The 72,089-nt window shown below is 39.8% G+C and overlaps 4 protein-coding genes and 3 long non-coding RNA genes across 9 annotated transcripts; 6 read left to right on the forward strand and 1 right to left on the reverse strand.

The window, feature by feature from the left end:
* Window positions 1-7,608: 7,608 nt before the first annotated feature.
* Window positions 7,609-8,361, reverse strand: LOC133737552 (uncharacterized). The gene has a single exon (XM_062165079.1). The coding sequence runs from the start codon at window positions 8,359-8,361 to the stop codon at window positions 7,609-7,611; it is 753 nt and encodes a 250-aa protein (XP_062021063.1).
* An 8,262-nt stretch (window positions 8,362-16,623) lies between these two features.
* On the forward strand, window positions 16,624-18,840 carry LOC133737553 (uncharacterized). Its single transcript, XM_062165081.1, has one exon. It carries the CDS (start codon window positions 16,624-16,626, stop codon window positions 18,838-18,840), a length of 2,217 nt encoding a protein of 738 aa, XP_062021065.1.
* Window positions 18,841-20,159: 1,319 nt separating this feature from the next.
* On the forward strand, window positions 20,160-21,501 carry LOC133736975 (SKP1-interacting partner 15). Its single transcript, XM_062164599.1, has one exon. The coding sequence runs from the start codon at window positions 20,252-20,254 to the stop codon at window positions 21,332-21,334; it is 1,083 nt and encodes a 360-aa protein (XP_062020583.1). The 5' UTR covers window positions 20,160-20,251; the 3' UTR covers window positions 21,335-21,501.
* An 18,647-nt stretch (window positions 21,502-40,148) lies between these two features.
* Window positions 40,149-40,870, forward strand: LOC133739898 (uncharacterized). Of its 2 annotated transcripts, none has more exons than XM_062167715.1 (3): window positions 40,149-40,379; window positions 40,463-40,601; window positions 40,709-40,870. In XM_062167715.1, the coding sequence occupies exons 1-3, from the start codon at window positions 40,212-40,214 to the stop codon at window positions 40,867-40,869; spliced, it is 468 nt and encodes a 155-aa protein (XP_062023699.1). In that variant the 5' UTR covers window positions 40,149-40,211; the 3' UTR covers window position 40,870. The 2 variants fall into 2 exon arrangements, with proteins under 2 accessions (XP_062023699.1, XP_062023700.1); XM_062167716.1 differs by having other exon boundaries at window positions 40,718-40,870.
* A 10-nt stretch (window positions 40,871-40,880) lies between these two features.
* Window positions 40,881-41,985, forward strand: LOC133739900 (uncharacterized). Its single transcript, XR_009860877.1, has 3 exons — window positions 40,881-41,095; window positions 41,572-41,688; window positions 41,822-41,985. It is a non-coding gene; the product is annotated as an uncharacterized LOC133739900 (long non-coding RNA).
* Window positions 41,986-43,290: 1,305 nt separating this feature from the next.
* Window positions 43,291-44,441, forward strand: LOC133739899 (uncharacterized). Its single transcript, XR_009860876.1, has 3 exons — window positions 43,291-43,406; window positions 43,754-43,852; window positions 44,209-44,441. It is a non-coding gene; the product is annotated as an uncharacterized LOC133739899 (long non-coding RNA).
* Window positions 44,442-54,481: 10,040 nt separating this feature from the next.
* Window positions 54,482-56,476, forward strand: LOC133740756 (uncharacterized). Of its 2 annotated transcripts, none has more exons than XR_009861392.1 (4): window positions 54,482-54,605; window positions 54,821-54,977; window positions 56,069-56,149; window positions 56,285-56,476. It is a non-coding gene; the product is annotated as an uncharacterized LOC133740756 (long non-coding RNA). The 2 variants fall into 2 exon arrangements; XR_009861391.1 differs by having other exon boundaries at window positions 54,505-54,605; window positions 54,676-54,977.
* The last annotated feature ends 15,613 nt before the right edge of the window (window positions 56,477-72,089 follow it).

The following is a 72,089-nucleotide window of genomic DNA, read 5'->3' on the forward strand; positions in this document are numbered from 1 at the left end:
ATTCATGTCTAACTTCAAACCGAACTCATGATTACCCCCCTCTCTTTTCAGACGCAGGTAATGGAACACTTCATGGGCAACCATAATGTTGTCTTGGATTAGCCTTTCGGGGACAAATGCATTCTAGTTAGGGGATATAATCTGGGACAGCAGTGGCCTATGCCGATTTGCAAGGAGTTTGGACATGATCTTATAAGAGTTGTTACAAAGGCTAATTGGCCAAAATTGTGTGGTTTTTTTAGGGTTGGCCGAAATTGTTTGGTTGATGCTTTGGACCCGGATATGCCTAGCTAGGAAATCACTAGAGGCCTCCCTCACAATCTCATTGACAATGTTCCAATATTTCTGGTAGAATAACCTCGAGAGCCCATCCGGACCAGGTGCTTTCAAAGCACCTAATTGAAATGCAGCAGTTCTTATCTCCTCTAATATGAAAGGGGGGCAAGAATACCTTCATTCATATCATCAGTGATTACCCTGTCAACTCCTCCAAAAACTTCCCCCCAAGGTCTAGTTCCAGTCCCTGTGAATATTTTTTGGAATTGAGTTTCGAACTCAGCCCTAATCCGGGCTTCTCCCATGATCCAAGTATTGGAATCATCTTGTATCTTCAATATTCGGTTCCTCTGTCGCCTGTGTATGGTGGACAGGTGGAAAAACCGGGAATTTAATCACCGGTCGTTAGCTAATTAATGTGGGACCTTTGAAGCCAATATTTCTCCTCTTTCAACCACAAGGCCCCCAACTTGTTAGTTAACTCTTGTTGTTTAGCCACAGAGAAAAAAGGTGTAGTCCCTTGTAAATCATCGAGCTCCATAAGACATGCTCGAATTTCTTCTCTGTTACATTTTGGAAAGCGACATCTGCTCCATTTCAAAAGGTTATCCCTACAGACAATTAGATTGGCTCTCCACTGTGCTATACTAGGGATGTGACCTCGGGACCGCCAATTATCCTTGATAATCTGACAGGAGCCTGCTTCATCCACCCAAAAGGCTTCAAACTTGAAAGAAGCCTTGCACTTTTCCCTAATAGGTTCTGAATTGAATAAAATTGGGCAGTGATCTAATCCTACCCGAGTTAGGTGTGTTAGGCAAGTGTTGGGCCAGCTAGAGAGCCAGCTTTCATTAATAAGACTGCGATCGAAACGTTCTTGAAGTATCACCACCTCATTCTCCCGTCTTTCCCATGTGAAGCTTTGACCCTTAAAACCAAGGTCCAATAAAGAGTTGGATGCTATAAAGTTTCTTAGAAATTGACACCTGCCACCATACCAAAGGGTGCCCCCCTTCCTTTCATGATGATTGACTAGCTCATTCAGGTCCCCAATTATTAGCCAAGGAACATCATCACAATGATTACAATTGTACCACCGTTCCCAGAAAACAGCCTTGTCAGCCCCATAGGGAGGGCCATACATCCAAGTTACCCTGATAGGTCTACCAGTACCTGGAAGTAATATACTTATGTCTATGAAATTTTTTGAGTAGTTCGTAATATCCACCTTAAGAGTAGACTTCCACCAAATACTAAGACCTCCTGCAGTGTTTATAGGGGCAAAACTGTAACCTTTGCTAAACCCCAATTGTCTACGGACTCGATCAACATAAAAATTATTCTTGTGTGTTTCGGAAAGGAAAATTAAATCAGGATCGTGGGAGTGGGAGTGGGTTATCTCTCGCAGAGTTTGAAATGTCAAGGACTTACCCAAACCTTGACAGTTCCAGGAGATACACTTCATTGACCCCTTGCAGCTGCATTAGGCCAGCTGCCACAGCCCTGGAGGGGGGTTGGGTCCACCATACCTTTTGTTGAAACTTCCTGCTTTCCAGTTTCTTGAATAACATGAGAGGATGAGGGCATGGGTGACCTAGATCCTGCCTCAGTATAATTTGTAGTGATGGGATTAGTCTGCTCACTCTCCGTACTAACACAACCTCTCCCCCGTCCTCTACGCCCACATCCTCTACCTCTTCCACCAATTGTGGATAAACGCAGCCTTGGGATGTGAGTAACTTTGGTTCATTTTGGAGCTGGTTTGGGCACACCTTCCTCCTTGAGCTTCTTCTCTTTCCGTTTCCTTTTGGCCACTGTGGGCTGTAAACTTCCCTCCTCAATTTGGGGAGAACTTTCGATTTCGACTAGTGTAGCACAATTGGTCTTGGGACAGGTAGTTATGGAGCCCTCATAGTTGTCCACACTAGTAGGTACTGGGAAGTGTGGGTTAGCAATATAGTACTCATTCTTGTTTTTGAAAGCCCACGGTGGTAAACATTCAGGGTCGGCCCAAGACCCATTGTTTAGACTCAGTCCCCCCAGTGCTCTAGTTACGCTACCATTTCTGAAATGGGCCCCATGTGCATCTAGATCCCACCTATGAGGCCCAGACAAGGGAATTCTTGGGCGTTGGAGCCGCTTAGGAGATATGGACCTGTCCTGCAATGACCAAGACGGGCCAGACTGGCGGGCAACAGTAGGCAAGTCAGCATCAGTGGTTGAGTTGTGTGCCATTGAGGTGCCATCACGGTCATATAATCCCAACTCCCTAGGATTCAAAAATTGGCCTGACTTTCCCCCCCTTTTGCTCCGACCGAAGATTCCGGTCGTCGGAGCATAGGGAAACTCAAGGGGGTACCCAGATTGGGTGAAGACTGGCTTTTGAGGAGGCTCAGCAATCAGCGAATTATCATAACGAACTCCCAGGGAGACGAGGATTGGATTAGCCTGATGCCTACAAGAAGAGATCATATGGCCTAGGCAGCCACACTTGAAGCAGAAATTTCTAAGATTCTCGTATTGAAGGCGAATTCTAGATGAAGGGGATTTGTCCCTTGGGAGCTGGATAAAAGTTGCTAGTGGTTTGTTGGTGTCGAAGATCACTCTCAATCTGATATACCCTATGTTGCCCTGTATTGCAGGATCCTCCACCTCAATAACCGAACCCAGCAAATTGCCCAGTTTTCTACCATTGTTGACATTGATATGTTGTAATGGAATACCATGGGCTTGTATCCAGTAGGTGGCTCTCTTGGTGTAAATGTCATCAATTAACTGGTAGCGGGGCCAATGTCGGATGGTAAAATAATAGCCCTTGACATTCCAGGGGCTATCCTCCAAAAGTTTGGTGGCCAGCTTCTCTGAGCCAACAGTGAGGCAGAAAGTGTTCTTCTTGACCCTCACAATACGAATCTGGCCAAGGGACTTCCAGATGCCCATTAGGGTAGCCTTAACACCCCCAACCCCAGCTTCCTCATCAGTAATTAGGATGCCCAGGAGATTGATACCCTCTTCAATATCCACAAAATCAGCATTGTCTTGAAAGCAAACTGACATGGCCTCAATAATCCCTTCATCCTCGAAAGGGATATCATTATGTGGTGAGGAGGAGGGAGCCATCACCAGTGTTGGTTGCAAATAACAGAAGAGTCGAAACTCTTAAAATTACCACAGAAGGGGAAATATCCTAGCTCAGAGGAGGAGGAAATGTGCAAATTTCACTTTCTCCTGTACTAGTTGAAAATTGCAGAAGAGACAAAGCTCTCTAAAAACAACCACAAAACGGGTAAAGTCCTAACTCAGAGGAGTAGGTAGTGCGCAATAAATTTTGTTTCAAAAATAAAGGCTGCAGAGGTTAGTCAATAAGCAGATGATTTGCAAATTAATCATAAAGAGTAGCTGGTTGGTGATATCCTTTCCCAGGAACAAGGTTCTATCTCTTTTGTAGGCTCCATATTCCAGTAGAATACAGATCCAAGGCGCAGAGATAGAATGCTCCCCATCCATATTTGGAGGGGCTCATCCCTTCGATTCAATCCCCACCTAACTACCCAGAAAGATTACCTCCCCTAAGAGCCCCATGTATGATGCCTTGACCTTGCTGCAGGTTAATCAAAGCTCGAATAACGAAGATAGAAGCTAAAGAAAACATGAAGAAGAAGAAGTTTTGAAAACAAGGTACACATCATGGTTAGAAGAAGTGTGCTATGTGGGCTAGCTCAAACTAAGTGAGCATGGAAACTTACACACAAGATATGGAATCAACAAGTAGACCATCACAACTAACTTGAAAAGACTACTTGATCCTCAACAAAGTAGCAGTGTCATAAAACTCGATTATAAACGTGTTCATGTAATATTTTCTTGTTCATTATTATTATAACTAGTATCTGAAACCTTGTTGATGTCATATTGAACACAAAATGTTGAAATTAAAAACATCGAGGCCAATCAAAGGAAGCCGTCTCTCTAATGATCCTCCATTAACAGGGAAGTGACCAAACTTGCTAGAGCATTGATTATAATGAAATGGTCATTTCAATTTTTAAATGAGTAAATTTCTTCTATGGTACCTGAGGTATGCCCAATTGAACATTTAGATACCTACTAGTCTTCAAAAGAGGACAATTTGATACCTGAACTGAGGCTCTATTTTGGTACTTCTGTAATGTCCAATTAAATGTAAGGATAAAATTAACATTTAGAATATACGTATAAAAACAAAATAAAAAAACATGAGTTTTGTGGAACGCCCTCCTGAGTCAAAGAGATAGCTTTCTTTCAGAACCTCTCCCAAAGAGAGACGATTCGGTATCTGAACCGGCTGAAGGAGAGTGAATAGCTCATTTGAATGCGGAAACTCTTCTCTTCTACGTCAGCCTTCGAGCAGAACCCATTTCGAGTCGATAATTCCATAACTCCATCATCCCTCGCCCGTTGACTTGGTTCATAAAATCCTTCAATCTCGTACCTAGCTTTTTCAAAGAATTCCATTTCCTCAAAACTCATTATATTGCCATTCTCGTACCCACCATTGGGGTTTATTCTGTATAATGTACCCCCAGTGAGACAATCTCATAGTACTCCACTTTGCCATCTAGGATCAATCCTTATGGCCGTTTTTCATCATTTTATGGGTATGAATTATTTTTATTTTTTTTGAGTAAAAGAGAGAACTAATTTATTGATCATTTGAAATATGGTTACAATCAAAGCTTAGAACATCTCTAAGCAGTTCAGGAACAACATCATTCCAATCTAGCTTATGCATAGACTCGATCATAAGCTTCACTTGCAAGTCTATGTGCCACTGCATTTGCAGTTCTAGGAGTGTGAGAAATAGAGACTCCAGGCCTACCCTCCAGCCACATTCTAATATCATCAATGATGCTACCATGCTCCAAGTTTTGATAATCATCCATCTAAATTTCTGAAACAGCCACAAGATAGTCTGTTTCCACACAACATTCCATAATCTGCCTTTCTTGCAGCAACTGTAAGCCAGCTTTTAGAGCTAATAATTCCACATGTTTGGCAGATGCGACAAAACTAACATGGTGAGCAAAGGCAGCAATGCAGCTTCCCTAATCATTCCGGAGCACACCCTCTACTCCTCCTTCATACATGTTAGGTAGAAAAGCCCCATCCACATTTAGTTTTAGTTGTCCCAGCTGTGGAAGAGACCAACGTACTCTTTTATGGACTTTAGCTTTCTTTGTTGGTGGACAGTGAGCGTGCTGAAATTCATAATACCATGCCATTGTACCACACATGATATCCTGTGCAGTCTGAGCCTTGTTTGACCACAAGGTATTATCTCTCTTTTTTCAGATACCCCAAATCAACATAAGCAATTTCTGAAACTCCTCAGTCTTAAGATTGATTGCCTGCTCAAGCATCCATTCCTTAAAATTAAAAATGGGAGAGACAAAAGCATTAAGATGGAAGGGAGCACCTGAGATAATAGTTTTGCAATGGGGCATGCACAGAACACATGGCCAACATCTTTATACGGATGGGAGTAGGAGACACATTTTAACTCACCCTGATAACCCTTAGTGACAAGTTTGGCTCTAGTTGGTAACAGGTTTTGACAAGCCCTCCAAGCATAATTTAACACTTTTCCCGGCACCTTAGAATTCCATAGTCTGTTCCACAAGAGTTTGTACGAGTCTCCATTTGAAGTGGAAGCAAGAACATTATCCATGACCAAATTTTGTGCCAACCAATAAGCAGTTTTGACTTAATAGAAGCCTCTTTTCTCTGGCTTCCAAATAAGTCTGTCCTCCAGTACTCTAGTGCTTATTGGGATACTCAATATCTTTTGAGCTATATCTTGTGGAAATAAAGCTGGGTGCAATCCACGATCTGGTGGTACTATTGATGAGTTCAACAACTTTCACAAACTCACATTGATTTGGCTTTTGGATTAAATAATTAGGACAATCAGGAATCCACTTATCACTCCAAATGTTGACTTGTGATCCATCCCCAATCTTCCACTGTACCCCTGTAGCTAAAATCGGTCTACTTTATTATACTGCGCCATGAGAAAGATGGTTGATCCCCAACATCAGCATCCCAAAAAGAACAGTATGGATGGTACCTTGTTTTAAAAATCCGAGCAACAAGCGAATTAGGATTTTTAAGCAACCTCCATCCTTGCTTTGCAAGCATTGAGAGATTGTAAGCATACAAGTTTTTGAAACCTAAACCTCCCTCCTGCTTAGTTAAGCAAAGTCTCTCCCAACTTATTCAGTGGATCTTCTTCTTATGAAGATCCAAAAATGAAGCTATCATCTGCAAAGAATAGGTGATGCAATACAGGGGCTTCATGACTCATTTTTAAGCCTTGAATGATTTGTCTGTCCACAAAAGTAGATATAAGAGATTATAACCCCTCTGCACATAAGATAAAAAGATAAGGTGATAACGGATCACCTTGTCTTATGCCTCTAGTAGGATAAATAACATCAGTAGGTTGACCATTCAACAAGATAGAATACTGTACTGAAGTAACTCCCTGCATGATAATATCAACCCATTTGGCTGTAAAACCCAACTGCAGAAGCATGGCCTTTAAGAAGCCCCACTCTAATCTGTCATAAGCTTTAGAAATGTCCAACTTTAAGGAGAAGAAACCTTCCTCCTGTCTCCGTAAAAATGAGCTACTTCAGTGGCAACAAGAGTATTGTCAAAGATTAATCGGCCTGGCACATAAGCACTTTGTAGAGGAGATATAATAGAAGGCAGTACTTTCTTTAATCTATTTGCAACCACTTTAGAAGCAATTCTATAAATGACATTACAGAGAGCAATAGGTCTAAAGTGAGCAGCTTCCTTGGGTTCCTTGATTTTTGGAATTAAGCAGAGATGCGTAAGGTTTGAACCTTCAAAACTCTCTCCAGTTTCCAGAAATTGCCTAACAGCCACACAAACATCTATGCCAATAATGTGCCAAAATTTCTGAAAGAATGGAGACATACCATCTGGCCCCGGGCTTTTAGAGGGGTGCATGTGAAATAAAGCTTCCTTGATGTCCTCATCCGAGTATGGTTGCAACAAATCATGATTCATGTCAGTTGACACTCTTGGTTCCATAACACTAAGAACAGTCTGAAACGCTTCATCAGCAATGTCCCCAGATGAATATATTCCTGTGAAATAATGCAGTATGATGTCGTGGATTGCTGCATGCTCCGTGCACCAGATTCCATTATGATTGTTCACACCCTTGATTCTATTTCTTTGCTTTTGATTTGAGGCCCTTCTATGAAAGAAAGCCGAGTTCTTGTCACTCTCTTTCAGCCACAGCGCCTTTGAGTGTTGTCTCTAATAGGTTTCCTGCTGCGCAAGCAAAGAGCTCAACTTTGCATGCAAGTTTTGTTGCTTTGCATGCAAGTTTTGTTGCTCCTCATATTGATCTGATGAGAAAGGCTGCCTCATCAAGTCATTCAATTTCTCCTGAATGATTCTCATTTCACCCTTCTGGGCATCAAAAACATGTTGATACCAATGCATAAGATCTTGACTGGTATGTCCAATCTTCATCCCCACTTGTAACTTACCATTTCCCGATAAAGGCTGTAACCATCCTTTTTGGATAATACTCATACAATCAGAGTGTCCATGCCACATTTCTTTGAATCTAAATCTCTTTGTTGACTTCCAGAAAACTCTTTTCTCTGGACTTACCTCGATTAGGAGAGGAGAGTGATCTGATTCAACTGGAGGCAGTGTAACAACCCTAGAACAAGGGTACCAGTTTCGCCATTGTGGGGATTGAAACCCCCTATCCAGCCTCTCCTTTGTGAATTTGCTCGCCCATGTGTATATACTTCCCACAAACCCCATATCATGGAGATCACATTCAGTCATTGTTTGTCTGAATAAATTCTTAAGTGCCATTGCTCGGGGAACCCTTCCAGATTTTTCATTGTTGCTCATAATTTCATTGAAATCTCTTGCCATCAGCCAAGGAAGAGAGCATGGGTCAGCAACTAGGGTTTTTATGTGCATGTGCAAAACCATAAATTCATGTGAACCTCCAAATTTCTTGTGAGCCAAGTTGTCCAATTTCTGCATCAATATGATTAGGACTATACGTCTTCAACCTTACCTGTGTTTCTGCCTTCCATAATAGTGTCACACCACGAGACTCATCTTCATAAGGATAGCTGATACATTCGATAAAGCCCAGATCAACCCTAATGGACTCAAGTAGGCTTGGTTGAGCAGGAGTCTCTGAAAGGAAAATTAAGCTAGGGTTTTTCGCCTGCACCATATTCACCAAAGCTCTTTGAGTTTCATGGTTCACGATCCCACGACTATTCCACACAAGGATGTTAATCTGCATCATGATGCTGAATAGAAAGGCCACACGTCGGTGGCTAGGGTTTCACTGCTTCGCGTATAAATGATTAATGCTTTTGGGTTATGTTGAAGATAAAATAATCAAATTTTATGTTTAAGAAATCTAGTCATTGTATAGTAGTCTCGTGGACTAAATTTTTTAAACATAAAATTCAATTATGTCATTTTCAACATAAACCAAAAGCATTATTCATGTTCATTTGCTCCCAAAGGACCCAGAAAATGATAAAGACCCGGGGCTGATGGCTGATACCCACAAAATTCATGTTTTTATTTTATTTTTGTGAATTTTATCCTTACATTTAACTGAAAAATAACAGACATAGCAAAAGGTCAAACGAAGCCAAAGTTCAGGTATCAAATTGTCCTCTATTGAAGACTATGTATCAAATTGTCTAATTGGCCATGCATTAGATACCATAGAAGAGATTTACCCTTTTTAAATTTGTATCCGACTTGTCATTTGCTTTCTTCACAAAAGCTTTGGCCAAATCAAGTACAGTGATACCTTTACGCATTTTTTTTTTGTCAAACAATAAATTTTATTAAAGAGAAAATATTACAAACAACATCAACATAGGCCCAAAAAACCAAAAACAAACAAACAGAAACAAACACAAGCCGAAACACAAGGTCAGTCACATCACTACGAACAACCATCGACGGGAAGACCATAGCCGCTGCACCGCTGCAAAGAAACAAGCAACAAACGCCATCCATATCAAAAGGTCGAGGAAGAAACCCAAGACAATTTCGATGTACCCATCCACCGAATTCCAGAGAGCAGTACTCTCATCACTTCCACCATATCAAAAAAAATCTACCAAGAAGACAACTGCCTCCATAGAGGCCGGTTGAAAGGAACAGGTGAGATCCGGCAAAGGATTGAAGAGACAAGTATCGAAAGGGTACACAATCTCTTGTTGCATCACCAAGTGCACAAGTGGGCAAATCCCACTTTGAAGTTTGAACAAGGCTCTGGAGATCAAAGGAACAGACCATTGCAGAAAGATTAAACAACCAGATGAAGAGCGAAAAATCTAGAAAAAGGAAAGTCATGAACAAGGGATGAAAGACAGGAAGGGGGAAAAAAGACAAAGGAAAAACATACAACCGAAGGCGAAAAACAGGAAAGGGGAAAAAGAGGCAGTGAGCCCCGGATCGAAGACTAACTCCGGGCAAAATCGCCCACGGAGGGCGAGGAATGACGCCATTGACTCTCAAGGTGTTGAGAAAAAGCAAACCCACTGATAGAGGAATTGAAAAGGCTAGTGTTGTAATATTTTTAAAGAAAAAAAGAATCCACTTACGCAATTGTTAGTTCAGCTTAAATTAAGTGGACTTAGATCAATGAGCTGCATTAACTATGTATAAAAATACTGAAGATCACGATGATAAATTTTGGTTTTTTTTTTTTTTTGGGTACCTATTCATATATGTAATGACCGAGTTCCAATTAGAAAAAGAAATAATTTCATTTAACCACTTGGTAGTTTACATAGAAAACAACTTTAGTTCATTGCACTTCTAATTTCATCATTAATGTGTTTAAGTTGATACTGTTTGATGGCATCTCAATCATCATGGCTAATATTCGACAAAGAGTGGTTATTGGCTGGCTTTGAAAATTAAGAGGGAACGGATGAGATATCGGATTATTGGAGACATCTATGGAAGCTTAAACTACCTCCAAAGATGTAACATTTTTTGTTGTCGTGTTCTATGGGTTTCTTACTGTACATACCTCCAACAATATGGAGTATTTACTACATCACCAAGCATAAGTAACACCCTCTTTGGGACACCCACAAGCCATGGTCAGGCCCAACCGCTACTTGCATCTTGTAGCCCTATGTTCAAGCTACGCTACGGTATCCGGAAGTCGCAAATCCGTCGCCGGAAATCCACTTTTCCGGCCTTGCCAAGTTGCCTTCACAAACATGCTTTTTAGACTAGAATAGTGGGTTCTTGTCCCACATCTAAGAAAATGTAAAGGAGATGGCTTCCTTCACTTATAAAAGGAATGCCTCCTCCCACTTAAAAAAAGACTCCATTACATCTCTTGTAATCTTGTTAGGCCGCAAGGCTCGACACACTAGTACACATTCAAGGCGCCTTTACATTTTCTTAGAGGTCTAGTCTAAACACCCAAATCCAACCTCCTTCTTCTTCAGTCAGCGGCACCGCCAAGCTCGAGCTTCCGCCAGCATGACCATTCCTCAATCATCACCAGCACTGACAGCTCCGCCAAGGACAAACCTCCGCTAGGCACCGGCCATCTCCAAGGCACCACCCCGCCGGCCAACTCTTTCCCCGCTGACCACCGTCAACGGCAAAGCCCAGTACACTGCTCCGCCAACCAGCATCTCCGCTCCGCTAACCGGCAATAACCTCCGCTGTCATGAGCACCAGTCCGCTGGGCTTGTGCAAGCTTCTCCTCTAAGCTTCATCAGCGGGAAACAAGGCGCCGCTAATCTCCGTCAGCGGCAGTTCTTCCGCTCAGCTCCACCAGTGGCACATACCACCGGTCATCACCACTAGCTATTCAGCAATCACAAAAAGGTGCATGCATCACCTTTATCTCTGCAACAAAACCGAGCATCAACTTTATCTCTGCTCCTCTCCGACGGAAAAATCTTCCTCCACACTGTGCACCGCTGCAGGTTCACCGGTGGAACTTCACCGTCGACCTCCGTACCGCCGATCATCACCAAAGCTCCGCGGAGCTTCACCGCTGACCATCAGCGTCACCCACGAGCTCCGCTCCGCTGATTTCGGAGTCTCCGCTAGGCTTGGGCTCCACAAATGTCAGACGGTCTTGCACCGCCAACCTTCTTCGTCCGTGGGTAGCGAACGTGGCGGCGACCCAGCGGTACATGTGCTCCGTCAATAGCACTCACCTCCGCTGAACATGCACCGGAGCTTTAATCTCCCTGGCGGAGCTTCAATTTTCCAATGCACCCAATTTACTCTGGACACCCAGAGCTACCTCTGCACAACGCCGATCTTGTTCTCACCGATCTTGTCAAAGCACTATGCTAAAATCCCTTGACCCGGGCACCCTCCTGCAATTATGAATTAAGGTGTTGGGTTTCTGCGGGGACAAAGCGGCCAACAAAAGCTGAGTTTCTCTTCTTTCTTTATCTATTTATTGGGTTTTTTATGGACACCACACACCCATGGCTTCGCACAAGTCAACAATTTTACTCTGTCCATATAGAAACTCGTGATCTACTGTCATAGCATGTTGTACTTATTCATATATGTACACGCAACACAGCCATATAATTGCTTTTTATATGCTCATTACTTAAAGTGACACGTGTGCTCATCCACATGCATATGACACATGAAAATATATGTCCATACATACATGTACAAACAAAGCCTCTTAACTGCCACGTTAAGCTCATTTTAGGCTTTATACATGCTAGCTCTATTATGCATGATTACATCTCGCTTTTGGTACTTGTTCACTGGTTGCATACGCCATCCCTACTGGCCTTTTTAACACATATGCCTTATGACATTTACAGCAGCTATCTAAACCAGGCATGTTAATTTATTAACGCACACAACCACATGATTATTAAACAAAATAGATATATATGCAAGATATTTGTCGTCCATTATTACTTGCTTATACACTTTGCTTAAAATTTTATCAAAGTACATATGCAAAAACACATGCAAATTATTGGTGTCGATTTTATAAATCCGCATACTAATCATCTATTTTTGCAAGGAAATTCAACTATTTCTATCAAGCATTCAAGCGCAACTATGAGTTGACGGACATTATCGGAATACTTTATCCGCCAAGCAATGGACTGTCATGCTCGGCATAAGATAAGTCACTATATCTTATCTTTTGCGCTCTTGCAATTAGAGCTATTACCATGCCAATGCCGTGCTTTTCCTACTTTAAGCATGCCTACAAAATGTTATTAGCATCCACATTACAAGTACATGCTAGACACATATGCCGTGCTACTACTTAATTGCAACTCAATTAAATAAATATGTGACACTCATCTAGAAGCTTGTGACACTTTCGACTTACTAAAACATGCTCGGATAAACGACTTGCTCGGGTTACGACTCGCTTGGGTATCGAGTACGGCCACGACTTGCGCTTGGGCCACGCCTCGCATGCTCGCACAGCGCCTACACACTCAACTACACCCAACTTGCTCGAACAACCCAACTTGCTCGATCATGTCCAACATGTTTTACTTAAGCCTCAAGTTCACAAACGCTTCGTTCTATGTCACGGGGACTACTCCCACAAAATTACTTTGGACACCCATTACACTTGCCACTATCTATTGTGCGTGTTGTATGGTCATAAGATCCACATATACAACTACCAATATTTTACATGTTCATACACATTAATGGAATATGGAATTCTTCTACCATTTGTTGATCCGCTACAAATCGAATTCTTTTCACATTCCATTAAATACGAACGGTAACCAATACAACAAGCATTCTACATATGCACGTTTTCTGTCTCATTGTGCAGGATTAAACGAGTCCCTTCTTGCTTACGGAGTTCGGGGACTTGTAGGGGCTCCGTACCGCCCGGTTACTTATGCTTGGTGACATCATGTGTATAACTCCTCAACCAAGAAGCTCCTCTTACTTGGGGACTTCGGGGACTTGTACATACCTCCAACAATATGGAGTATTTACTACATCACCAAGCATAAGTAACACCCTCTTTGGGACACCCACAAGCCATGGTCAGGCCCAACCGCTACTTGCATCTTGTAGCCCTATGTTCAAGCTACGCTACGGTATCCGGAAGTCGCAAATCCGTCGCCGGAAAGCCACCTTTCCGGCCTTGCCAAGTTGCCTTCACAAACATGCTTTTTAGACTAGAATAGTGGGTTCTTGTCCCACATCTAAGAAAATGTAAAGGAGATGGCTTCCTTCACCTATAAAAGGAATGCCTCCTCCCACTTAAAAAAAGACTCCATTACATCTCTTGTAATCTTGTTAGGCCGCAAGGCTCGACACACTAGTACACATTCAAGTGGACGTAGTCTCCCGCTAAGGCGGGAGGTGTACTTCACTTGTCTCTCTCTCTCTCTCTCTCTCTCTCTCTCTCTCTCTAAAGCTAACTAGCGACCCCTCAGTCACTAACGTTAACACTTACCATGCAAAGCATCTTTATTTAGAAGGAGGATAGTTCAGGATGTGGTATGTCAGCGATGTCAACAAGGTGAGGAAACGCCCTAGCACACAACTTGGAGTTGTCTGTATTGTGTTGCGGTGTTTTTTTTTTTTTTTTGAGAAAATGGCGGTGCGGCAGCCCTCAAGCCTTGATAGCCTTGATTAAAGAAACTGTCGAATACAATGGGGGACATTGAGCCTAAACCCCTGATTACAATAAGTAGAACATCCTGAAATACTATCCTGAGTCTCTACTAAATGCTTGTACTCAACAAAGCACCAACTAGCAAAAAGCGCTCTACTGGCGACTCTATTTGCTTTAACTGCTTTAACGCAGCAGTGACACAACGGAAAGATAACTTGATCTGCAACCCGAGTGCAGCAAAGCATAACTACCAAACGCACAGCTTTCCCATCATGATGCCACTGGACACTACATCCAGTGACACTTAATTTCACTCTGCTCCTAAGAGGCAGCGACCATTTGCAAGTGCAAGGAACTCGCCGCCTACCAAGAGCAAAACAGGCACACAAGGTGCAAAGACTGGCACACAGACCACTGCCTCCTACCGGAACACGGTTGGAGGTTATTACCGACAAAGCAACAACTGAAGAAAGACAAACAAAAAAGCAATAAACTGTTACCAACAACCACCAGCAAGGCCCAAATGCAAAAGCCCGGCCCAACCACCACTGCATCCCGGGCTCTAGCGCCGCCAGCCAAACTCGCTGCCACCGCCCTCCAGCATCACCACGCCTCAGCCCAGAATCACCTCCATGAGAACGAGGTCTCAGCCGCCGTACGGATCCCAGATGCCAAAGAACCGCCACAACTCGCCGGCGGTAAGTTCCAACCCAGCGCTGCACCATGGCTGCCTTCCTCCCCAATCCCAGAAGAGCAGATCGAGACCGATCAGCCCACTCTGAGATCGAGCCACCCTTCTCTAGCCCTGGAACACGCCACTGCCTCCTCCCAGATCGCCGATTCGGTGCCGCCAGAACCCACCGCCCAACAACTCCATCAGAAGATTTGGACAGCGAACCCATCACCACAACACCTTCGCACTGACAGAGCCAACTCCAGGAAGACACCCTCTCGGACACAAGGCCCCCTGTAACTCTTATTGAAAGAAAGAGCAAAACGTAAACAAACGAGAAAGGAAACAGAGATTCAGGACAGAGCCCGAAGGAGGAGGCCTCCCCCAACCCTCAAGCAACCTGATCTAGATCTGGAAGGATCAAGAACCGAGCAGGAGGGGAGGGGGGGAGGGGGAACTGGTCTCATATCTGTTTTCTCTCTCTAGCTTTTAGAGAGAGACGATCTAGCCTATATTGCTACATTGTGTTGCGGTGCTTTAGAGAGCGGGGTTTTATGCTAAGCTGAATCCAAGTCAGTCTATTGTTTTCCCTTCTTTAATTCAACATGCTATGAGTGTCTTGTTGGAGGATGAATTAAGGTTCTTCATAATAATTTTGTGAGTTAATTGGAAAGAGCAGAATGCTATTGCATGGAGAGCAACCAAAGTCAAGCCAAGTGTTATATGAAATGGAGGACTAGACGGAGGTGGGCCCCACCCTCTTCTGATTTTATTAAAATGAATTGTGATGGCTCGGTCTTCCCCTGAAGGTGCTCGTGTGGGAGTTAGCGCTGTCTTTAGGGATGAGGGGTCATTTGGTTAGGGCGGTGGGACTGAGATTGAGGTTTAATGTTGCACCACGTACTGCTGAGTTGTTTGCAATTAAGGTTGGCTTGGATTTTTTTTTTTTTTTTTATTATTATTATTTTTTAGAATGGCTAGTTAAATGTAGTAGTGGAGTGTGATTGCATGAAAGCTGTTAATTTACTTTCTAGGGATGAATATTGTCTATCAAGTGATGGAGTTGTAGACTGGGAAATCCATAAGCTAATGGATAGGCTTCATATCCCAAGTATTGCTTTTGTTTCTAGAGAGTTAAATAGGGCAACTCATGTGGTCGCTCAATATGTAGCCCCAGGGGCGGAGGCAGTTCAGGGCGAGTGGGGGCCACTGCCCCCACTGAGATTTTGACAGTTGGCTGCTAAGTAGACAATTTGCCCCCATCAAGTGGCTATATATGTTATATATGATATAGATGTTCGGTGTTCCCAACTTCCCATTTCAAACTTCAAAGCCCAGATTGATAGTCCAAAGTCCACACCATCTAAACATATCACTAGGCCCACCGCCCACAACACAACTCTCACAAGCTGACGGAAAAAACAAGAAAAAGCTCCCCATGAAGCTTCTTGTGCAACCCCATTCAGCATATATATTCAAACTCAACTACCAAAGTACCAAAGCCAGCACTCTGCACTCAAAGTCAATAACCAAGTACAACTGATATTGCTGGCTTCCTAGAATCCTAGTTGTTGCAATGACTTCGTTTCTCAAACCCCAGATATCAATATCACTTTGTTGATCAAACTCAACTACCAAAGCCAACACTCAGGTTGATTAATTTGTTTGTTTCTTTTTTACTGTTTTTCTTCTCCTCTGTGGGCTGTGGCTCTGTTCTTGTGTATTGTTGATAGTATAATTTGATTGCTCTGTTTTTGTGTTGAAAGATTTTATTGCCATTTTTTTATCTCTTTTCTTTTTGCATGCCTGGAAGGAAGGATGGAAGTGTGGCTGTGTGGAACTCTATAAGCATATACTAATATTTTTGATAGATTACACATGATTTTGTTTACTATATTGATCGTTTCTTAGTTTTCAAACAATTTTACTTACACTTTAATCATCTTAATGTAGTTGTAAATTGTGTGAAAGTGTCATGGAAAGATTCTTTAAAAGAAAATCAGATATGCTACCACCCCCTGAAGATAGTGTAATGTCAAAGAATAGTCGTGTTCGGGTAGAAATAAACTTGGCAGATCTTCCTTCAGATCCTGGATTACGAACCAGAATTCAAGATTACGATCCGAACATTCGAGACCAAGTTCGAAGAGAATATCTGCAAAGGGGTCCTTATCAGCCCAGGGAACACAAATTTCTTCAAACCAAGTGTGGAGCTTCGAAACGAAGGTTTATATCTGCTTGGTTCAATGATTTTCCTAAATGGTTGGAATATAGTATCGAAAAAGATCGTGCATATTGTTTGTGCTGCTACCTATTTAAAGCAAATATCGGAGAACAAGCAGGTGGTGATGCATTTACTAGTGATGGTTTTCGAAATTGGAAGAAGAAAGAAAGATTATATGATCATGTTGGAGACCATAATAGTGCTCATAATCAAACTTTGAAAAAGTGTGAAACCTTGATGAATGAAGGACAACACATTCGAAATATCATCCACAAGAATGCTAAGCAATCCAGAACAGATTATCGAATTCGACTCACTGCATCAGTTAATTGCATTCGGTTTCTTCTAAGACAAGGCCTTGCATTTCAGGGCCATGATGAGTCAGACAATTCAAGCAATCAAGGTAACTTTCTTGAGCTTTTGCAATTTCTTGTTGATCATGATGAAGAAGTTAGAGCTGTTGCATTGAAAAATGCTCCAGAAAACCTCAAAATGACATCACCAATGATTCAAAAAGACATAGTCAATGCTGCTGCAGTTGAAACCACAAATGCTATAATTAGAGACATGGATAATGCATTATTCTCTATTCTAGTTGATGAAGCTAGAGATGTTTCTATAAAAGAGCAGATGGCTGTTATCTTTCGTTATGTGGATAAGAATGGTTGTGTGATTGAACGTTTCATTGGCATTGAACATGTTGCCAATACCACTGCCATTACACTTAAAGAAGCTATAGATGCATTGCTTTGTAAACATAGTTTAAGCATATCAAGTTTATGTGGTCAGGGTTTCGACGGAGCCAGTAATATGAGTAGGGAACTTAATGGCTTAAAGACACTTATTTTGAAGGAGAATTCCTCTGCTTTCTATGTCCATTGTTTTGCACATCAGCTTCAGTTAGCTTTGGTGGCTGTAGCAAAGAAACATAGCATTGTAGGTGCCTTCTTCACATCAGTTAGTCATGTTGTAAATATTGTTGGTGCATCTTCTAAACGGCGTGACATTCTTCGAGAAAAGCAGTCTCTCAAAGTTGTTCAAGCATTGAAAGTTGGAGAACTTTCAAGTGGAAGAGGCTTAAATCAAGAAATTGAGATTAAGCGTTCAGCCGATACACGTTGGAGCTCACATTATGGTACGCTCATAAACTTTACTGCCATGTTCTCTCCCATAATTGATGTGCTAGATGAAATTGCATTTGACAAAGTAGGTTCTGATCAGAAACATGATGCCTTTATTTCATTGGGGTTATTGCAATGTTTTGATTTCATATTTAGTCTACACTTGATGAGGATTGTACTTGGAATTAGTCATGAGTTGTCACAAGCCTTGCAAAAAGATGATCAAGATATAGTAAATGCAATGGATTTAGTGAAAATTTGCAAGAGAAAATTGCAAGATATGAGGGATAATGGAAGGGATTCTTTACTAGAGCAGGTTGTTGTCTTTTGTGGCAAGGAAAATATTATGGTTCCCAACATGAGTGATCAGCATCTATGTAAATGGAAATCAAAACGGAAAAGTCCAGAAATCACAAATCTCCACTATTACCGCTTTGATTTCTTTTGTGCTGTGATAGATCTCCAACTTCAAGAGCTAAACAATCGTTTCAATGAGGTTAATACTGAGCTACTCCTTTGTTTGGCATGTTTACGTCTGAATCATTCATTTTCTACTTTCAACAAGCAACGTTTGATGCTTCTTGCTCAATTTTATCCGGATGATTTCTCTACATCAGATTTGCTGGTACTACAATCTCAGCTTGATATTTATATTGATGATATGCAATCTAACACAAAGTTTCAAGACTTGCAAGGAATTTCTTCTCTAGCACAGAAACTTGTCGAGACAGGAAAGCACAAGACATATCCATTTGTCTATCTACTCATAACCTTGGCATTAGTACTTCCAGTTGTAACAACCACAGTTGAAAGAGCATTCTCTGCCATGAACATCATAAAAAATTGAATGCGAAATCGAATGGGAGATCAGTGGTTGAATGATAGCTTAACGGTATACCTTGAGAAAGATATATTCAATGCCATTGACAATGAGCGTATAATTCAACGATTCCAAAACATGTCTACTCGTCGAGGACAACTATAGATGACTTGAGCAATATTGTTTCTGTTTTGTTAGGAAATATTGATTGTCTTTTGTGCTAGGAAATAGCTCAAGTCTTTTTTGTATAATGCGAATCATTTTTGTGTATTATATGCACTGATTGCACATACAGGGGATGTATTTTGATTCATCAATGGTCTTTTGGTGTTTGGTTTAATTTTTTTTGCCCCCATACTTGTATATTCCTCCCTCCGCCACTGTGTAGCCCGGCTTGAAAGGCGTATTAGTTCGTTAGGATTGGGCCTAATTGGCTCACGTAAATCATTGATGATGATAGTCTCGTAATTAGTGAAAATAATGGTAGGGAAGTGTGTAGTGGAGCTACCTCTAATTCTTCCTTGATGTAATTTGCTTTAGTTTTTAATAAAACTTCTCATCTCAAAAAAATAATAATAATAATAATAATAATAATATAAAAAATTGATACCAGATGATTAAAGGGCAAATGTTATAATTAGTCCATGTGGTTTGGGGTCATGGTTACTCTTACCTTGTGGTTTCAAAATGTCAAATTCTAATTTTGTGGTTTGTGAAAGTAATTAATCTTGGTCCAATAGTTAACTTTCATTCAACTTTGTCAACAAATGCATCTTGTGCACATCACGTAAATTTCAATTTTTTTTTCTTTGTTTTTTTCTTAACTTTTAGAAAGGAAAAAAGTCTCCCCAAGAAGCCCAGAAGCTTTTGAAAATTCAAGCAAAGGTTTTGAACAGCAATCTTGCAATTAATTGCGCTGATGAAATATTTTTGGCTAGACAATGGCTCATTTTTCTCTGATAGAGGGCCTTATGACCCAGGATAAAATTCCCTAATGATAATTGATCTATAGGTTGCTTTCAGAATAAAGACCATATATATGTGTTATTTATTATGATTTATACTAGGTGCCAATCGTTGGATATACATCTAATAGTGATTGAGCATAGAAAGTTACTAACCAGATGAACATGCTTGCGTTAAGCATATAGCAATCTTGACCGACTAAAAGATCAATTTTTTTATTTTATTAAAGTCTAAAAGGTCGAATTTGGGAATATAATTTTCAAAATTAACATAATTTTTTGAAAAAAGGAAAAAAGTACAAAAATGAGGTCTTTGTTTCACACGTGCCGGCATCCCCAAACAGAAACGAAGTCTTTTCTTTTTCTTTTTTTTCTTTTCATTACAACCAAAGAGTCGTCTTCTCACTTTCCCCTCTCCATCTCCTGTCTCTGCATATTCCGATCCAGTTCTCCTCCTCCGGCGGCCCACCACCATGGAGTCTCTCCCACACGACGCCCTCCACCACATCTTCTCCCTCCTCCCCCTCCCTCAGATCATGATCTGCCGCTCCGTCAGCAAGCACCTCCACCAAGTCCTCACCTCCCCCTCCTTCATCCACCTCATCTCCACCCACTCCCCTCCCCTCCGCCTCCTCGCCCTCCGCCCTCCCCACCACCGCCACCACCACCTCTCCTCCCCTCCCTCCCTCCACGTCTTCGACCCCGACCTCCACCGCTGGCTCCGCTTCCCCCTCGATTTCCTCCCCTTCCGCTCCCCCCACCCCGTCGCCTCCTCCTCCGGCCTCCTCTACCTCTGGGCCGACTCCCCCGACTCCACCACCAAGTCCCTCGTCGTCTGCAACCCTCTCACCCGCCGCTTCCTCACCTTGCCTCAGCTCGGCTCCGCCTGGTCAAGGCACGGCTCCGTCCTCGTTGACTCCGCCACCCGCGTCATGGTCCTCACCGAGCTCGCCGCGCTTTACTTCTCCGCCGCCGCCGGCAACCACTGGCTCAAATTCTCTTCCAATCTTCCCTCCAAGCCCCGCAGCCCGATCCTCGTGGCCGACTCGGTCTTCGCTCTCTGCGACGTCGGCTCGCCGTGGAGGAGCCAGTGGAAGCTTTTCGCCTGCGCCATTTCGAAGCTGAGGAGCTCGCAGACGTGGACGAGGCTCGAGAAGCAGGAGTGGGGGGACGTGTTCGACATTTTGAAACGGCCTCGTTTGGTTCGCGGAAATGGGACCAAGATCTTGATGGTTGGGGGATTGAAGTCTTCGTTTTCGCTGAACTCGGCGTGCTCGACGATTCTGATACTGAGGCTGGATTTGGATAGCTGGGAGTGGGACGAGGCGGGCCGGATGCCGGTGGATATGTTTAAGTGTTTTCAGGAGTGTAGCAAGTTCAAGGTGTTTGGTGGCGGCGACAGGGTTTGTTTTTCGGCTAAGAGATTGGGGAAGTTGGCTTTGTGGGACAATTGTCCGGGGAAAGCAGAGTGGCGGTGGATTGATGGCGTTCCCGGAAGTGGCGATGGGCTTTGCAGGGGGTTTGTTTTTGAGGCCAGGCTCACCCCATTGCCTTGATCAGTTGAGTGATGAAGGTTTCAGCTTGTGATGCCAGTTAGAGGTTGGTACTTGTTCACTGAAAAACACTCCAATGTTGTTGTATTATTATCATTGAATTCGAGAACCTGTTGTATTGTTATTTGAATTTCGTAATGCAAATCTACAGAATTCTATGTCTCAGCAAATGGCTTTATGTATTTTGCTTCTCTTTTCTCTGCGATTAAGTTGGTGAATGATCTATCTGTAGCTATGTGAAACATTAATTTAAGTAAATAAGATGATAATGGAAGAAGAAATGCGTATTGGTAAAAATATGACCATAGGAAAAACTAAGTCAAACTTTTACTCTACTTTTGTTCAATGTGTCTACACTAATAGTGATTAATCCTTTGGTGTCCCTGTATATTTTTTCACTCACTGTCTATGCACTCAAAAAACTGATAGTGCATGATTGTGGGCTTGTTCCTTAGTTTCAACTAAGGCGGCAGCATCCTAGCTTAACTATAGGTAGTTCTGGGATACATTAAGGCCTTGATTGGTTCACAGAAAGGAAAGTACTTCCTTTGTCTTTCCCATGAGAAGGGAAATGAAATTTTCCCAAGAATTTTTTCTGGTGATTGGTAACATTAAGAAAGTTATAAAAAAAGTTGTTAAAAAGTTTGTAATAATAGAATAAGATAATGTGTTGTGAGTAATAAATGCAAGGAAAATAAGGGGGGTGATTCCTTTGGTGTTTGGAATGAACCACTTCCCCCTTATTTTCCCTTCCGTTAGGAAATTATTTCATTTCCTTTTATATCCCAAACGCAAGAAAAGAACTAGTCTCATTTCCTGATGCTTAGTTTCTGCGAACCAAACGTGGCCTAAGTCCTTGTTGGTCACTTTCTTCTAACTTCTTAGATGACATTTATTAGTACTCTATATTACCCAAATAATAAAAAAAGGGTCGTTGACCCAAAGCACCAAAATGAGCAAAAATTATCCTACTTACCCCAGCAACAGATTTTTATTCCCACTAAACCCAATTTGAAGCAAAATGACTATTCTACTCTCAACTTAATTACTAAACTACAGCCACTGCCAAACTCTCTCTCTCTCATCCCACCGGTGTACAATCTCTCTCTCCTCCCTCTCTCTCTTTCCTCCGACGTGAACTCTCTCTCCAACGATCTGCACTCTCTCTCTCTCTCTCTCTCTCTCTCTCTCTCCCCAACGATGTCGGCATGTCCAGGACCAAGCCTCGATCCGCCATGGCCTGCACGTCGTCAGCGCTGGCAGTCGACGGCAAATCAATCGAGTTTGTGCAACCGTGAAGGTGCAGCCAACGATCGTTTGCAGCCCAGAAGCCGGCGATCGTCATGAGGCGGCGCCATGGATCGTGCAACCGGCGGCGACTTCGTGCAGCTCCAATAAGTCAGCCTGAAGACGCTACTGAAGATGATTCCGGTCCTGGGTTTGCAACCGGAAGGAGAAGATGAAGTGGGTGCCTAGATCATTTTTTTTTTTTGGGTAAAATGAGTGCAGAATTTATTTATTTTTTGGTAAAATGGGGCAGAAGGCCCAGTAAGAAAGTAAGAAAAAAAGTTTTATTGGGGAGCAATAAATGTTTTGAATTGATATAATCTCCTCGTTTTTCTCCTTAACCAGAATTTCATTCCGGCGACCGAAAGTTCTATTAGGGGCAATAGACTTCTATTGGGAGACAATACATGTTTATTCAAGGGGCAATAAACCTCTCCGGTCCCATATGAGATCTACAACAACCTCTTTGAAGACTTCCGACGAGGTTTCATAAACCTCTATTGCCCCCCAATAGACGTCTATTGGGGGGCAATAGACGTTTATTTAGGGGCAATAAACATTTCTGGCGCCGCAGTAGACGTTTATTTGGGGGCAATAAACATTTCCGGCGACCTATGAGATATCTGATGACCTCTTTGGAGACCTCCGGCGAGGTTTCCAGAGAAGTCCGGTGGGCGGAGGTCGGTGACCAGATTCCGGTTAAAGTTGGCTGGAATACGGTGAAGGGAATCCGGCGGCCGGTGAACGGGCTCCGGCAAAGTCTCCTATGGTGTCTCTCTCTTCCATTTTCTCTCTCTCTAAGTAACAAAGAGGTGAGGGTAAAATAGTGTAAAAAAAAACTTAATGAGATATTAGGGAAGACTTCCTTAAAGTGTTTTGGGTAAGGAGAAATTAAAAAACTTAATGAGGTAAGTGAGAAAAAAATCCCTAGACATGGGGTAAATGGACAAAATCCTTAAAAAAAATAGCATTATGTTGCTTTCTCTTTCTGTAGTTTGCTGTTGTTTTCATTTACCATTCTGTGCTACAAGTTTACAATAAGATTTCTGACTGATCTGGCTATAACTGTCCGACACACTTTAGTAAACAAGAAGGTAATGAAAAAGGAGCTTAGGGGAAGTTTCTTGTCCCTTGGGACACATAACTGATGCCTTTTTAGTATTTGATCATATTTTTATACTTTTAATGATGAATGTACTATGCTAATATATCAAAAATTATGGATTGGAGCTTCGGTTCTTGGCGGGTCAGTTTAAGTATGCATTATTACTTTGCCTGTGGCAATTAGTTAGAAGCTAACAACATGCAAACCATTTATGGTTCCTATTGGTTATACCATCAAGAGCAAATAGCATTTCTATTTGGAGGGGGAACAAGTAACAGCAATGAATTGTACCTCTTAGTCTCTCTTATTATGAAGTAATTATTGGGACTGACAGGAGTACAATGGCTAAAATCTGTATACTTTGGTTTTTCGTGAATGTGAAACTTCTAGGAAGATGTCTGGAATCCATGCGCAAATGGTAAGAGCATTCAAAATGGGATTCTCTTTATTCTGATGCTTGGCTTCAAATGTTGGCTGAAAACTTTTATTGCTCTAATTTAAGGTTTTTTTTATTATTATTTTTTGAACTGATTGTGAGTTTATGACTATGGTCTTATTGTTTCCATTCTTCATTCATGTACTTGATGTACCACTGAAAGGATTAGGACCCTTTACAATGGATTTTCAGAATTTCTGCTTATGATCGAGCTGATAATCCATTCTGATATCAGCGCATTTGTTTGGTTTGTCTTTTTTCTGCACTATGTTTAGGTCCTTGCTTTGAGATTAATTTTTGCAAGTAAAAGGGGTATACCACCAGTCTACCACACCTTTTGGAATTAGGGTATCATGACATACTCAAGGTTCCCAGCTTCTGACGTGGTTATATTACAAGCCACCGATCCAACATTCTATGCATCTCGCTTAAGCTGGATCTTCTTTCTTTTGGCAAAAGTTCATTGGGATAATCTATACAGATTGTTATGAATGAATACAGATGGCTAGGTTAGGTGAATCTATAGCGCCATTTTGTTTCCTCAGCTTTAATTGTTAGTTGCTGTTGTTCATTGGGATAAGCTGTTCATAGGACTCATTCTCATGCTAGTTAGTTATAAAAAAGGAGTACTCAATTAGGACCCAGCAGCTCAATTTATCCAACTGTGCTTACATTGGTTTATATTTATGCTATAAGGATTTTAGGTGTTGTCTACAGATGTAATACGGGGTTTCACTTTTGCTGATCTTACAATTTGAATCATCCTTTATTGAGTTGCAGTCTTTCTGCTTCTTCAAACCGATGGAATGAAGTCATGAAGCCATTTGTAGATTTGAGTTATAGTTGTAATTTTTTCACTTCAGTGGGATTTCAGGTTCAATGAGTCTCCCACATAAGACTCTAATTAGTCTGTCATAGTAATCCAACTTACACACTCGGGCACACCATGCAGGTGAGCTGGTGAGGACCTTGTTACTTACTCTCAAATGGCATGGTCCAATTTCTGAACTGTTCTCAAGGACTAGTTAAGGTACACCGTACACAGTATTTTTCATGGTTCCCAGTTTGGAAAGATCCTGATACTGGCCAAACAAAAGTTAGAACCTGATTAGCTGTTCAAAAAGCTTACATATGCGTTTGTATTTGGCCTGGCTATCTGAGCTGCTGATCATTTTTTTATTCAACTAGTTACCACTTGGATTACTTTCGGGTTTGGAAGTCTCCGTTCTTTTGTTATACTGAGGTCATTCTTTTATTTATGAAAGCTAGCTACTATAATCCCCATTTGAAAGTCTCAAGTCAGTTCATCACCATTACTTGTTGATTTCTAGCTCTTCATTCGTTATGTTAACCATTTTTTGTGCACAAAGTTGCAACAAAACTCAAACTCAGCCTCTGCACCAATTCTCTGGTCATCGCTTCATCTACCCTTTTGCTCCACTTTGTGATTATGAAACTTTTGCCGTTTCCACTTTTGGACTTTTGTTTTGCCTTCCATCATATCATCTTTTGAGATTCTGAAGTCATGGAGAGTCGACTCCTGCCGGACCCAGTTCCGCCATTATGAGATGTGCAGAAATCATGATAGGACCCAGTTTTCGCCCTAATTCAGTGAACGTCAATAGAATGGAGAAGGAGGACCCCTCCGAATCCATTTGGAAATTCTATATGATATCCATCAATATACATAAACTAGGTTCCATTTCTGGGTTTTGGAGGTGACAATGTTGGGGTTGCAAGCAGAGACTTGTGACCAAAAAAGAAGCAGAGATACTGATATAACGATTTAGCTCAAATTAGTGGTCGATTACATTTTTTTTTTCTTCTTTTGATCAAGATTACACGGTTTCTCAAAGGCTTCATACGCTCATAGACTAATCCGTATCAGGAAATCATGTCAGAACAGTTAATTTCTCCTGGCCACCAAGTATAGATTGAGATTTAACTCCTATTAGCATTGGCGGGAAAAGAGTTCCACACCTGGAGGCTCTTACCAACTCGACCACCTGTAGTGGTTTAGTGGTCGATTACATAGACAACTTTGAACTGTTGATGGGTATGGATCAACTACTGTCGTGCATGAGCAATTGATGCTAGCAGTTCGTGTGGGAAACAAACATCGATTATTCAGTGCATGTTAACATTGCATCACTAGTATGTGATCCCTCCCCTTTGAACACTATGGGCACAACATTTTGCTTTTTCCCTTTCCCTCTCCTCTTTCACTTCTTCTTCTTCTTTTTTTTATTTTTTCAATCAGTGTAGTGACTGGGCCTTAAAATCAAACTTAGTCTCACCCCTAGTTTCACTTTCACCCTTTCATTTTTTATTTTTATTTTTTCTCCAATTACTTAAGTGTTGTAGAGAAACTGAAATTGAGAGGAATTTGTTGTGTATTCTCATTGATAATAGGGGTCTCTTTATATAGAGGATTACAATGCATAGAATCTCAATCATACAAGGAAAGTAATCATACATTGAATAGGAATCTAGATCCTTCTAATTTAACCCTATTACCACTAGGTCAAGTAACCTAGAGTTTGGGCCAAACACAGAAAAGAGATTTCCTTAAACACTCCCCCTTGTGTTGCCCAAATGCGGTGCTTCTCTCGTTGCCTCGTTAAAAAACTTGCCGAGTAACAAAAACCCAGTGGGACAAAAATAACCTCGGTCGAAGGGGAAAAAGAGCACAACACACCCTTCACGTTTCGAGACCATACATGTAGACATCTCCCCCTGATGACTACGGTCATGGGAGTTCGGATAACTTCCGTAAACGATGCTACCAACATGTTTCTCGAAAGTGAAATTTAGGCAATGACTTAGTGAGCAAGTCTGCCACACTGTCCTCAGATCGAACCTAGTTCATTTTGATCTTGAGGAGAGTCTGTTGTTGCTGATTAAGCTTGGTGTTGTCGCTTTGATGTAGCCTTGCTTCATTTGTTCAAAACAAGCTGCATTATCCTAAATGCTCGTAGGCTCATCTATGGTAGACTTCAAATCACAATTATTCGAACATGCGTAATTATGGATCCAATCCATATACATTCACGAATCTCTTCGTGAAGAGTAATAGTCTCTGCATGGTCCGAAGATATAGCGACTAGGGTCTATTCTGTAGACCTCCAAGATATCGCAGTCTTTACCCATGGTGAACACTTAACCAGTTTGGGAATGACCTTTGTGTGGGTCAGAGAGATACCCAGCATCAGCAAAACCTTCCAAAACGCTAACTTCGTTTTGGGATGGGGAGAGGGGACGCAGGCCGGTGTTGGCGGCGTTCCTGGTGTGTGATGGGTCCGAATCCATCATCTCTCTGTAGGGATAAAGCATGCCCATATCAATCGTACATCTCAAGTCCGAAAGATACCTTTTACACCAATCCAATGGCATTGCGTTGGCGCACAGCTATACCTTAGCTAACAAGTTCACAACATATGAGATGTCCGGTCTTGTGCATTGGGATAAGTACAATAATGCGCCAATTGTACTAAGTAAGGCACTTCTGCCTCTAGCACATCTTCGTCATCATCCTTTCGACGAAGAGGATCCTTTTCAGGATCAAGACTACGGACGATCATGAGGGTGCTTGAAGGTTTGACCTTGTCAAAATGCCTAAGCATCTATCAACACGATGCTCAAGTTCCAAACCGAGACATAATCGTGTTCTCCCAAAATCCTTCATCTCAAACTCGGATTTCTAGTGTTCAGCGGTTTCCCTTAACTCTTTAAGGGCTTCTAATGAAGATCATGTCCAACATGAACCGCGATAGAATCCGAAACTTGTTTATGGAAACGCGTGGGCATATCCCTTCCCAATCAAGTAGTAGTCATCTTAGTGAGCATTTCAACCTCTTTGTAAAACGCGCTCCGTGGTCTAGAGCCACTTGACTTGGGTAAATGAAGTTCACCATGAACCTTCATCTATATTCCGTATCTAGATCCCTATAGAGATACGTAGTGACCACATTTGTAAGCTACATGTTCAGTTATTCGGAAACTACCAAACTGACAGGGTAGTGGAGTGCAATGACATCCATTACGAGAAAATATGTCTCATCAAAGTCGATTCCAGGGCGTTTTATGAGAAGCCATGCGCCATAAGGCGAGATTACCATCTCTTTTTCTCACTACGCTTTCTAACGAAGACCCATTAGTCAACAGGTTTTATGTTAGGAGGTGTTGGCATCACTAGCTCGAAAACCTTCCTCTTCGTTAGAGAATCCTTCTTAACCTGGATCGCATCTTTCCATTTAGTCCAAATCTCTCTACGTTGGCATTCATTCATCAACGAAGCGTGGTTCGATGTCATCAGACTCAACAAACTCATGCGCGACTACATCATCAATTATGATGGAGTTTCTATCCCACATCTCATGTACACTAGTGTAATTTTCATAGAGCTCTATATTCTCAGGAATAGGTTATGACGTTGAGGCGTCCCCCAACGATAACCATAACCCGGAAGATACTCATGAGACGGATTTTGAGTGTCGATGATCCAAGGATTAGGTTGTGTCATAGCATCCTTCGAACCCACGGGCCTCCCAAGCATCCTAGCTGGAGCCATGGCCTATAACGCCAGAGTGTCACTCTCTTTAGCCCTGACACCATGCCTACCTCCGTGTAGGGTGGCGCTACGTCCTCTCATAGGGACGTCCTTCCTTGCAGGCATGTTTGCAGCATATTTGTGTGATCTCGTCACTTTAATGGGGATCAAGATGAGACATAGTGGGGACAGACCACGGCAATTCCTGTCGTTCCTGCTGAACATCTGTGTTCTTATCTCCCCCTAACGACGGGAAGATTGTCTTATCAAAGTGACATCCGCAAAGCTAGCGGTAAGGAGATCACCTTGAAAGGGCATTAAGTGGCGGACGATTGTTGGAGTCTCAAATCCAACATAGTTGCCCATTCGTCTGTGAGGACCCATCATAGAGCGTTGTGGCGGCGCAATTGGCACATAAATGGCACACTCAAATATGCGTAAGTACGATACTTGTACCCAGTCACTAGCTGTAATGCAGAGGTAGATTTAGTGGCGGTGGATCGTAGACGAATTAGCATGGCTGCATGCGATATTGCATCACCCCAGGCGGATATAAGGAGATTGGTGCGCATTACCAATGTCCGGACTATCATCGTAGTCGTTTCCGCGAGACCATTTGGGTGTGTACATGGGAATGTGATGTCCAACATCAGTCCCAATGCAATAACCATCGAAGGTCTTCGATGTAAACTCTCTAGCATAGTCAAATCCAATTGACTGAATAGGATGATCTGGGGAGTGAGCCCATTGTCATATGATATGTGCTAGGAGTGTAGCATAAGTAGAAAGTATAGGTGAACAATGGCACAACACGTGACCAACGTGTTTGCGTGTCAACCAACATCATGAGATATTTAAACATCCGCAAGTTGATTGAATCAGTCCACAGAATCCCCATGGATTCGATGTAAATACAGAATGAGTATTTTCATATCCTTTGCATAAGACGGTCTCAGTCCTAATTTCCCGAAGGAACAGGCTTTGCAAAATGAGCTAGGGGCCTTAGAAGCAACCAATGAGGATTTGGATTGGGCCTGAGCGTCTGTAGCGCTATTAGAAGCAAAATGTGTGACTACATCTCCCATCATGGCGTTGGAGCCATGGAAATTAGCATGTATGGCGTCATGGCCACTAGGAGGAACAACCATGGCATCATGCTCATGGTTGGCGCCATTTATGGCGCCATCAGATTCTTGCTTCGTTTTGCTAAAAAAGGATGGATGTCCGTGTGAAGTCTTCAGTAGACGGATCATCATATCATGACAAGGATGATCTATCCTGTCGTGACAAAGCCAATATGTGTCTAAATCCAAGAGATCTTATCTCATAACTTTATTGGATTTAATAGCTCGAATAGTGACATAGAGTCCATTAGAGAGACACATAAACTTCTCTAAGATGCGCCTTTGTTCGCAATCATTAGAGGTAATGCAAAGGAATTCTATTCCGTTCTCACTATGCGTTTCCGCATGGAATCCGTTGGCTCTAATATCTTTAAAGCTCAATAAGGTTCGATTTGCCTTAGGAGCGTAGAGGGCTTTAGTGACTTTAATCAAGGTGCCATCTGGCAATAGGAATTGGGTCATTCCATGTCCTTGAACTAAACCTGATGGCCCAGCCATCGTAGTCACAGATGAATATGTAGACAACATCTCCAAGAATAATTGCCTATGTCGTAGAATGGTGTGCGTTGTTGCACTATCCGCAAGACATTGAAGTTCATCCATTCTTTGAAGAAAAGCTCGTAATTAAAAAGGAGTCATTAAGGAAAGAACTCAACTTTTATTAATAAGCCAAACGGAATTACATCATCGTTTCTTTAACCAAAGAAAATCTAATCCAATAAACTAGTTAATGCAAAACAATGGTAGTCGTCTAACTCCTTTCTGTAATTCCAATGCAAATGTGACCAGGTGAGTAGAGAGATGTCGGTGGAGCAAGGCTCGCTTAAGTACCACTTATCTCAAAACCTTCCTAGACATCACACTTACATTGAGTACGCCTACTTTGAAGAAAGACTAATATCATTGGCATCTACTATAAAAATAATATGGCAATTGCCTACATCTCTTGGAAAATAAAAAGACTTAATCAAAATCGCCAGTTTCTAGGTCTTGATCATTGTAGTCTTCCACCCTTAGATCGAGATCGCCATCTTGATGTTCTTGTTCCATGTAATTTGCCTCCCTTGCTTCGCGATACGTCTTGTATGCGTTTGCAACATTCTAGGGTGCTTTACATGCTTTGGCCCAATGTTCAGTTGATCCACATCAAAAACAAACATCATTATGGTCAGGCGCCATTGGGGCGCGATTTGGACGACCAATGCTCTTTGTGGCGTTACCACCATGGTCGGAGGCTCCACCTCTCTCTCTCTTCACACGTTGACCTCCACGGTTCCATGCACGCCTCTCTTGGCGATTTCCTTCCTCTTTAGGGCTAACATATGGACCAGAACATCCAGAATTGTCCCTACTCTTAGGGTTTCGCTCATTGCGTCCTCCCTTGGGGGCGCGACTATAGTTAGACTCCGGAATAGACTTAGTTCCCACGGGTCTATCATTATAGTTCTTCACAAGAATATTGTCGTGCTTTTCAGCTACGTTCATGGCGCCAATGAGCTCATGAAACCTTGTGATACGTCCTGCATTTACATCAATCCGATAATTCTTTGAAATCATCAGTGCAGAGACGGGGAAGGTAGAGAGAGTCTTCTCGATCAACATCGTATCAATTATGGCTTGGTCACAAAACTCCATCAGAGACTTGATACGAAGAGCTTCCGAGTTATAATCAAGTATAGACTTGAAATCACAAAAGCGGAGGCTATGCCATCGCACTTCTAAATCAGGAAGCAGGGAGTCACGAACGTTGCCAAATCGCTGCTCAAGTTCTACCCATAGCTTTCTTGGGTCTTCCTCATTGAGGTATTCATTTTGGAGCGCGTCATTCATGTGCCTTGTCATGAGAATTATGCCTTTAGCTTGTTTTGCTTCAAAAGCAGTAGCTTGCTCAATGGAGAGCTCGTTCTGACTAGGCTCTTGGATGGCTCCCAGAAGTCCATCAGCCTTAAGATGTTGGCGCACATCGCGGACCCACCTATGGTATCCTACGCCAGTTGTTTCTAGTGGAACGAAGTTCAACTTGTTCAGGTTACTCATCCTGAAAAACAACACAAGATTAGGGTTAGTTTCGGAGCGAAAAGGCTACCACGAAAAACTATTAAATTTCTGAGCGTAGTCGCTTCCAAGAAATTAGGGATTTTCTGAGCGTAGTCGCTTCCAAGAAAATTCGATTCCAAGAGGGGTTTTGAATTAGATCGAAACAATGATGTATATGGTCGATCGTTTTTCTTCTCAACAAACTCTAAGTTTGGAGGACTCTATAAGCTCCAAGCTTGGAGTGAGCACGAACCCCCACAGTTCGGCTATAGGTCTCCCCTATGAAGAAGAAAGGTGGGTAGAAGAAGGGATGTTGGAAGTCCCCGAGAAAAGAAGAGAAAAGTAATAAAAACTTCAAAAACGGGAACTTTTAGAAAAGTTTACCTTGAAAAATTGCCGGAAATCTTGACTGGAAAAGTTGGCCTGAAAAAGTCTCCAGAAGTCGCCGGAAAAGTGGCGGGAAGTTGACCGGAAAAGTTGGCCGGCGGTGTTGACTGACGTTGACCTGGGAGCTGACGTGGCAGTCTGATGCTGATGTGGCAGTCTGACTGGACGCTGACTGTGTGCTGACTGGATGCCCGCGTGGATGCTGACGTCAGAGGGCTTAAGGTTGCTGGGCTTCAGTCTCTGGGCCGAGGTTCTGGGCTGTGCTGCTGTACTTGGGTCCAGGCTCCTTGCTTTTGGGCCTAGGGTTTCTTTCTGTTTCTGGGCCGAGGCTGCACAGGGCTAGCTGATGCAGGGGCTGAAGATGCAGGTGGCGGTTCGGAGGTGTAGCGCTTCTGGTGGCCGGTCTGGACGTCTTTTGGCCGGTTCCGAGAATAGTTTTTCGTGTTCTGTGGATCTGGGATCAAAGTGCTTCTGGTGGTGGAGTATGGATGCAGGAGGCGGTGAGGAAGCCTTTGAACCGGGCAGGGGAATTTTCGTCACTTCCGGTGGCCGGTTCGGTGGTTTGCCGGCCGGTTCCGGTGGTGGGGCCGCCGGTTCTGGATTCCTGGAACTGAGTGCTTCAAGGTGGGCTGCGGAGGTTTCTAGGATTTGGAGGCTATGAATTTAGAGTTTCAGGGTTAGAGCGTCGTGGTGATAACGTGTTGTTGAGAAACTGAAATTGAGAGGAATTTGATGTGTATTCTCATTGATAATAGGGGGCCTCTTTATATAGAGGATTACAATGCATAGAATCTCAATCATACAAGGAAAGTAATCGTAAATTGAATAGGAATCTAGATCCTTCTAATTTAACCCTATTACCACTAGGTCAAGTAACCTAGAGTTTGGGCCAAACACAGAAAAGAGATTTCCTTAAACATTAAGTTAATTTTTCTTGGACCCCGTGGCCCAGCCCACTTTTTTTATTATTTTTTATTCCTTTTCCTTTTCCTTTTTCATATGAACTTTTCCTTTCCTTTTTCCATAAGAATAACTATTCCCTTTCCTTCTCCGTATGGAAAACTGACCCAAATTAAACTTGATTATGGCAACATTATTTGTACTTTTGCAGCTAAAAATGCGAGACGAGCAAGATTTCAGTGATACTTTGTAAATTTAAAGGCGTAATGGCCTAGCTTCTCACTGTGTTCCCGTCATAAAAAAAATTTGGGTTTAACTAGTTTTGCAATTCAGAAATTTATTTGGTGTTAGGGGAAGTGATTCATTAATTTGGTGTTTGGAAGAAACCACTTCCCCCTTATTTTCCCTTCTTTTAGGAAATTATTTCCTTTAATTTCCTTTTATATCCCAAATGCAAGAAAGGAACAAGTTTTCTTTCTTGATGCTTACTTTCCGTGAACTAAACGTGGCCTAAGTCCTTGTTGGTCACTTTCTTCTAACTTCTTAGATGACATTTATTTGATTTTTTTTTTTGGTAATTAGTACTCTGTATTACCCAAATAAAAAAAGGGTTTTTGACCCAAAGCACCAAAATGAGCAAAAATTATCCCACTTACTCCAGCAACAGATTTTTATTTTCACTAAACCCAATTTGAAGCAAAATGACTATTCTACTCTCAACTTAATTACTAAACTACAGCCACTGCCACACTCTCTCTCGCTCATCCCACCGGTGTACCATCAAGAACAAAAAAGTGGGTCAAGTTGATGTAAGCATCATATTGGTTATACCATCAAGAGCAAATAGCATTTCTATTTGGAGGAGGAACAAGTAACAGCAATGAATTGTACCTCTTAGTCTCTATTATTATGAAGTAATTATTGGGACTGACAGGAGTACAATGGCTAAAATCTGTATACTTTGGTTTTTCGTGAATGTGAAACTTCTAGGAAGATGTCTGGAATCCATGTGCAAATGGTAATAAGAGCATTCAAAATGGGATCTCTTTATTCTGATGCTTGGCTTCAAATGTTGGCTGAAAACTTTTATTGCTCTAATTTAAGGTTTTTTATTATTATTATTATTTGAACTGATTGTGAGTTTATGACTATGGTCTTATTGTTTCCATTCTTCATTCATGTACTTGATGTACCACTGAAAGGATTAGGACCCTTTACAATGGATTTTCAATCAGAATTTCTGCTTATGAGCTGATAATCCATTCTGATATCAGCGCATTTGTTTGGTTTGTCTTTTTTCTGCACTATGCATTGCTTTGAGATTAATTTTTGCAAGTAAAAGGGGTACACCACCAGTCTACCACACCTTTTGGAATTAGGGTATCATGACATACTCAAGGTTCCTAGCTTCTGATGACGTGGTTATATTACAAGCCACCGATCCAACATTCTATGCATCTCGCATAAGCTGGATCTTATTTCTTTTGGCAAAAGTTCATTGGGATAATCTATACAGATTGTTATGAATGAATACAGATGGCTAGGTTAGGTGAATCTATAGCGCCATTTTTTTTCCTCAACTTTAATTGTTAGTTGCTGTTGTTCATTGGGATAAGCTGTTCATAGGGACTCATTCTCATGCTAGTTATAAAAAAGTACTCAATTAGGAGCCCAGCAGCTCAATTTATCCAACTGTGCTTACATTGGTTTATATTTGTGCTATAATTAAGGATTTTAGGTGTTGTCTACAGATGTAATTCGGGGTTTCACTTTTGCTGATCTTACAATTTGAAGCATCCTATATTGGGTTGCAGTCTTTCTGCTTCTTCAAACCGATGGAATGAATTCATGAAGCCATTTGTAGATTTGAGTTATAGTTGTGATTTTTTCACTTCAGTTGGATCTCAGGTTCAATGAGTCTCCCACATAAGACTCTAATGAGTCTGTCATAGTAATCCAACTTACACACTCGGGCACACCATGCAGGTGAACTGGTGAGGACCTTGTTACTTACTCTCAAATGGCATGGTCCAATTTCTGAACTGATCTCAAGGACTAGTAAAGGTACACCGTACACAGTATTTTTCATGTTTCCCAGTTTGGAAAGATCCTGATACCGGCCAAACAAAAGTTAGAACCTGGTTAGCTGTTCAAAAAGCGTACATATGCGTTTTTATTTGGCCTGGCTATCTGAGCTTGCTGACCATTTTTTTCTTCGACTAGTTACCACTTGGATTACTTTCGGGTTTGGAAGTCTCCGTTCTTTTGTTATACTGAGGTCATTCTTTTATTTATGAAAGCTAGCTACTATAATCCCCATTTGGAAGTCTCAAGTCAGTTCATCACCATTACTTGTTAATTTCGAGCTCTTCATTCGTTATGTTAACTATTTTTTGTGCACAAAGTTGCAACAAAACTCAAACTCAGCCTCTGCACCAATTCTCTGGTCATTGCTTCATCTACCCCTTTGCTCCACTTTGTGATTATGAAACTTTGGCCGTTTCCACTTTTGGACTTTTGTTTTGCCTTCCATCATATCATCTTTTGAGATTCTGAAGTCACGGAGAGTCGACTCCTGCCGGACCCAGTTCCGCCATCATGAGATGTGCAGAAATCATGATAGGACCCAGTTTTCACCATAGTTTTCGCCCTAATTCAGTGAACGTCAATGGAATGGAGAAGGGGACCCCTCCGAATCCATTTGGAAATTCTATATGATATCCATCAATTTCTAGGTTCCATTTCTGGGTTTTGAAGGTGACATATTCTATCAAATCAGTTGGGGTTGCAACTTGCAAGCAGAGACTTGTGACCAAAAAAGAAGCAGAGATACTGATATGTAACGATTTAGCTGAAATTAGTGGTCGATTACTAGGACCCAGTTTTCACCAAAGTTTTCGCCCTAATTCAGTGAACGTCAATGGAATGGAGAAGGGGACCCCTCCGAATCCATTTGGAAATTTTATATGATATCCATCAATTTCTAGGTTCCATTTCTGGGTTTTGAAGGTGACATATTCTATCAAATCAGTTGGGGTTGCAACTTGCAAGCAGAGACTTGTGACCAAAAAAGAAGCAGAGATACTGATATATAACGATTTAGCTCAAATTAGTGGTCCGTTTTTTTTTTTTTTTGTCTTTTGATCAAGATTACATGGTTTCTTAAAAGCTTCATATGCTCAGAGATTAATCCGTATCGGGAAATCATGTCAGAACGCTTAATTTCTCCTGGCCACCAAGTATAGATTGAGATTTAACTCCAATCAGTATTGGCGGAATTCGAAACCGGGTGTAAGAGTTCCATACCTGGAGGCTCTTACCAACTCGACCACCTGTAGTGGTTTAGTGGTCGATTACATAGACAACTTTGAACTGTTGATGAGTATGGATCAACTACTGTCGTGCATGAGCGATTGATGCTAGCAGTTCGTGTGGGAAACAAACATCAATTATTCGATGCATGTGAACATTGCACCACTAGTATGTGATCCCTCCCCTTCAAACATTATGGGCACAACATTTTGCTTTTTTCCTTTTACTTTGGCGTTTGCGTTAGTTAGTGCAGCATGCATATGAAGGTTCCAAAACATCTAATCGATGAAGTCACCAGTGCTCTGTGTGCTGAAAGCCTGAAAGATACAGGCATTTTGTCAATCGATCCCATTGATTGGTACATTTTTTTTGGCACAATACCTTTCGCTTTTAATCGTGTTAATTCAAGGCCAAAATTTTAGTGTTGTGAATATCTCAGACTCTTAGAAGCAAATTAGAGTTGAAAATAATTTTCTACTGCCAGGGCCGTCTCAGACCACCGGTTCCCGGGGGCCTCCAGAGCTTCTGTATATATGTTATAAATAGTATATATAGATTTTGTTTGCTTATACAAAAGAAATGGTGCGCTGCTCCAGCGAAAGTGAAGGCAGTCAACGTCCTCTCCTGTCTCCACCATGGTTTGAATCCCTCTCCTCTTTCACTTTTTTTTTTTTTTAATTTTTTCAATCAATGAAGTGATTGGGCCTTAAAATCAAACCTAGTTTCACCCTTTCAGTTTTTATTTTTATTTTTTCTCCAATTATTTAAGTTAATTTTTCTTGCACCCCGTGGCCCAGCCCTTTTTTTTTTTGTCCTTTTCCTTTTTCATATGAACTTTTTCTTTCCTTTTTCCATAAGAATAATTATTCCCTTTCCTTCTCTTTCTCCATATGGAAAACTGACCCAAATTAAACTTGATTATGACAACATTATCTGTACTTTTGCAGCTAAAAATGCGAGACAAGCAAGATTTCAGTGATACTTTGTAAATTTAAAGGCGTGATAGCCTAGCTTCTCACTGTGTTTCAGTCATAAAAAAATTTATGTTAACTAGTTTTGCAATTCAGAAATTTATGTAGGGAATAAATATTCATATACTTTTGTTTTGTTATTAATTTCATATTTAGTTTTTCAAAATACATGATTTTGTACTGTTATTGCTAAAAAAAAAATACATATGGGAGACCACATTTTAATTCTTCGCCTCAGGCCGTTAGAATATCAGGACCGGCCCTGTCTACTGCTCATGGTGGTGGGATTATATGACTGGATACAAATCCAAGAATGTGAAAGGGCAAAATCTCATATTTAAAGAGAAACAACAACATAAGCATTAAGCAAAATAAGTGGGTTGAATTATTCCTACTAGTACTGGATAAAACCGCACATCTATTTACGTGAAGTTGGTCATGTAGATTCTATTGCACAATGTTGGAGAGGAAATATCCCACATTGGAAAAGTGACAAATAAAATATAACTTATAAGTGGGTGGATCTCACCCAATTGTACCGAGGCCTTTTGTGATTAAAACCCAACACCTAATGGGTGGTTAAGTTGGAACAGTATCGGTACAATGGTGGGCCACGGGCCACGCTTGTCGCTGTTTAACACACAATAATTACTATCGGAGCCAAGTTGTGTTGGGATACCTCATCATTCAAGGCGAAGTTACGAGGACAAGCAAGGTTTGTGACAAATTGGATACTATTCATAATTTATTTTGATGATAAATACTAAAATCACATTGTTTTGAAAGTAGTCCATTTGGTCTAGTAATATTAGTCTCCCCTTTTATAAGTAGTCGATCTTGAATTTAACTCACAAACTAGTTGTTGTGTAATCTCAGTTGTTAATTAACACAAGACTTAGAAACATAAATTTTTCTTTAATTTGACTAGAGGATCGAATGCTAGCCACCTTTTGTTTTAAGCTTTATTTTCTTAAGGGTATAAAAGCTGATGTGAATGCTTGATGTAGTTTTCTCATGCTTGTACTTGGCATGGGTTGACGTGATTTTGGACAGAACTTGAGCTTATGGTTAACTAAGCTCGGCTCGACTAGAACTAAAGCTTTTAGTTGCTCTTATAGATGTAAAAGATTAAAAAAACATCTAGATAAAAGAAAGGCAAAATAGTCAAATTACCCCCTGACTTTTCCCATTGCTGTCGATTTACCCCTTGACATTTCAATTTTGATTATCTACACCCTCACTTTTCTAATTGTGGCCAATTTACACCCTATCGTTATTTTTTAGACTTTCCATCCAATTTTCCGTTAATTTGGTTAGCACGTGAGGGGCTTTTTCGTCTTTTCAACTATCACCCAAAAAAAAAAATTAAACAAACCAACACATCGTCAAAGAAATAAATAAAAAATACAAAACTGTTCTTCGTTAAAAAAAGGAAAAAAAAAAAAAAACTTGCCCTTTGTCGCTTCTTCCTTGTCCATCTCTTCTTCTTCTTCACTCCCTTTATTTCAAGATTAGTCGTTAGCTTGCAACTGATCGCTTAATTAATATTTGCTAGTCACATCAAATGATTGGATGATCATATCACTGAAGGAGAAACGGTCTTTGATCATTTAGGTTTCTGGTTTTCTTTTTCTTTGAAGGCCGGACTGGTCATTAATATTTCCAACATTCATATGAGAATTTGATCTTCTAAGTTTCCAGTTGGAGGGGTTTGTATTGTGTATAAGATTGAGAAGCCATCGAATAAACTAAAATATTTATATGTATGGAATATGAAAATTAAAATTGCAGCAAGCATGTGAAGGTCATCTTGATTAATTGATTCAAGTTGGGATTGTGTTATATTGATCTCGATAAAAGGAACATAAAGGAAGAGGTCATGCTGAGAAGAAGATAATTGCGAGATAGATAGAGAAGAAGATGAGAGGCTGAGGGGAAAAAAAAACAATTGTGGGAGACGAATTGCAGTATTTTATTTTTTAACAAAGTAATTTTGTATTCTTTTCTTGTTTTTTTTTTTTTGGAGAAATTGGATGGAAAGTCTAAAATTTAACTATAGGGTGTAAATTGGCAAGCTTTAGAAAAGTGAGGGTATAAATAATCAAAATTGAAATGTTAGGGGGTAAATCGACAGTCATGAGAAAAGTTATGAGGTAATTTGGCTATTTTGCCTAAAAGAAATCTCCAGATAAAAAAAATCTAAAATTCAAAAAAAAAAAAATAACATGTTGTTTCACTACTAGAATAAGTTAATCACACGACAGTCATCACACAACACATGAGTTTTTGCTGTTGTCTGAGTTAATCAGACGACAGATTTTTTAAACCAGTCGTTTCACTCTCTACTCATCCAACACATCGTTATTTGTTAAATTTGAGAGATTTCAGACAACAGTTATAAGGACATCTGTTGTCTGAATAATAGAAAAAATAAACAAACAATTAATTTACATTTATTTTTTTCCACTCAAAACACTCAAAACCAAAATCTTGTTTCCTTCCCTGAGCTAAAAAAATTAGGTCATTCGATCTCCCACCCAAACCGCGCGCGCTCTCGGCCTCTCGGACTCACCAAAATCATGTTCCCTCCCTTGGCTAAAAAATTAGGTCATATTCTCCCACCCAAAATCGCTCTCAGCCTCTCGGACTCACCAAAATCGTGTTCCCTCCCTTAGCTAAAAAATTAGGTCATATTCTCCCACCCAAAATCGCTCTCAGCCTTTCTCCTTGTTCAACTCTCTCTAATGTGAACGATCCCTACTAAAATTGACCATGTCGGAGCAAAGATCCGGGTTAAGAATCCGAGACGCCAGCCCGGACTTGGTTATTTACACACTCGAGTCCAGCCTCTTCTCCTCTTCCGCTTCCGCCAGCGTTGACCGCTGCTCCTTCGCCTCCGAAGCCTTTGACCACGACTCCACCGCCTCCGAGATCTCTCCGGTGACCAACCCCCACCCTCTGCATGCTTTAATTTCATGCTCATTGCAAATCTGGAACAATCTGATTTGAAATTTTGGATGCAGAACTCGGCGGCGCACCGTCACCAGGTTGAAGAGAGCTCCAGTGGTCCGGATCGCGATCCAGATCCGAAGACGAAGCCCGCTTTACACATCACCAGCCACCACCACGGTCGTCGATCCAGAAAAGGAGAAAAGGCCAAAGGTACTACAGCTAAGCTTCGGGACGACGTCGCTTTCTTCCTTTCCTTTTCAGTTTTTCCAAACTATGTGACTTTCTGTTTTCCCTGACTTTCACTCTTTGGCTTGGAGCTTGCACAGTTCCAAAGCAAGACAGCGACGCCGACTTGGTTCTTGATTCAGCACGAAGCTCTTTCTCTCTCGCCTTAAAATGTAAGCCCCCCAATTTTGTCCACTACAATCCAATCCAATCCATTCCTAGCCAAAAACCAAATGACCCTTGTGTTTTATAGAATGCCAAGACCGGTGATCTAGATCTGAAGCTCTGTCCAAGAAGCTAGACAGGCCGAGACCCGTTTTCAGCTGGGGTTATGGCAGCGGATGGAATGGCATTCCACTCCTCCGGTGCTCATAATGGAGCCTTTTAGAATAGGGCTGAGCCTTTCATTGCTCGTTCGGTTAGCGTGCATGGTTGCTCTGAGGTGTTGGACCAGCAGTCATCCCTGCCTGAGTCTCAAGGTACTAGTTTGATTTGGTTGCATTAGACAGTGCTTTTCACTAGTTGAATTCAGAATGGTATCATAACTATATATAGGTAATTTAGAACTGTTGTATACTCGTGAATGGCTAATCTTTTGTCTATGTCCATGGGTAAATACAGATGAAAAGCTTGATGGGGTTAAGGATGCAGCCACCAATGTATCTCGTGCAGTTTCACGAAGGGACATGGCAACCCAAATGAGCCCTGATGACTTTGAAAAGCTGGGTAATGTGTCTTCTTTCTGCCCTATTTCTTGATATGCAGCAGTTTCGTGGAAAGTGAGCAAAATATCTTGATATGTGAAGACGGAGATAGGCCAAGGTTAAGATTGCTCGCAGGACCAATATTGCCATGTCTTGCTGTTGTAAGTATAATTCTCTCGCAGTTGATTCGGTTTACTCACCTCTTCACTCTAGTAGGCAATTCCTGATTTACTGCTTCTATTTTTGCACAGCTTCTCTTCTTATCTGAACTTGCACTGTTCTTTATCTCCTCCACTCATTCACACTGTTTCCAAGCAGAATGAAAATCACAGGGAGATGAGAGCCAATTTTTTGTCAGTCAATACTTGGTACTCTTCTGATCTCTATTCAGTTCGTTCTAGTTGAACTGACTTGGTCTTTCATCAGACTTTCTAGAAAGCTTTTAAAGTTGTTGTTTCAATTCAATCTTCACATCATGATTAAGACCGCCCCCTCCCTCAGATCTCCTTTGATCTACTTCAACCATGGAGGCGATTGAAGAGTTGTTGCAACTGTCAGACTCGATGCGCTAAGGCCAGGCCATCCTCGCCGACGAAGACGTTGACGAAAACTCTACTGCCTCCTCTCGCCGCTCCTCAACTTTCTTCAACGTCGTCGGTCTCGGCAATGTTGTAAGTCAACCGATGCCTTTTTTGGTTCGATTCACTGCCAATTCGATCTCTTAAATTTACCTTGTTCTCTGTTTCCAGTCCCCGATTGAATCTACACTTTCTCTTTGGGATCTTTGAATCTAGACTTTCTCTTTGGAATCTGCCTCCTTTGAAAATCATTTCCTCATAAAGATTGATGGCTTCCTGTATCTTCCTATACTTGCAGTAGCCGTTGATTAACACAGCGGATCAATTCATTCGCGGCTTTTCCTCTCTTTGCTTCTGTCTCTAGCCCTGGACTTAGCCTAGCCTAGCTCCCAAATAACGAGATTTGAATATAAAATCAATTTGTTAATATTCATATCACAGTCTGCTTACTCTGCTATTCAGTATGTTACAGGAAGCCAAGTTCATCCATTAACAATAATATAAAGGAAAATTTCGCAAACAGTACACCAAGTAAAGACCACTAATAATTCTTATACATAAAGTTCCAAACAGAACATTTCTGTACACGAAATCTGAAACTCGACTCACTATCAGTACACGACGTCAATTTTTGACACCAAAATGTCCATTATGCCCTCAGTTCTTTTTTTTTTTAATAAATTTTTTTTTCTGTTATTTTTTTTTCCTTCGTTTTTTCTGTTATTTTTTTCTATTATTTTTTTTCCTTCGTTTTTTCTGTTATTTTTTTTCCTTCATTTTTTCTGTTATTTTTTTCTATTATTTTTTTTCCTTCTTTTTTTCTGTTATTTTTTTTTCCTTCGTTTTATCTGTTATTTTTTTCTATTATTTTTTTTCCTTCATTTTTTGTATTATTTTTTTTCCTTAATTTTTTCTGTTATTTTTTTTTTCTTCCTTCGTTTTTTTCTCTTTCTTTCTTTTCACATGACTAAATATTGGCTGAGTTACAAATATAAGCTGTAGGACCATAAATCTCACCAATTGGAGGGCAACGGCGGCATTGGAAGCGAGGGAGTGAGCCCGGAAGAAGGAAGAAGAAAGAGATAAAAACGAAGGAAAAAAAATAACAGAAAAAACGAAGGAAAAAAAAATAACAGAAAAAAGAAGGAAAAAAAATAATAGAAAAAAAAATTATTAAAAAAAAAAAACTGAGGGCATAATGGACATTTTGGTGTCAAAATTGACGTCGTGTACTGATAGTGGGTCGAGTTTCAGATTTCGTGTACCGAAATGTTTGGTTTGGAACTTTATGTATAAGAATTATTAGTGACTTTTACTTGGTGTACTGTTTGCGAAATTTTCCCATAATATAATGGTCTAATTTGTGGTTTATGCTATGTTTCTTATATTTGCAATACTGATAGCTAGAGTGTGGATCTTGCATATCGAATTAGCATGGGCAGAATAAGGTCATTGTATATAGATTAATGACTTGTGCGACTGTTGAAGAAAAGATATACAGAAAACAGGTAACAGATTGCTTTTTCCCTATATTTATACTAAGTGGGTATATATAGTATTTTCCATTTCTTAGATTATTAACTTTGGGGCCTGGGGTCTCTGTAGATTTCTGAAAATGGAAGTTGTGAAATTTTTAATTTATATCTGATCACTTAAATGCTTTTTGTCTCTATGTTTGACACAACAAACATTCTAGTAGTGTTAGATCGTTGGATCTAGTGGACTTTTTCGATTTCCATGGCGGATTCAATTTCAGTTAAAGCCAGCCTTTGATCTTTCTGCTTATTCCTTCTCTAGCCTCCCACCTCATCTTCTTTTCTGGAGTAATGAAAACTTTATGACCTCATGTTTTTAGGGTATTCCGGAGCAAAAGACCGACAAGGATTGTGGATATTTTATAATGAGATACATGAAGGAAATAGTGGAGGATAAAACCTTGGACATTTTCAGCAAGGTAAGTAAAACTAGTTGAGGTCACTTGGATTATGGTTATTGAAATATGGGTTACTGTGCTTTTGCATGTATTCTGGTGGATATGTATATATAGTTTTGGTTGTTGATTGCTCACTGGCAATTAATGTTCTTATATTTAGTCCATGTATCTTGGCCTTGATACAGTATAGATATATATGATATCTCTTCATGTCAATTACCTGTGTATTGATTAGAAGTTCTATAGAATCTTGTTTTATTGGCTGGTTAGAGTTGCTTATATATATATGCATAGATTCATTGTTGTTGCACAATTGAGTTCTTTAGATTCTTTTTAGGAATTATGTCAACTACTAAGTACAAACCATTTTGTTTCAGTGGGAGAGAAGAAGTAAAGCAGCATATTCCCAGGAGGATATCGATGTGGTCAGAACTGAGTAGGCAAAGTTTGTGGTTAAAACATATATGTAAGATTTGTGTTGGTACTTCTTGGAGACCTAGTTCAAAGTTTGTGGTTATGTTTTGGTTGGACAGGATCAGTAGCTAGTACTTTGAATTGATGTGTAAGAAATACTTTAACAATTGGGTACTCTATTTCTAGTTTCGGTGTGTTTTGGCAATGTATGACAATGATGTGCTATAGTAAATGACATTTGAACTAATTTGTGTTTCATATTTGCCTATTTCCAATTCAAACAACATATATAAGGCTATTAAATATGGTAGTACAGTTTCATCAGACAACACATAAATTTACACACATAATACCTATTGTCTTAGGAACATTCACACAACAGTTTTACTAAAGGACATATTGTGTACAATTCCTTGCAACGACATGACCACACTATCACTGATGTCTGAGGTTCATTTCAGACAACAGATTCTTCCGGCACATTGTTATCTCATACGCATTCAGACAACACTTACATCTCGCAAACTGTTATCTTAAATAAATTTCAGACAACAGGGGAAAAAAGTATCTGTAGTCTGAGGTTCATTTCAGACAACAGATTCTTCCGGCACATTGTTATCTCATACGCATTCAGACAACACATGCATCTCGAAAACTGTTATCTTAAATAAATTTCAGACAACAGGAGAAAAAAAGTATCTGTAGTCTGAGGTTCATTTCAGATAACAGATTCTTCCGGCACATTGTTATCTCATACGCATTCAGAAAACACTTACATCTCTCAAACTGTTATCTTAAATATATTTCAGACAACAGGGAAAAAAGTATCTGTAGTCTGAGGTTCATTTCACTCAACACCAAAATAACAAGCAGTTGTCTAAGTTAACACGCATTAGATTTTGGGTAAATTCAGACAACAAATTTTGGCTTATATGTGTTGTGTGACTGAGCAACAGACAACTGTTATCGACAGTTGTCTGAACGAGGTCAATCAGACATCAGGCTACTAGACAACATCAGGTTTTTCATTCAGACAACAGTCGTTCGACAGTTGTCTGATTAACTTTGTGGTATAGTGTTTGCTAGTATTTAAGTGTAGACTTCCAAAGTAACTCAAAAATGTAGACATAGTATATATACCTATCAATAATTAATGTGCAAGATTAAGTTAAACCAAACACAATTTATTCATAAAATATACAAGTCGCTCACAAGCTTTATGACTGTAGGGGTCATTATTTGGCCTTTTAGCCCTAAGTCTGCCCGGCCGTAAGGCTGAAGCCTTACCTGGCCTTTGCATTAGGGTGGGCCGACCTGACCCTTTCTCAAATAGGGTAGGGTATGGGCCATACAAATAAAGCCCGGGCCGTTTGAGCACATTAGGGCCAAGCCCTTTAAACCCGCCCAATTAAACCCTAATAATTTTCTATTTTTTTAAATATGTTTTTTTTTCTATGACATACAACTTATCTCTTTCTTTATAAATGATTTTTTAAGCTTTATTTTCTTTCATTTTTGTTTCCTTTGTTAAACAACAATTAATTTTGGGAGGTTTAGAGAGATAGTTAATTGAATATAACCACCTTAACTAATATTTATAAATGTTATAAGTAAGTAACACACACAATTAGAATTGGAAGGTTTGAAGCTCTCCAAAAACCCTAGGTCGGCGGCAGGTTTCAGATTGAGAGATTGTTTGTACGTGAATCCAGACAGGGTTAGCTCAGCGGAAGGAGGCTGTAACCTAGCTCGCGCTTGACCTCTCCTGATAAACCTACGTCAAAAGAAATGATTAGGAGCTAGGAAGTCCGTAAGGCTCCTGACTTCTCCCCTCTGAAGCTCAAGTGTTAGACATGTGGGACAAAGCGGAAGCTATGCTATCAATAGAGACAGTCAGAGTGGGAAGGATGGAATGAATACCTTGAGCCTGAGGTGAGGCTCCCTTTATATAGGCGATAGTATGCGTTGAGGCCTATGCCAACTGTCGCTGAGCGAGGCCCGCGCTTGTGTTGGGTTGTGATTGCACGAACCCAGCCGTACACTGGTTCCATGGACCCACCAACTGAGATCACTCTCGTCCGGTGGTAGCCCTGGCATAGGCCTCGCCTACGCCACTCGGTCTGCTGCCAGACAGAGATTGATGCTAACATGCAGGGAGCGATTGAGGGGTGTTGCTCGAAGTTGTTTATAGGCTGGTTTTGGCTTTAAATTTCCGGTATGGAATCTCTTGGATGTGGTGGACATGTGGTGCAGGATCGAAGGGCCTTGTTTAGCTTATTAACGACGGTGCAGGTTTTGGTTTGAAATTTGCAGCGGCGACGTGGTTCGTGATGATTTAGGTCGTGGCGGTTTGATTCGTGGCGGCGGAGATCATGGCAGAGCAGTCGTGGCGGCATGGGTCAGCGAAAACTACAGCTCTGGTTCCGCGTTGTTGGAGATGGAGCCCGGGTTTGAGCCAAGCCAGGCCGAATGGGCTTTGAGCGGGCCTTATCTTGGAGTTGCTCTGGACTATTTATTTTGGGCTAGGGTTTTTGCCCTAGGCCCAATTCTATGTTTTTTAGTTTGTCTAATTACAATAATTTCCTTCTATTAGGAAGCTAAGTAATTGTGTGCACTCTATGTACCTCTAGCGCCTCTGGAGTAGTACCAAATAAGGATTCCCGCGTTGGCTTTAGATTTTATACTTTTGACTTAGCGCTCTGCTAGGGTTTTGGGAGTGCAGCTTCTCTTACCTACATCTGCCATCTTCGATGGCTGCTTTCCGATTGGCTTTATTCTTGCTTCCTCTTGGTGCGTGGAGTGATGTTTCGACAAGGTGCTTGTGGCAGGGTCAAGGAGCCGCAGGCGGAACTGGTTCCTGGCTTTGGGAGGGAGTTATTGGATCTAGAGTGGTCTAGATTGGATCGCTTTCGTATCGAGGTTGCATCGCCATAGCTTGGTGTGGGTTTGTCTACCTGCGGCGGCTGGGTTGTTTGGCCGGACGACGAGTCTTTAGCTATCAAATCCGGTCTGACTGTGAAGGTTGCTGGAGTTTCTGTTGGGGGCAGCATCTGCTCAAAGGTTGCAGGTTTTAGCGTCTTCAGGCTTCTACCTGCGGGGGTGAACTCCTGCGTTTTGGTGCTGGTTTTAGCGGAGGTGTTTGACCTGAGATCAATCTCGAGGTTCTGGGATGGTGCAATCTTTCCAGCGACGACCCATGGCGGAGGCAGCGGCGGCGGCTTGCTGGGTGGAGGTGGACACCTCGGGGTGCCCTTAGCTGTTTCAACAAAATGGCCCAACTGGGTTGGGTACTGGTTGGATGGCATGTTGCAAGGATGGATGTGGGTGGTTTGGGCCCTAAGCTTTTTTAGGGTCCGGTCTGCCTTGAGAACGGGGGTGGAGGGAGTTTTTACACCATTTACTCCTCTTTTGGATTGGGTCTCTATGGCCCATAAAATTGCTTAAATTTTGTTTAGGTCGCAAGGACCGGAGCCTTAGTTGAAACCATTTTAGGTCTGCTTCGAGGTTTCTTGGTTCTTGTTAGAATAATGGTGCATGGACTTTCTAAAACGTGGGTGTACTTGAGACTTTTTGGGATTTTTATTCTTCTAGGATTGGGATTTTTAGAAGTCCTGAGGAATGATTCTTTCTGTCCACCCCATAAGGGTGTTTCGTTTTTGTACTGGTTGCTGAACTTAATGAATGGGCTGACCTATTTCGATAAAAAAAAAAAAAAAAAAAGGATTCCCGCTATGTCTATGGATTTGAATGTCGAATGAGTGGGTCTATTTCTATGTACCACTGTGGGTACTACCACTATCTTCTTGTATGTCTGCGGAAGTGTATATAACGGCCTATTCTGACTTGTGATGAATATATTGACACCCGATTTGGGTTTGATTCAAAAATAAATGTTATAAGTCAATTCCAATATATATATATATATATATATATATATATATGATCAATAAAAAAAATGAGTCTCGTATTACTTATGTGGGAGTGGTCAACTTTTGTTGGGCCCGCAATTAAGGCAATTAACTCCGTAGTTAGTATGACGTTAAATTTCAGTCATGAATGCGGCGATTATTACGGCCTTAACCACGATAATAACTACGCGCAATGATTACGGTTACGAATGCGCAATGAGTAACCATCGTAAATGAGTCATGATTAATTGTCGTTAATGCAGCAATGATTATCATCATAAATGAGCAAGTTAATGCGACCATAAAAGCAGGAATAATTACGGCTTGTCCCCCAAGTAAGTTGTCGCCTATATAAAGGTCGCCGACATCAAGGTAAACCATCCAATTCTGATTCTTCTTACTACACTACTCAGAAATGTTCTGACTTAGGCATCGAAGGGTTTTCTGTAGGTACCCCCATTCCTCGAGCAGACGGTCAAACTCCAAATCAACGCTCAAAGGAAGCTTTTAGATAGTTCCTAATCAGCTCCCGCTCCAGTCCGCGTTTATTGGTGAGTCAATATCCTCTACGGAATTTTTCATCACCAACATGTGGCGCCATTTGTGGGAAACCACTTTTCCCTAAAAAGTAATGGCAGAAGCTGCACCCCAGGAAATATCATTTCTGTCACTAAAAACTGAGAGTGATGGAATACAAGCCCCAAAGAGATCAAAGTTCGGGTAACGTAGACTAGCATTCTTTCCTTTAGTAACCATATTTCTGATTTTTGCTTCCTTTTATATTCGAAATATATTTGTGGTCGGTGATATCTAAATGTATGTGTAAGGCTGGTGGCCAAAGTAAATACCCAAGGTCGGTGGCCAAAAAGAATCAAATGTTGTTTATCAGATTCAAAGGAAATTTGGGGCAATTCTAACTACAACAAAAGTATACTTTTATTGCGCAAAATTTACGGCGCACAAAAAAGCACGCCGTCAATGACATACATTTACGGCACACAATTGATGTGCGCCATAAATGTATATACATTTACGGCATACATGTATTGCACGCCGTAGAAGTTATGTGTATTTAGAGGGGTGTATTGTATATGGAATTAGTGGAACTTTTAAAGAAATCTATGGAATTTAAAAGTCTGGGTGTATTCAATATAGACTTTTAACAGTCCATGAAAGTCTTGAGGTATTCAATTAGGATTTTTAAAGACTTCATGAATTCCACCAAAATCTAGGGGTATTCAATTAGGACTTTTAAAAATGAATAAAAGTATAGAGGTATTCAAAATATCATTCATACTTATGGAATTAGAAAATCATGGATAATCATGGACTTTGTAGTGTTAACTATACATACCAAACTCCAATAATTTTCCAGCCTCCAGACCAAAGATTTCAAAAAGTCTATCAAAGTTTCCTCTTCAAAAAAAAAAAAAAAAAAAAAAAAGTCTATCAAAGTTCTTATCTCTACACACGAAGAAATTTGTCCTTCATCATATATCTTTCTTAATTTTTTGTCTTTTCTCTAATCTTTTATGATATCAACCTTTTTTTATACCTAACATGTTCATTGTAGTTGTTGAATGTGATTATTTTTTATTTTATTTTTTTCAATTGTGATACTTCGAACCCTAATAGCAATAAAAATGATTTATGAAATCCTAAAACTCAAATATTGTGGTCTAACCCTAAGATTAATTAATTATTCTCATTAATTTGAATTTATATTATGGTTAAAAAAAAGGTTGAACAATTGAATTTCAATTGATTGATTATAGATCAAGACATTGACCAATATTGCTACAATATATGTTAATCGGCGAAAACAAAATTGATGAGAATAATTAACCATAAACATCAAGTGATCTATATTGTATATTTATGTTGTTGGGAGATTAGGAATGAGAACAAACTCGCTAGACAGACTAACAATTATTTATTTGAGTCAATTTCTATTAGAAGATACTGGAGCATTGAAGAGACAACAAATTATTATTTTGTTTTGTGTTTGGGCTGCATTTGTTTTATTTTATTTTATTTTATTTTATTTTTTTATATTTTGTACATTCTAGGAAATCTGTAGAAGTCATTCATAATAAAGTATATAGATTTTCATGAATCAATAAAAGTCTGTTGCTAAAATCAATGGTTTTAAGAAATCCATAACAGTCTCTCAACTTTTTAAAGAGTCTGTGGACTTTTCAAAAAGTCTGTCATTTAAAAAAAATCTGCACAAATCCAAATACAATACACCCCCCTTAGTCTTTTACGGCTCACATTTCTTATGCGTCGTAAATACTACAATACAATTACGCCCACATGTCTTGCATGCCGTGAATAATATATATATATATATATATATATATATATATATATATATATATACTGCACTCGTTTTCTGCACGCCGTAAAAGGCATACATGTTTAGTCTTTTACGGCATATTTCGAGAGCATGCCATAAATGTCATTGCCCGCCCATTTTATTGGCTAAAAGTTGAATTTCCCTCTCCTAACATTTTTATTAGTCTCACGCTCCTTTTCAGTCATCTTCTTATTCGTGTGATCGTGTCTATCTCTTAGAAGCCGACCTTTTCTCCTCTCATCTCCCTCACTCTCCCCACCGCCGATTCGTGTGTTTGTTTGAATTTAACTAAGATGGAGAAATTCCAGGTTTCAAGCTTTAAGATGGAGAATGTCTTAGTGATTTTTACTTCAGCTTTCAAAGATTTGAGAACAAATGTGAAGAGATTTAACATGTTTATGTGTTGCTAATTGATATATATTGATCTGGTTCTGTACAGACATGTAGTTTTACTTGCTAAAAAATTTGGCAACTTCTAAGTTGGTTAATTGATATATTGATCCAGAGAGGGACAGTTCTGCTGGGCAGAACTTTGCACAAATGGAAGTGGATTTTAGGGTTCATCCACTTTGGGCTGGTTGTTCGAAAGAGGAGGTCGACAGTACTGGCAAGGTGAGTAGTTTCAGTTTAACTTGCCCTTTAATAATCATTTTTCCAGTTCTCACTATTATTCTAATCTTGCGTGTATGAATTTGAACCAAGTAGCAAGTAAGATGAGTGGATTTGCTGGAAATCTGCAGAAACTGTCTTGCAGTACAGCCTTCTTTGGTATTTCTTTTTCCTGACTTATTGACCTCCAAATGACCTGAATTTTTGTTTTACTTCTGTTAGTTATCAAAGGATCTGGAAAGTTTCATCGCATTTCGACATATGAACGTTTTGTGAATTTTCCAAGTTTGGTATGTTATTGAGAAAGTTCCAGAATTTTAAATGTTCCTCTTATTTTCTGTTGAGATTTGAACTTCTATTTGAATCATTTAACTTCTGGTTTTTCTGTAAATTGAACTAGACGTCCCAATACTTATTTCAAAACTGATTCCTTGTCATTTGGACTTACAATGAATTTTTGGTGAATTTTCTAAGTTGACCATGTTGTTGAGATTTTTTTTTATAAAACCTGTCAGTTCAATCAAATTGTGCATCCTGCACTTTGGGAATGGGAATGAGAAAGGACGTGTGGAGGTGTTCATAGTCTGTTAACATAGTAATTTGACTTGGACTTGAAAATCTTATTTCAAATGTCATTTTACAATTTTAGGAAAATCTACTCAAGTTTTGCATATTATCACATTTCTTAAAATGATAAACAGATAAGATGGAAGGCTAGCTGTTTCAGGATTTTCAAAACAATTATAACTAGAACTAAATTGTGCCACATTTTTGAATGAGTGACCTAGTCACGGATTGTGAGAGTAGTAGCATATTGTGATTACCACATTTTCTTCTTCGCTTCTACTGACATAACAAATTTATGTTTGATTCCTGGCAGGTGTCAACTTGACACTTGTTGATCTTCCTGGGCTTATGAAAGTTGTTGTTGGTAAGTATCAAGGCTCTCATTTTTTTTTACATGTATGTCTTTGTCATTGTATCTGCCTATGGAAAAGTGTAAAGAAGCCCAAGGGCTATGGACGGAAAAAGGAATGGTAGAACATAAATGCATAGCTAGTACTAACACATTCCTAGGGATCCTAAGAACCTAACAGAACAATAAGATATAACAGATATATTTCATTTCCATAAGAACCTAAATCCATTGCTTCTGTTTTTTTGTTCCTAACAAAATTTCAGTTTCTCGTATTTTTCATTTCCATAAGACCCTAAATCCATTGCTTATGTTTTTTTGTTCCCAACAAAATTTCAGTTTCTTGTATTTTTTAAAGATGATAATAGATTAACATGGGGATTATTTCTCTTACAAATGTGTTGTGTTCTGGTCACTCTTTTTTGTTCTCTTACATTGGGAATAGTGGCTTGTGGGGTTGGCAATGCAAGTTAACTATGATAGCAAAGAATTGTGTTTTGAAATGCCTCTCTCCAACTTGTTACGAGCTAGGTTGTCTATGAGAGTGATCCGGTAAGATGTTGTACATTAGACTCTACGTGATTGACTAGTACATGTTAAATTTCTTATTTTGACTTTATTATGTTCTCATTGTAGCTTGAAGGAGAGAAAGATCTTCTTAGGGGACAAAAATTTAAGTACTGTATGCATAAGTTCCATTTCTTTAGGATTTTGAATTTTCTTACTATATGTTCCATGATGCAACTTCATGATTAGGAATCCAGGATTTTAAGATAACCTAACAACCATGTTTTGAAACTATCAGTGTTTTATTTCATTGATGTCTTCATGTGAGGGACAAATTGTCAATAGATGAAATGTTCATCAATAGTGTATAGTTTGTTAATGTGATAGATTCCTGGAAACCTTAATGATTAAATTCAGTTTAGTCCCTCAAGCTTTAAGCCAAACATCAGTTTGGTCCCTCTTTTTTTTTTTTAATCAAACTCATCCCTGATCTCCCAAATTGCATCAACCTCATCCAAAATTTGAATTTGACTACGAAGATGATCGACGTCATGCGCTGAGCTGGAGCCGACTAGGAGGTCCCACATTTCTGATTTTGAACCCACAAGAAGGGCAAAATGGACATTTCAAATTTAATCTAATTTCTAATTTTTTTTTTCTCTTATTTTCTCTCCTTTCTCCCTCGCACAAATCTGAAACCTCCTCTCTTTCTCTCTACTCTCTCTCTCATTCCCAGCCACCATGAACACCGGCCGGCCACCATGAATCTCTGCTCACAAGCTCCCACTACCCACCACCTCAACCAAACTCCACACTCTCTCAGAACCTTGTGGGGGTTACAGCGAGTATTTGAACTACTGGTTCTTGATAAATTACAGGTTTTGGGCGAGATATGGCAGGATTTGATAAACTATGATCACTGCAAATAAATCCAACAAAGCAGAAAAATGCCACAATCATCTACTCGATCATAATCAATCATCTAATCAACAATAACAGTATGATCTAAACATGCAAATTTGTCTACAAAAACAAAATTTCTAATTTGGAGCACAAGTCAAAGAACATTCAATTCTGTTTATGATATGAAGACCTAAGAAATTCATGCACAGTTTAAACAAGAAAATTAGTTTGTAGGTGACAAGTGATACGTGCAAAAGCATTCGCCAATTTAAACCCTGAAAATGTCGAGCATTAGTATAGGATAAGCAGGGATCGTTCTAAACCGGGGATTGAGGGTGCTAACATGTGAGAAACAATTTAAAGACAAGAATATACATATCACGAAAATATTAAGAACATATACAAGTTTTCACGAAAATTAGAATTTACAAGTTACAAGCATGCATAAATTTCGAACAACAAGAGTTAGAGAGAGAGCACATACATTTAACACACGAAATTAGAAGACAATGAACAATAGAGAGCAACGAAAACATATATATATATATATACACACAAGTCGAAACAAACAAAGAAAACCAAGTTAGAATGGGTTTTGAAATCCTACTCCTACTTAAATACATTTTACAAGTCATAACCAAGTTAGGAAATCCATATACAACAAGGATACAAATTCTAAACCAAGTCAAACAAGGAATCCTAAGTCAAAACTAACTCTAACTACTTTTCCTAAAAAACACCAAAGAATCCCTAAATTTTAGGAACTCCACAAAAACACAAAACAAACTCCTAAAAACCATTAAATTAATTCCTAGAAAACACTAACACATTATACATATATCTAAAGCTCGGTTCACTGTTCATTCGAGCCCCAATTGAATGACGCTTTTACCCTCCTTTTTGTTTTTAATTACGGGTTGGAACTGACCTCATATTTCGTGCTTTTTCTCACAATTTCACACTGCCATTGACCAAAGGTATACTAGATGTTTCCATCGGTTTCTTGACTTTCTTCTTTCTTCTACGGACTGTTTCTTTTGTTCTCACTGCACTCCCTCTCCTCCCATCCCAGCGATTTCTGTTCGGTACACCTTGAGCCGACGTCATCACTAGCGTGGTGCTTCAATCGATTTCTCAAGTTTGAGACTTTGTGCATGTGTGAGTTTTTTTTTTTTTTCTAATTTCTATTGAATTAGATTTCAATCTTATTCAAGTGAGTTGTTGATAGGTATAATTTGGCTCAGTCTCAATTGGTGCTTGGATATGGTGTGAGGCTAGCCAAATTGGCTCAGCATGTTACCAATTTGTTCTTATTTTGCCTCTCTCTTTGCTAAAACGAAATGTTGATGGGCGTTATTTTATTGAAAGAGTAGGTCTACTGCTTGCCTTCTCAATTTTGGTGGCTAAGTGGGATGAGTGTTGGTTCAGGGAGAACGAGTAGAAAGAAAGCCATCCTTGACAGCAGCAGAGAGAGAGAGAGATATTCAAGAAGCAAAAATCTGGGTTGCTCTTCTCAATCAAATTGTCAAGGTATAGACTCTCCTCTGTATATGATCGATTCTGAGTTTTCATTGCATGTGCTTTGTAATCTTTGTATTATTTGCGTTCTGGGTTCCTAGAGTGATTGGTTCTATGCTTTTCCGGATTTACCGTAAATTTTGGTTCTCTGTATATGAAATTTTGATGATACAACATACTATATATGAATGGACAAAATGCTCAACTTCATCTCTATGAAGAACTTCCACAATGAAATTATTCTAAAAATATTTTTTTCCCGTCATGCCTGTACTATTATTCTAATCTTCTAATCAAATTGTAAAGAATTTCCCCAAGTCCACTTTCCATGAGTACTTATAATTTCCCTTGAAAAGACACTTCTTTCATGAAAACATTCCCAGTTCCTAAAGTGTTGAAGGGTATACCAAAACAGAAATATACTCTTTTAGAGTCATCTATAACTCATGTGCTGCTCTAAAAAATTGAACATTTTTCTGATCAGTAAAAATGATCAGCTTAGCTATTGGTTATGCCCTCTCTGGGTTTTGCATATGCTGTACATATGGACCTGCAGCAATTACTATTTTGAAATTTGAAGGAGTACCAGCATGGCATTTTTATTGGCGAATTAAATCATTTAGCTTTTATCCTAATTTGACATTCTTATTTATGCTTTTGAGTTTTGTTGGTTAAATTTCTGAATTGGTTGGTTCTGCAATCGGTGTCCTATGCTTGAGTTAATTCCAAATCGATGCACTTCTTTTCCGTCCCTGTATAGATCAGTATAGCCTATCCACTATGGTTCTAAGTAGTAACAGATATGCATGATTTGTTAACAAAGAGTTGACAGATGAAATTTTGGACTCACTTTGTTTGCTGGAACAATGTTATCCTTTTTGCTCCTTGCTCACTGATTATATTTCATTACCTTTTCTCACTGCTTATAATTGGTCCTATAACTGATATGTTAATGCTTTTTTCACAGCTTATAACTGGTCCTCTAACTTGATATCCTTTGTACAGATACTATGTATTTGGTAGATCATAACTGGTCCTCTAACTTTATTTTTATTCTTTTTTGCCAATTTTCCAACCTGACTATACAAACATTTTGATTTTAGGCATTAGAAACATTCAAAGGCAGTAGGCAGTACAACCTCATTAAAATTGGGGACTTATGCTCAAAATATGTGATCCATATGGTAGGTGTTACAAGAATTTGCTTCCTTTCTTTTTAGACACCAAGTCTCTTCAACTTAATTTAAACTCATGTTGAATTGGAATCTGTTTGAGCGAAGTCTCACACTTGCTTTGCTGGTATCTTCTATTATGTGCAGGAGGAATGTGTTAGATGGTTAGAACATGGAGAAGACTGTAAAAGTACTTGGGCTCCCTCCCCTTTGTGAACTAGATAACTTCATTTGATTACTATTAGTTGTTAGTTCAGTTAGAAAGCAATTGATAATTGTTATACAACTTGAACGAAGTGATACTACCCGCAGCAAAGTGCGGGATTTCTAACTAGTATTTACTATTCACAGAGACACTATTCATGAATTTTTTAAAAACATTTATTATTTATTATTTATTATTAACATGCTACCTAAAATTCGAAGTTAATTTTAATTATTTACACAAACAAGAAAAAGTAAAGATGGGGGGTTTTTGAAGATTGAAAACAGAAATTTTAGAAATCATTAAAAAGTAAAAATCGTTTCTATACAAAGGTGGGAAAAGAAGAATTTTCGAAGAACAACTTATCAAGAACCATTCAAGAACAACATATTCATGCATCCCTTAATCTTTATTAGTTACCATGGAAAGCTATCAACCAAGACACAAAGATCAAAGCAACCATTGTCCCTTTTTACTTTCTTTCTTAAGTTAAATCGAAATAGCAAGCACCAAATCAATTTTATTTTGAAAAGTTCGATATCACACACTCAAAGCAACTGTGTTGAAGAATCCCGTTTTCAAATCATTAAGTTCAAGAAAGAATCAATAGACATGCAAATCCAAGGGTGTCAATACTCATCATCACATGCATAACCTGATTTCGACTCAAAGCAAGCCTTTACTACTTATTCGAATTAGGTTTCACAAAGCATCAAACCTAATTACTAGCAAGTTACATGCAAGTCTTCCTATGTTTGCAACCACAAGAACGTTACATATAATGAAGCACAAAATCAGATTATCATTCCATATATTCGGCAACTAAACAAGATCAAGAACACATAAACACATCAATCATTGAATAGAACATCAAAATTATACTTGAAAATAGTTTTGCATACTCAAAAGATTCGGTTTACACATAGACAATCCAAAGCAGAAAATCCATTCAACAATTACACATAAACCGTGAGTGAATGCATGTTAAAGCATATGAACAACCCTTGATTACATCCCAAAGATCCAAAGCAGCTCCTTAGCACAGCAACGAGTGATGAACACGGCAATGGAGGAAGGTGGCACGGCTTAGCTCCTTGAAGAATTGTGAAAACCTGAAACTCAAGAGCACCCAAGTGAGAAATCGAAATTGTGGAGAAAGATGTTAACCTTGAGACGTCAAATACACTAGGTATATATAGGAGAACATCTCAAAGCACTCCCAATTCGTTTCTACTTGACTTCTCTTAGTTTGTGTTGATTTAGAACTTGTTTGGCACAAAACAGATTTCCGGCAGACTTGACCTCAATGTACTCAAACCGCCATAACTTTCTCTAGAAAATAGATATCGATGAGCTGTAAATATTTCTAGAAACTAAACATCTGTATCTTTCCAAACATATAAAGATCATAATTTTATGAGCTTTGAGCGATTTATGACACTCCATTGAAGTTGACTGATCTGCACAGGCAGTAATCCGAATCTGTAATGGATTTGACTTTTAAAGCACAACTTAAATCCAACTCGGTTTTCCTTCACATCACATGCCTCTCACATGTCTTCCACGCCTTATTGAAGAATGAAACGTCAAGAACTCCCTAGAACCTTCAAGAATCTCACGGAAATTCCAATCCATACTCAACTAGAAATCCAAACTCCACATTGCTTTGAAATCTGAATTCCTTGTTGTTTTCTCTTCCATGTGCACGGCAAATGATCTTCTTGAGACTTCTAGATTCTTCATGAACGTTCCATGGCTCTCCTAGTGCAAGTAGAACTCCATATGCAAGTAGGTTTCCTAGTTGAATACTGCTTTCTTTTCCGAGATGCTTCTACACTCTTCCGGAACCTTCTTGAGTAATCCTTATCCAACAGGGACTCCTTTTCCTAGTCAAACTGGGAGAACTTCCATTTCTTCATTTCTTTCCATTTCTGAGCCACTTGTGCCTTCCTTAGCCATTTTTTAACTTTGAGACTCCATTTACACCTGTAAAACACTAACTAAGTTAAATTGATCAAGTTAAAAGAAATAACTTAGCAAAATATAGGGTTTAAACATTATAAACGTGGCATTTTATGCTCCTATCAACAAGAAAAGCATACATTGACACTGAATCTGGCGACGACAAATCAAAAATTCCAGTAGATTTAGGCTGTGACTGAGGAGGTAGACTCTGTTACTGAGGCTGAGGAGGAAGCAGTTTCCGATATCCACCGTGATCGGATCGTTCGTCATCTGAGCAAACTGCTCCAATCCCAACCTTCTGATCCTGCGCTCTATTCCCACCGCGACTACTCCCACAGCTGTCTTCCACGTGGACCCGAATCGGAGGCAAATTCGCCAGCGACGGAGACGATGATGTGGACCCAAACGACTTTTGATCCTACAATTCGCCACCGCAGAAGTCTCCGCCTCCTCCTCTTGAATCCTAATTGTTCGTGGCGCCGCCGCCGTTGCCGTCTAGGTCGAGCAAGCAGTTAACAGAGACAGAGTTGGAGAAGCCATGGTTGAGCATCGCCGATTCGAGAGGTCCGCGAGCGAAGTGTTCCTGTCCACGACGACGATTCAAGTGTTGCCGCCGACGTACCACAACGACTTGTCGTGAGTCCGCCGTAGCTGCACATCAGCCGGAGCCTGGACGTCGGCGAGAGAGGGTCGTCCCAGGAGTCGGTGTTGAGGGAGCGCGGCGACGAGTCGAGCGAGTCAGGGTAGTGAGTCTGGAGTGGCGGCTGGGAATGAGAGAGAGAGTAGAGAGAAAGAGAGGAGGTTTCAGATTTGTGCGAGGGAGAAAGGAGAGAAAATAAGAGAAAAAAAATTAGAAATTAGATTAAATTTGAAATGTCCATTTTGCCATTCTTGTGGGTTCAAAATCAGAAATGTGGGACCTCCTTGTCGGCTCCAGCTCAGCGCATGACGTCATCTTTGGAGTCAAATTCAAATTTTGGACGAGGTTGATGCAATTTGGGAGATCAGGGATGAGTTTGATTAAAAAAAAAAAAAAAGAGACCAAACTGATGTTTGGCCTAAAGCTTGAAGGACTAAACTAAATTTAATCCAAACCTTAATTACCGAGTTTTCAGTTTTCCTTTTAAAGGCCTTGGTATCATTAGGATAGATTTTCAGCAACCATGAACTGGTTCACTAAGAATGTGAAAACTCAAGTCTTCATTGCAGAATCTGAAAATGATAATCCTGGAGTTCTTGTATCTTTTATACAAATGTATTGTAATAGTTTATAGAATATTAGGAGGATTAATAGTCTGATTGAGAGAGAAGTTTGTAAGAGATTGATTTGCTCTGCAGTTTGCAGTAGTGTATTGGAGCACATTACGAACCTAATTCTTGGTTGAGTATTCCTGTTTGCTAATCTTAATTTAATTGTTATTTTGGCAGTTATATGTTCCAGAAGCTATATGTATCGCTGTATGCTATCTTTGAATAGATATATTACTCCAAGTCAAATAGTTTTTCATTTCATTTTTTTGTATACCAGATGATAGTTAGTAGGATCAAGTGATGTTATAGTATGTGTGAAGTTTTTGTCTTATGATCAGTTTAGTATAGGATCATTTGATCTGCTGATTCTGCTCTAATATGAACTCCTATTTGATATTAGGGAGATGCATATTATGAAGAGCAAGTTGGAACAGTGATTCACCAAATGCTTCAATAGTTCCATGTGCTTGGAGAAGGGTAAATCCAAACTTGTACTACATTTCAGTTGCTCATTTTTTTTTTCCATTTATTGGTAGTTAAAATCTATAAAAATTGAATATGAACTTCAGTTTATTGAATGTGAACTTGTATTGCATAAGATCTTTGAATCTGATATGGTTGAAATACTTGTTCACCATTTTTTCTTTACAGGATGAGCTTGTTGCCAATTTTACCTTCAACCCTATGCTGAAAGCATGGATAAATGAATGGCTTCAGTGGTGTGATACTAAGTCTTACAAATTTGATTTTGTACTCGTCTTATTAAGTGTAAGAGATATATGTAGTGGCATTTGTTAAGGATGAGAATTTTACGAAGTGTTTCTTTTACATTTAGCTTCTTATATATATGATATGAAGGCAATATGAATATGACATTTGAGCAATATAAATTTTTTATTTTATTTGAAAAGACCTCATTTACGGCGCGCAGGGTGCATCTTAAATAGTAATCCAGTCACTCTTTTACGGCGTGCAGGGGTATGCCTTAAATAGGAGGTTTTTTTACAGAGTGCAACGTGGGCCTCAAATGACCTCAATAACATTTGTGGAACTACTTTTACGGCACGTTAATTGTTCTTTTATGACGCATTTTTACGCGCCGTAAAAGACATGTGGTCTTTAACGGCGCGAGTTTTTACAGCCTGTTTTGTGCTCCGTAAATAGGCTTTTACGGCGCACATGGTGGTTCATAAAAGACTATTTTTGGTGTAGTATCCATGTCTCATGCTGAAAATGAATCTTCACCTCGAGGAAAGAATCAAGGCAGCTAGGGCCCGAGGAAATAATCGAGGCAGCCAGGGCCCGAGGAAAGAATCGAGGCGGCCAGAGCCCGAGGAAAGATTCAGGGCGGCCAGGGCTCGAGGAAAAAATCGGGACAGCCAGGGTTCGAGGAAATATTCGAGGCAAGATTCGAAACAGTCAAAGAATGGAAATTTCCTCTTAGGACGAGTGTCCAAAGAGAAAATTTGGGGATATTGTGGGAGTAGTCAACTTTTGTTGGTCCCGCAATTAAGGCGATTAACTTCGTAGTTAGTATATCGTTAAATTTCAATCATAAATGCAGCGATTATTATGGCCTTACATGAATGCGGCGATTATTACGGTCTTAACCACGATAATAACTGCGCAATGATTACGGTTATGAATGCGCAATAAGTGACCGTCGTAAATGAGTCATGATTAATCGTCATTAATGCAGCAATGATTATCATCATAAATGAGTAAGTTAATGCGACCATAAAAGCAGAAATAATGGCAGCTTGTCCCCAAGTAAGTCCTCGCCTATATAAAGACCGCCGAACGTCAAGGTAAACCATCCAATTCTGATTCTTCTTACTACACTACTCAGAAACTTACTGACTTAGGCATCGGAGGGTTTTCTGCATGTACTCCCTCCTTCTCGAGCCGACTGTTAAACTCCGAGTCAACACTCAAAAAAAGCTTTTAGATCGTTCCCGGTCAGCTCCCGCTCCAGTCCTCATTCATTGGTGAGTCAATATTCTCTATAGAATTTTTCGTCACCAACAACCTATATAACCATTGAGCCACATTTTGAGGAAAAAAAAAATAATGTATTTCTTTTTGTTAAACAAAATAAGGCATTTTTAGGCCCATTTTGGCCCTATTTGAAGGCCGACCCGACCAAGCCCTTTCGGCCCTCGCAGTTTGGGCCTTTGGGGGGGGGGGGTAAGGATTAGCATATTTAAATCCTAACCCTACCCTAAATTTTGTTGACTTTGACTAGACCCAGCCCGACCCAACCCTAAGCCCTGGAATTCAGTGTAGGGCCGGGCTAGGACCCCTACCTAAATTAGCTGATTTTCAATTCGGATCTTTTTTCTTTTTCTTTTTGTTGTCAAGCTAAATATTGATTTCAAGTCTTACCTTGTTTGTCTATGAAATGAGTTCCACAACAAAGAGACTACGAGCAAAACTTGAATTATATTGACCTAATTTATAAATTGATGTCTTCAACCCTCAATTTGAGTTGTAGTTTACATATCCTAAAGATTGGTTGAACTACTACACTTTCATTTCAAGCAATTTAGTATCCAAATTAAAAACCAAACATTTGCATATGTCTATATTTTCCTTGTTAGTTTTCATGCTGAGCAACTATAGTAGCTTACCAAAGTTATGAACTTCTCACTAATCTCTTGGATTTGACTTCCTTTCTTACAAATGCTTTCCATGCTAGAACGTACATGTGTACCACTTGCATCGCAGGTTTATGCATAATTTCATTTCTTCTCTCTTCTATCTCTATTGATATATCTTTGTGTTATCATGATGTTGTGTAATGATTAATTTGGAAGTTAGGGTTCATATTAGCCCAATGACAACGATGTACACCAACTTTTATGATTGATGAATTCAAATTTGTCATTGAACATGCTTATGTCTAATTGCTATATTTATGGGTAAGAATCTGATCAAATTTTACTTATGTGTTGTTGGTGATAAAAAATTCTAATTGAATTTTGACTCACCCAAATAAACACAGATTGGAGCGGGAGTGGGAGCGGACTATGAACAATCGAGAAGCTTCATTTGATCGTTGACTTGATATTTGACTGTTGACTTTGGAGTTCGACCGTTGACTCAAAGATGAGGGGGGTACTTGCAGAAAACCCTCTGATGCCTAAGCCAGTAACTTTCTTGGTCGAATGTAGTGAACTAGTTGGAGATGATATGTGTTACCTAACTGTTGAGCCCCCTATTTATAGGTGAATACTTACTTGGGCGGCATGTCGTTATCATTACTGCATTATGGTTGTCATCATTATCGCACTTAATTATGACTATCATCATTACCGCACTTATGACTGTAATTATTGCGCACTTATTACTGTTACCATTTCCGCATTTATAACTGCAATGATTGTCATACTTATAACTATAATCATTGCCGCATTCATAACTAAAACCATTATAGCATTTATGGTTGAGTCATTTGTCGTAATTGTGGATCCAAAATGTTTCACCACCCCCACAATGCCCTTAAATTTTCTCTTTGGACACTCGTCCTAAGAGTAAATTTCCAAAGCCCAGCTCTGACCTAAGCCCGGCTCGAATTTTCCCTTTCTTCTAACCTCGTACAATCTCCTTCTTCCTCTAGCCTCAACGGGGTTTTCACCTCAAACCTCGATAGGGTCGTCACTTGGAGGTGGGATTGTCATCTCGACGGGTTTGAGCATTAGTCGTGGACACCTCCTTCAGCATGAGCTTTGGCCATTTTGAGTGTGTCGTTGTCTTCCATAACTGTGACCGCTAGTCTCTTGAGCATTCGAACCTGTCGAAAAGACCCTTTAAACATACTTCCCTATCGTGCCCCTATTATCCTTGAGGGTAAGGTATATGCCACAGTAAAATCCGGATAGAGCACAAAGGTAACTGTCCTACTTAAGAAACCAGCTCTTATGAATTAAAGCAATTGTCCTACTTGAGGAACCAGTTTCGAAGCATTAAGACAATTGTCCTACTCGAGGAACCAGCTCCTACGAATCAAAACAATTATCCTACTCGAGAAACTAGTTCCGAAACATAGTGGTAACTATTCTACTCGAGGAGACAACTTCTATGAATCAAACACAACTATTCTACTTAAGGAACCAATTTCGAAGCATCAAGGCAACTGTGCTACTTGAGGAACCAGTTTCGAAGCATTAAGGCAACTGTTCTACTCGAGAAACCAGCTCATACGAATCAAATGTAACTATCCTACTCGAGAAACCGGTTTCTACGAATCAAACACAACTGTCCTACTCGAGGAACCAGTTTCAAACCATTAAGGCAACTGTCTTTCTCAAGGAACTAGTTCATACGAATCAAAGCAACTGTCCTACTCGAGGAACCAACTCCTACGAATCAAATGCAACTGTCCTACTCGAGGAACCAGTCATACAAATTAAGGCGACTATCCTACTCGAGGAACCAGTCACTACACCAAAAAATGAATCAGACAACACATATCAGACGACATCAAACATTTTAACTGTCGTCTGAAATAATCAGACAACAGCAAAAAAAATTATGTCGTCTGAATTTTTAAATCAGACGACAGTTGTTACATTACTGTTGTGCAATTGTAAATCAGACAATGGTTGTTTTTTTGATGTTGTCTGAATCAATCAATTCAGACAACAGTTATTACATTGAGGTTGTTTAAGGTTGATTAATACAATGGTTGAAAAAAGATGTCGTCTGATTGTTTTTAATCACACAACAGTTATTACTTCTCTATTGTGCAATTGCTATTAATACAATGGTTGAAAAAGATGTTGTCTGATTGTTTTAATTCACACAACAGTTTGTTAGTTATCTGTTGTGTCACTCTCTTTCAGACAATGTACCTGAATTGATGTTGTCTGAGTTTTAGGGTTCAGTATATATGCTAGCTAGTTAACACTTTGCCAAATTTTCAATTTTCATTTCCCTCCATTCCACCCAATTTTACATTTCACATTGACTAGTATTTAAAGGAAAGAACCCTAGCCCATTTGCTCCTTCTTCCTCTCTCGGTCGCACACGCCCCTCTCTCTATCTCTCTCCCCGGCTCCCCCCTTCTTCCTCTCACCATCTCTCTGTCACGCCTGAAAGCTCGACTTCCGGCCGTCGACTTTTGGCATTGCCACCACCAAAAGATAGCCTAGGCGATGGAGAACAAAACCCAGCCACCCCGCCCTCGATCGAGATCGCCGAACCACCGTACACGACCCCTAAAGCTATGCCGTCGCTGTTCCTTAACCCTCTTCGATCTCCGGCCATCTTTTCAACCTAAAACACGATATGTTTCTCCCAGATCCAACCTCCTCTTCTTCTTCTTCCTCCTCCCGATTCTCTCACTCCCTCCTTTTTCCTCCGTAAATTTCTCTGAATCACTCTATCTTTTTCCTGCGTTTTGTTTAAATTTTCTACGGCCTGTGTGTTTGTGTCTCTGAGTTTGCGACTTAGCTGCTTGTGTGGTTTGATTTTGATGCATGGCTAGATGAATGGCGAACTAAGAGAAATATCTATTTCTATCATTGTTTTGACAGATTGAAAATGAGTATGGACCCATGGAATACGAAATTGGTGCACCAGGTAAAGCCTACACTGATTGGGCAGTTCAAATGGTTGTGGGAACACTAGTTTCCCCTGGGTCCTGTGCAAACAAGATGATGCCCCTGATCCTGTTGTAAGTCTGTCTGACTTTTATCCTTCTTAATCTTTTACTTGTCATGTTTTGGAATCCATTTGCGGATGGCGTTCATGTTATCTTCCGTCTTCTTAGTGGGGTTGCTACTCAATGGTGTGTCTTCTTAATTAGAGATCGTCATGGTAGACATTTTTGATCTTTACTCTCTCTCTCTCTCTCTCTTCTGTTGGTCATATTGTCATTACTTATTTATCTTTTCATGGAGGTTTTGTTTTGTAACGATTGAATGATGGCTAGGTCTTTTTGTTTAATTATGTGCTTGGATTTGTAGTGTTGTAGGTATACATTACTAAAGCCTTTTCTCATATTAGAGATCTGGAGATGCATTTGATTTGTATTTTGTAACCTGATTTGAGAGTCATGTTTGTGGTTAAATTTTTCAGCTATTAAGAACATGTTTTGTCATTTGCCTCAGTGTGGCTTGTTATCTTGATTCTTTATTTATTTTTTGTTTCATAATGATTTGTTTGTCTCAACAGATTAACGCTTGATATGGCTTCTATTGTGACTACTTCTCTCCAAACAAGGCTTATAAACCAAAGATGTGGACTAAAGCCTAGACTGGATGGTAATTTATTGAGGCTTGTGACCTATAATACGAATAAGTTCGTGTACTAGTTGTAGAACCTACTCGATCGTAAGGTTTAGGTTGATAAATGGCTCATAGGTTTCTTCTGGCTATACTTACTCGGTTTCTGCAGGTTTACTGAGATATATTGGAGGTGCAGTTCCTTACCGACCAGCTGAGGGTTTGGCATTTTCAGTTGCGAAGTTTATACAAAAGGGTGGATCATTCATTAACTATTACATGGTAAGGTTATATTATAGAAGTTACCAAGTTAAATCATATTCCTGAACATCTCAATAAATGTAATTGCATGTTTTTATGATTCCAGTACCATGGAGGAACAAATTTTGGGCAAATTGCTAGCTGGTGGTCTTTTCATCGCTGCTAGTTATGATTACGATGCTCCTATGGATGAATATGGTACGCACAAAGCATTTTGGATGGGATATGTTACCTTGTCATTCATGTATCCTTTGTCTGGCAAATGATCAATCTTTGGACATTGCTTTAGTTGGAAAATCATATCTAATTTGTTTAATGTTAGTCTATCTTATAAGCTTCCCATATCAAGGGCTGTAAAGCTAACCCTCATCATCTCTCTCACATCTTTCTTTACCTTAAAGTAATTAAAGGTCAAATTTTGATGTAGTAATTCTATAAATAACTATTATTTTACTTGAGCATGAAAATTCATCTCTTTCTTTATGCAAGAATGTTGGGGCAACCTAAATGGGGCCATTTGAAAGTAATGTGGTTCTGTTCAAAACTTCATTCTCTCGTTTGTATTTTTCCAGCTAGAACAACTGAGTAGCAACTTTAGATTCCAATTGTCTTAACGATAGCGTTTCTTTTACTTGTATATAAGTTGTTCTTTTAAATGTTATGTAATCTGTGCCTGGTTTGAAATGCAAATTATGTATCTGAATTGTTTATTATCTGTTTTGGCAGAGAGAGAGGCATTCAATGCTAGAAGGTGATGGAACAAATGGAAAGCTTCCTTTGAAACCTATTATATACTTCCAAGAGTACCAAGTCCTCTCTCTCTCTCTATCTCTCTCTCTCTCTTCCTTCCATTGTCAAACTTCATATCACTAAACAAGTTTGCATCTTGCAGGGCAAATGGTTGAGTTCTTGTCTTGATACTTTAAAGATCAACATGGAATTCCTTCAGTGTTGTATATTTCCTCGCTGTACTTTCAGCATGCCAGATGTTGTCTATTGTGCCATGTTTGTGCACACTCTTCATTCCCTTGGGACACCATTTTTTAACACAGTCAACCACATGGATGTTCTTATATGTAGAACCTTACAATCTATGATATGCTGCTGCACTGAATCTGAAGTTGGTAGATTGGGGAAGTTTCTCTGTGAGACCTTGAAAATTGCTTACTATTGGAAGGTGATAATTTATTTCTTTTCATTCTTGCGCATTAATCTTACGAGTTATGTGTCATATAAAAGGGTCTTTTGATAGCATTTGAAACTCTCGTATATTCTTTTCCCATTTTTGATTGGATTTATGGTATCATGCTTCTTTAACAGAGTGAATAATCTATTTATGAGTGCGAGTGTGGAAACATGCCAGGATTTGCTGTCTACTATATGTTTCCAGATAGCCAGCGGGTCCGATATGGCCAGTTAATTTGTCAAGGTGAGTTCATGGGCATCTCTTTATTTAATGTTAACTTGCACTAAGCTTGCAGTACCAATCTCATAAATAAATAACTAATCAAGGTCAGTACATTTGGCCAGTTCATGTACTATGAAACCAATGAGGCTGTGAATGCACAACTTACCAGAAATGTTGTGCAACTAAGTTGGAGTTTTGCCGCAACTCAAATTTTCTCGATCTTTGCATGCTTTAGACTTAAATTATTACAATATGAGAAATGTTATTTGCACACACTCAACTCATTGTATTAACTTATCACTTTATGTGGCAGTAGATTTGAGTAATGTTCATATGCTTTTTCCCAATTAGTCAATGCTCTACTTCATTTCTCATGTTTATTTATTATATTAGGCTTAAATTTTTAGTATACATCACGTGACCTAGTATTTTTCATCTTACTGCAGATACAAGGATGCTAGTAAGACTTCATTCAAGTCCTCAACTCGGTTAGTATATGATGCAAGACTACCCAAAAACTTGGGAAGATCAGAGATGCTCAAGCTTCAATCAAATTTTGTACAAGTACTTTCACTTTTTGTTAGACTAGTCTGTAGCACTTAAATGCAGATATGAAACTATCTAAACAATGGATATGTTAATTCCTGTGTTGGGATGAAATAGTTTTTGGAATTAATGAATGCGTTTCTGGAATCAGTGGATGTGTTGTTTTTATTGTGCAGAATGTATGTTTTTATCTTCTATAGCTGACAATTCAATACCAACAGCAAACCATTGTCTAATAAATGAACATAACAAAAAGAGAAACAAAAAACTGTTGTGTGAACCATCCATCGACAATAGTTTTCAAACCTAATCAATTGTCCAACTAGATATAACACAACAAAAAATTAAAATAATTTGTTGTCTGAAGTTAAGGAAAACCACAGAGAATAGGAAAGCTATTATTGTATGACTTGATTTCAGACAACAGTTTATTAGAAGATGTTATATTATGAAACAATGATATACAATGGCTACACGCTTATTCTATCGTCTTGTTTGAATTCAATCAATAGTAAACAGCTAGTCAGATGATGTACAACCTTCATTCAGACAACAGTTTATTTACAAGCCAATGTTTTCTGATTGTTCTTCACAAGTTTCTCTCTTCTAGCATCTATTGTCTGAAATTGATTTGCACAAGAGTTAAGATACTCATCGCTGTTGTTCTTTCTGGTGTTCAGACAATAGTCATGTAAGTCGTTGCTGTTGTGCAAAATTTCCTCAGACGACAGTTACCTCCTATTGTCTGATTCACCCATCAGACGGCATTGAGATAGACAACAGCAATGTGCCTTATCAGACGACAGTGAAAAACTGTCGTCTGATTCATTTTTTGGTGTAGTGAGTCCCAGTGATATTATTCATGTGAGAAATACAAAATACATAATTTCGATAGTCTTTTCAATGAGACGCTAACATGCACAAAAATCACTAATCACTTTTAATTTTCTTACCTGATTTTTATGAGTCGTACCAATCTTTTTGTCAAAATGAAGTCATAATATTATCGTACCTTCTCCATTACTCGAGATGAATTTCGGGATGTGGACTTTTCTATGAGCCCTCTGGTTGCCTTGATTCATGTCATTTTATGCAGAAGGAGTTTACCAGCCTTCATTGCTACAAGGATTGCTGGTCGCATCCCTTCGCACTTATATATTCTGTGCCCCCTTGCCTCATGGAGTGGATAATATCGTCTTCTCTCATCCTCGTTACTAGCCTCCGGTTAGGGGACCAGCTTCTCAAATATTCCTTCGTGGCTTTTGTATATGGACATGGGGTGAATCATAAACCATTCTTCAGGGGGATAATCTCCAGGTATATATCCCTCGACTAAGACAACTATCACTTTGAACGTCCTTCTTAGGTTATTCCATTTGACCTCTCTCGAGACGACAATAGCAATAACCTAGGCCTCTTGTGCCTCCTTAATTTGCCCTCTCGATCTGGATTTCACCTTTGACCCTTGTAACAATAACGCCTATGTCTCTTAGTGGGTTGCGCAACAGATTCTCGTATAAGGGCGTACCTGGAAGGAGTCATTCTCGAAACGCGATTACTGCACACTGAGGTTCATAGTCGACTTGTCTCATCTATGCTTTGAATATCTTAAAGAATTGTCCTATTTTCTCTCGTACTTGTTGCTTGGTGTTGAGTAAGATCGTCATGTCTTTCTTTCGCTTGCGACTACAAAAATTCTGAGAGATGAAAGTTCGGCTCAACATATCGAAATCTGGGATTGATTGAGGCTTGAGATACTGGAACCACATCGACGCAAATCCCATGAGACTGGAGGGGAAGAGTTTGTACATAAGCTTTTTCTCAGTTGTCTTGATGGAAATATGTTGTTTGTAACTCTTGATGTGGTATCTACAGGGCCGGTAGTCCCGTCATACTTTTGGAACACGGGGCCTGCCCACTTACATTCGTTGATCAGTGTCTCCATTCCCTCGCTCCACTCATCATTTCTTGCCCTCTTGGGACGTCCTGCACCTGTTTGTCCATTTGGTCCTCCATTCAACGTTCATCCCAGCCCCTCGACCTAGGTGTCGCCTAATTCGCCATTGATGACGCTGTTGGTACCTGCGTTGGGTATTCTGTTGGCCTGGCGAGTGTGGCTAATATCATTGTCCGACAAGTCACTATCGAGTTGTAAAATCCTTTCAAGCTTCTTTCTTCAGCGGGCCTTGCGATCCTACTTTTCCCTCTAGAGTTGCTCGAGTTCTCGCCTCAGCCTTTGCGTCTCATCCACTGGAGGCAAGTTCAAATATCCACTTGGATCGGCACAAGTCCATTCAGGGCTTGGATTTCGTCACTTCCAGTTCTTAGTGACAGAAATGAGATTTCCTGAGGTGCAGCTTACGCCATTACTTTTTAGGGAAAAGTGTTCCCACATACGGTGCCACTTATTGGTGATGAAAAATTCTGATTGGATTTTGACTCACTAATAAATACAGACTGGAGAAGAAGTTGACCAGGAACAATCGAGAAGCTTCCATTGATAGCTGACTTGATGTTTGGCTGTTGACTTTGGAGTTCGACCGTCGGCTCGAAGAGGAGAGGGTGCATGTAGAAAACCCTCAGATATCTAAATCAGTAAATTTCTTAGTTGAATGTAGTAAAATAGTTGGAGATGAGATGTGTTACTTGTCGATCGAGCTCTCTATTTATAGTTGAATGCTTACTTGAGCGGGTATGTCGTCATCATTACTCCATTTATGGTTGTAATCATTACTGCATTTATGACTGTCATTGCACTTATGATTGTAATCATTGCGCACTTATTTCTTTAACCGTTTCTGTATTTATAACTGCACTGATTGATGTACTTATAGCCGCAATCATTGCTGCATTCATAGCCGAAAGCATAACAGCTTTTATGGTCGAGTCATTTGTCTTAATTGCAGGTCCAAAATGGTTGACCACCCCCACATATTGGCAATCTTGACATGATTCTAGTTAGTGATTCTTTTAGATTCCATAAGCAATGATCTGTGCAAGTCAGGTTATTTCCATAGTATGCATGGTTTCGCCAACTAAGTCCTTTTTTCCTAAAGCATTACGCCTCTAATGTTGATTAATGACTTGAATTGACAATTAGAAAATCATCTTGACTCATAAAATGGCTCGATCAATATCCCATAAGCAATATTAGGCTCATGGCTAATGAAATGGCTTGGATACAAAATTTGGCTCACATTCAAAGTTGCATGCATTAATAGACAAATTCACTCCATTAATTGGATTGGCTAGTAAAGACCCTAGGCTCCAGATCTTAATTCAAAAGTACTCTATTCACGTTTGAACAAGCTTTCCGTACTTTTTTTTTTTTTGCCTAGATATATAAAGAAACTTTATTAAATATGAAACAAGGAGTACAACAAAAGGCCCAAGTAAAAGTCCAACTAAACAAAGAGAAGGACCGACACACCAACACAATTTCAACTCTCTGTACTTTGCTTTCAACTCACTTCCATTTCAAGCAATTTCGATGATGGCAACCTAAATAAACCAGAAGAGGACCATAGGTGGATGGTGCACAAAATGCTGATCGGTAATGTTGCAGGTTGGAGAAAGATTGCCTATACAGAAAATATAAGAGGCTACGGATTGCATAATGAAAAAGGAAGACAGAGCATTAATTTTGTCTCGTACTAGTAAAATTTGAAATAATTAGATGTTGTATAATAAATAAAGGAGAGTGAAATCCACACTAATAAATAAAGGAGAGTGAAATCCACACTTACTCTTTTCTAATTTTGGTTGTAGTTCTTATAATGATACAAAATTTAAGTTACTAAAGACAAATATGTAAGTTACTAAAAATAGAAAGATGAAGTGTGGATTGTAAAATATAAAGTGTAAGTTTCACTTCCTTAAACAAAATATAATAAATAACCTTTTTATCAAACACGAAAATACAATTACAAACTAGATCCCCTAAGAATATCATACAAGATACAAGCTTATTCAAAAAAAACAAAAAAAAAAATCATACAATCTCTGATCAAAACGTAACAAGTACTGACCATTGGAAGAGAAATTATTACACCTTATACAATTTTGAAACTGACAATGATTGTTTACCAT

Source organism: Rosa rugosa, chromosome 3 (assembly GCF_958449725.1).
Source record: "Rosa rugosa chromosome 3, drRosRugo1.1, whole genome shotgun sequence".
NCBI classification, from domain to species: domain Eukaryota; kingdom Viridiplantae; phylum Streptophyta; class Magnoliopsida; order Rosales; family Rosaceae; genus Rosa; species Rosa rugosa.

Bases quoted from the DNA above. Each gene is read 5' to 3' on its own strand.
- LOC133737552 (XM_062165079.1), bottom strand. From the start codon at position 8,361: ATGCAGAAATTGGACAACTTGGCTCACAAGAAATTTGGAGGTTCACAT.
- LOC133737553 (XM_062165081.1), top strand. From the start codon at position 16,624: ATGGAAAGATTCTTTAAAAGAAAATCAGATATGCTACCACCCCCTGAA.
- LOC133736975 (XM_062164599.1), top strand. From the start codon at position 20,252: ATGGAGTCTCTCCCACACGACGCCCTCCACCACATCTTCTCCCTCCTC.
- LOC133739898 (XM_062167715.1), top strand. From the start codon at position 40,212: ATGTCGGAGCAAAGATCCGGGTTAAGAATCCGAGACGCCAGCCCGGAC. The intron at 40,380-40,462 runs GTGACCAACCCC...TTTTGGATGCAG, and splicing joins CCGCCTCCGAGATCTCTCCG to AACTCGGCGGCGCACCGTCA. The intron at 40,602-40,708 runs GTACTACAGCTA...TTTGGCTTGGAG, and splicing joins AAAAGGAGAAAAGGCCAAAG to CTTGCACAGTTCCAAAGCAA.